The sequence below is a fragment of the Scleropages formosus genome, chromosome 2 (assembly GCF_900964775.1).
Source record: "Scleropages formosus chromosome 2, fSclFor1.1, whole genome shotgun sequence".
Classification (NCBI taxonomy): domain Eukaryota; kingdom Metazoa; phylum Chordata; class Actinopteri; order Osteoglossiformes; family Osteoglossidae; genus Scleropages; species Scleropages formosus.
The window spans coordinates 40265422-40332538 of NC_041807.1; the positions used below are offsets into that span (position 1 = coordinate 40265422).

The 67117-nt window shown below is 43.4% G+C and overlaps 2 protein-coding genes across 4 annotated transcripts; both read right to left on the bottom strand.

Moving 5' to 3' along the window:
* Positions 1–27752: 27752 nt before the first annotated feature.
* On the bottom strand, positions 27753–33807 carry LOC108931081 (transmembrane protein 26). Of its 2 annotated transcripts, none has more exons than XM_018746678.2 (4): positions 32504–33807; positions 31593–31849; positions 30218–30362; positions 27753–29134 (listed from the first exon to the last, which is right to left on the bottom strand). In XM_018746678.2, the coding sequence occupies exons 2-4, from the start codon at positions 31814–31816 to the stop codon at positions 28511–28513; spliced, it is 993 nt and encodes a 330-aa protein (XP_018602194.1). In that variant the 5' UTR covers positions 31817–31849; positions 32504–33807; the 3' UTR covers positions 27753–28510. The 2 variants fall into 2 exon arrangements, with proteins under 2 accessions (XP_018602194.1, XP_018602193.1); XM_018746677.2 differs by having other exon boundaries at positions 31593–31867.
* Positions 33808–33940: 133 nt separating this feature from the next.
* gabrd (gamma-aminobutyric acid type A receptor subunit delta) lies at positions 33941–56762 on the bottom strand. 2 transcript variants are annotated; one of them, XM_018746676.2, is made up of 9 exons: positions 56451–56762; positions 41499–41614; positions 39369–39436; positions 38678–38898; positions 37945–38027; positions 37636–37773; positions 37065–37220; positions 35645–35856; positions 33941–35148 (listed from the first exon to the last, which is right to left on the bottom strand). In XM_018746676.2, the coding sequence occupies exons 1-9, from the start codon at positions 56522–56524 to the stop codon at positions 34837–34839; spliced, it is 1380 nt and encodes a 459-aa protein (XP_018602192.1). In that variant the 5' UTR covers positions 56525–56762; the 3' UTR covers positions 33941–34836. The 2 variants fall into 2 exon arrangements, with proteins under 2 accessions (XP_018602192.1, XP_029102190.1); XM_029246357.1 differs by lacking the exon at positions 56451–56762 and having other exon boundaries at positions 33943–35148; positions 41499–41937.
* Positions 56763–67117: the final 10355 nt, after the last annotated feature.

Here is a 67117-nt window from a genome sequence, read left to right on the forward strand (position 1 = left end):
ATATATACTTTTTACACAGATTTTGAAAAACTTATTAAAAAATACAACAGGAGTGTTGTGTCTAAAGGCTTTTTGTTTTTGGCAAATTAACATATATTACTAGTCAAAAGTTTGTGTACACCTGCTTGAAACCAGGCTTGGGCCAAAAAACACAGAAACTGGATTTCTGAGGAAAAAGAGTTAGTCTTACGACCCAGCAAATCATGTGGAATATCTGAACCCAAACACTGAGCGGTTGTAAAACACAGAGAAAGTGAGTATATGAGTTTTACCTGTATGGTTCCCACAGTCCAGCGTGGAGGTGGTAGTGTCATGATGTGGGGATGCTTTGTGATCTGGACCTAGACTATGACAATTTCAACCAGCACTGCTATCATAGTACATTTCAGAGAGAGGGCATTCCATCAAGGTTACAGCTAGCTGAGGAGTCCTTTAACCTTCAACAAAATTCTGACCTTAAACACATCTTGAGTGTAAGAAATGTTTAAGAAATGTCAAGAGAAGAAGGAAAGAGGATAGCTGAAACTGTTGACCTAAATGTACAGCATTGTGAATTATGAAAAACAAGCTTCCTGCAAATATAAAATGATGTTGCACATCTAAGCTAGGGTAATGTAAGGGTGTTGTATATGTTTGAAGCTCTTTTGTGAGATGTAGAACCCTATGACCTAAACACATGTATTCGACACTAAATCTGTTACATAGTCTAGTTGTTTAGTGTTCTGCCATGTCACTTACTGTTTGAGTTATTAACAGTAAAATTGCTCAAAAACAGCTAGTTAAGGAAAAGTGCTTATGGTTATCAGTAATGCATACTAGAGAAAACAACTCCATGTTGGTACCAGCTTTTATATTTCATCCGTACTGCTCAACTTCACTTTAAAATTGTTGGTTCGTTGCATTAATGGTAGTAAATAGTGTTTTTTCTTATTATATATGCCAATTTTTTTACTGCAATGGATACATCATTAGTGCTGTAACCTGGGGTCACCGGGTGTTTTGGGTCTTCCAACATTAGGCGTCCTTGTTGACAGCTGGACCAGAGATGATAGGAAAACTGCCATCCGTGCAGTAAACTGTAAAACTGCATGTGACTTTGTTTAGCATGGACTGTAGAAGGTAGGAAGTGACCTAACAGTTCACCGTGTTGTTTTATAAATGCTGACACCATTATAGTCAGCTGCTTATTAAACAGGGCCTGCTTCCTCCTACTTTTTGTGGCACTAATGTCAGTTTCTCAGCATTATGTAGCAGGAGGTATCATCGTTCTTGTACATCTTCTGCATCTTCAAATTTGAGCAGTGGAGCTAAATCAGTGACCCTGGACATCTCAGATTTGCAGAAGAATAGAAGATTCTCATTATTGGAATGGATGTGGGTACTTTTAGGCTGACTAAGAGCATTCAGTCACATTTTTTATGTAAGATCATTTGAGAACATTGCTTTCTATATGAGTACCAAGCTCTGGGTGGAGAAAGAGAAGAAGATAGTTCACCGATCACAGCTGGGCCAAAGGGCTCTTCACAGCTCTTCCACATCAAGTTCAGCAGCAGACATTAATTTCTTATAGTCAACTCCTAATTTTTCTAACCCAGACAGACTACTCAACATTTTTTTTAGGAGGTAAACTGTAAACTGTATCTAAAAGATCATTTTTATTGAAGTCTTGTAGAAAAAACAATGACCATTATGCTTTCTAGTGGCATATTGCCCATGGTCCTCCTGCAGGTGAGTGTGTGGGCTTGTAACCTGAAGGTTTTAGATTCACATTCCTCCTTCACTTGATCAAGATTCTTCCATTGAGTAAAACAGAATAAAATGAAATAAAACTCCCTGCACAAATGATTCATGTTCTATATGTTTTATCAGTTTTATCAAGTTAAGCCACAAGTTATTAATGTGCACGTTTCAGTCGCATGAGAAACTTGTCTGAGGAATTAGGTTTCCATCTAAGCTTGGGTGGCCTAGAGCCTTTCCCTGTATGTATATATTTTAATAAACATAGAAGTGATTTTTTTTTTTTTGGTCAAATCATCTGCTTGTGTTATGCTCTCAGTAACAATATCAGCTCAGTAATGGTTAAAGGCGCAGTGCTTAAAACTATGAAATGAATAAATGAAGGATAATTTCTCATCGTAATTGGCTCAGAAACAAACAAAGGTGCGACTGAGTGTGACGCGAGATGACAGCACTCTGCACGTGAAGGAGACGCCAAGCCAAATATGTTTACAGCTGTACTGGGAGCCACTCAGTTTGTTTCCGAAATTGAAAAACACGAGTATGTCTAATGTTGCCTTGATGAATTATTCATTGTTTATGTATTTCTGACAGGGAAGCAAAACAGATCAGAAAGTTTTCCCAGAAAGTGTTCTGACTGAGATCCACGGGTAGGCAGAATTTCACAATGACCGCGCGTTCCGTAGCGTGAAAAATAATGAGGCCGTTCCACACCGATAAATGGAAACTCATCTCAGTCCCTTCTGCGCTTCTCAGGCTTGAGTCTGCAGGTGTGTGTCCTCTAATTAGACCTCGGCGTGCGAGGAGCCCGATTTGGGCGGGAAACCCGATCCCATGGCGGGAGTCTCGGTAAGCGGAGAGCCTTGGAAAACGGCGCATTTTAATTAGTGCTAGTCGTTTGAACCCCTTCCTATCTCGCTCCGGCCGAGCCGAGGCTCCACGGCAGCAGAAAACAGCATTAGGCCTCTTCATTATCCGGGATGAACGTGTCCTCTCCACTTTCGGCTGATTATGATTGATCCGGCGAGAACAGTCCGGCAAGCCGACAGGAAATCACAGGCTCCAGCCTGGCAATCAGCTCGGCAAGAGCAGGGGTCGCTGGGATGCTTGCACATCAGTTACGCCATTAGCTGCAAACTCCGTAACTTTTGCTATTGTTTCTGCTTTTTTCCCACTTTTTCAACTTTGAACATATTTCTGCTCACCTAAAAGAAATGAATAACTAATAATTAAGTAATAGTTGTTATAATCAAAGCAATTATTTACTTTTATTTTATTTATTTATATTATACACACACGCTATCTGAAACCGCTTGTACTGAGTGGGGTTGCGGCATCACAGGGTGCAAGGCTGGAGGGGGAGGGCACACACCCAGGACGGGACACCAGTCGATCGCAAGGCATCCCAAGCGGGACTCAAACCCCAGACCCACCAGAGAGTAGAACCTGGCCAAGCCCACTGCGTAACCGCGCCCCCCATTTCTATTATATTTAATTCATAATTATTAATGAAAGTAATAATTATTAGATGACTTCTGGAAGAATAAATCCATTTGACACCAACCAGCACCAAATGTAATCTGATATCATATGTACTGGTTAGGGGAGAAACACAATTTCCCCCTCTATTATGGGAAGTCTTATTATCTTTTCAGGGTTTTTAAGAAATCTTAAAAAATTTGATTAGAATTTTACTACAGTGGGAACTTTCCAGAATAAATTCAGGTTAAGAATTCTGAAGGTTTTATATATATATATGCTCATTATATTATAATATAATGTGTGCGGTTCTCAGCTTGCTAATACAACTGAGACCAGACGTCCATCCGTAACTCCATTTTTTCATAAATCCAAAGTCACTTTTACCACTATTTTATAGTGAATAAATCCATAATAATGCCAGTGTGCACTGATTTATTCACAGGTTTAGTTCAGCAGAAATAATCAGTTGAGAATTTGCTGTAAGTCTTTATTTTTTCAGATTTTATCCAGTGCAGGGGCTGCAATATCCTGCAGACATAGTATGTAAGGCAGGGTATAACCTCGGCAGTTCAGTTTATTGCATTTTATTAATATGGAACAACATTAACAATGTCTATTTTAAAATTACAGAAAAAAATGTTACCTCAGCACACTCGTGTTAAATGCCAAATGTTGATTGTCACAAACACAGGCAACATTTGTTAGTATCTGGTCACTTTCAACTTTTTTAATTATGGTCACGGTCTCACATACTCACACACACTGTCTGAAGCCGCTTGTCCTAACCGGGGTTGCAAGGAACCGGAGGCTAACGCAGCAACGCAGGGTGCAGGGCTGGAGGGGGAAGGGACACACCCAGGACGGGACGCCAGTCCGCTGCAAGGCACCCCAAGCAGGACTCGAACCCCAGACCCACCGGAGAGTAGGCCCTGGCCAAACCCACTGCGCCACTGTGCCCCCCTGTACACAGTCACCGAAAGCTTAATATACATCGCTCCACGATACCTTGTTTATTCAATTAAAAATTATGACACAAGGTCCCAGTGTCTATAATACAATAAAAATACAAATGCTAGAAAAATTTTAAACTGTACATGTGATAAATTATAATTAATATAGTCAGGTAAGTTAATTTTTCAGAATTTTTGTTGTAATGGAGGTGTATTGAATGTTTTGTGTAGGACTTCTGGTACATTTGAGGGCAGTTGAGCCCCTTTGCTTGTATTAAGTTCAAATAAGATTGCGTTGTGCTCCTAAGGTGTGTTGACCAAAAGACACAACCTTACACTCCAACGCCGTCCCCTCAGAAGAGTGGAAATAAGGGTCCTTTAATGGAAATGAGCACAATAATAAATATTGACGGACAGTTTTCCCTCATCATCTGAAAGACCGCGTCTCCCGAATCAATGTGACACGTAACTGCAGGACATGGCTGCTGTCCATACCATCGATCTGCACAGTATCATGCTTTGAGACTTGGTGTAGTCGTACATCGTCTCACACCCCTTATCGATCCCTGGGGTGCATAACCGCATTTTTTACAGCATGCACTCAAACGGTTGACCTGCAAGGACCTGCACATAAACACAGTTATGATTCACATTGCTGTGTGATGCCATTGCACTCGGGGGGGTTAAACATAACTGTTTAAAAGAGGCAATAGAAAGCAAAGGGATAGAACCGTTATCTTGAAGAACCACTGCTCAGATCCGTGTTCCTGCTCTAGCACCCTGGTACAATATACCCACCCTGAAGTACTGCGGTAATAATTACAAATGGTTAATAAGTAGTTTTGCGTTCACACTTCACATTGTACATCATCAGCCAAATGACGGTTAATAATGAACCATCATTAGAATCAGGTTCTGTGCTGATTAAAGATGTAGATGTTTATTCTTTAGGCTGCAGGGAATAGGATGTGCAATCGAACTCGGGTAAAAACGTTTACATATATGCAAAAATGACCCAGTGCGTGATGAAGCTGTACAAACGATGAAAAAGCAGCAGGGGGCGTAGTGGTTGGAGCATCATCCTGCAGTCAAAAGATGCAGGATCCAGTCCAGCTGCTGCTGGTGTCCCACTGATGAAAGTACTTGCCCTCGATTGATATAGTAAAAACTACCGAGATGTATAAATGTATAAATCTTTTTAAGCAGCCCTGTTTAACACAGTAAGCAGCCTTGGAGAAAAAGCGTCAGCTGAATGAACACATAACAAATTTGTAAAAGGATCCGGATGAAGAAGTATTGGCTGGGAAAGGAAATAACAATCACAATATTCAACAGAAGCAATGCTTCACGTTGTGTACGAGTGTAACGCCGCGCCCTGGAGAGCCAGGCATTTCAGTAATCATGTCCCATTTAGTGTGCATCAGTTTTCCCGCAGAGAGCGAAAAAAGCACCACGGTAACACTTATCACTTTGTTTCAACCATGATGGCAAGATTTTAAAAAAACTGAAGAGTACCACGACAGAGAGTACAAACAAACAGGCCGACAATCCTCTGGACTGAACTGTGGCGCCGCCGCCGCCGCCGCCGCCGCCGCTGCCTCCTAACATATATTCGCGGCCTGTCAGATTTACCGTCGATGGCGAAGCAGAGCGGGGCCTTAAATACGAGTTGATACTTTTCCCGGGGAGGCTTCCGTTGAACCGTACGTCTCTGTCAGCACTTCAATTATCAGCGGGCGCAGCCTGCTCTCCGCAAAAAACAATATTTAAAGCCTGCCAGAACATAAATCGTAACTTTTTTCTAGTTATGTGCTGCATTTGGAATCGAGGAGAGTGTGTGTAATTTCGGGCGCGTGGGCGTTATGAATCAGAAACGCGGGGACTTAAAACTTGCATCTTAAGCTTTTCAGAACTTTCTCTTTATTATTATTTTTTTTTTGGTGCTATTTTATAAAATGTCGCTCTTCCGCGGCAGCCGGGACTTCCATCACCTACCGGCTCCGGTTGTTCTGCGGCGGAGTTTTGCTCAGTCTTTACATAGCTAATTTGGCGGTAAGACAACGTGGCTTAATCTTAATCCTCTGTATCATAAAAGTGCAGTGAGACGCACATGCTGTGTGCTGCACTTCGCTTTACTGGCTTCTGCGAGCAAAACAAACCATCTTAAGTCTATCAGAGTGGTCACACGTCAAGAGGAATGCAGTCCACGTAGCTGTGGTGTTGAATAAAAGCGCTAATTTATGAATAATTATATATGCATAACGCACATGACATAAACACTCGAGTAGAAATATGCAAAGTCTGTGATAAATGTGAGTACATAGTTTCTGTGTATTGCATCGCATCACCATACTCTGTAATGGATTGTGAGTTTGTTTATAATAGTTAATTTTCTCTAAATCCATATTTTTGTAATTAGGTAAAGAATTGTCCATCCATCATTATCAAGAAGCTCTTGTCCAATGCAGGGTCTAGAACCTATCTCTGAAGCATGTGTCCCAAGGCAGGGTCCATTCTGGAGGGAACCCCAGTCCATCTCAGGACAGTCTCTTACACACAGATGCAGTAGGAGCAAAGTTTTCATTATATTTTGAGTTATGAACAGGTAATTCTAAAGATGGTACAGGCGTATCTCTCCTTTCTGATTCATTTTAGCTGCACGTTGCTGCATCTATTGATTGGTGACGATTTATGATTGCGGGTATTGAGCGTATTGATTGACCGAAGTTCTCCCATGTAGGTGATTTACATGTTACTTTGATTCTAATGAGAAAAGTGTTTGCTGTGCATTAAAGGTGATGTGCAGGCAAGATGTTGCTGACGTTGCTCTCCGGGGGGAGAGCACATGTCAAATATGATCAGAACATGCATTTCTGCCCAGCAGCAGCCGGAGGGGAGAATGGGCGAAGGGGCACTTTCTATGCCAGACCCCCAAAGGACTGAACCTGCATGCTGCCCGTTGCACTGTCGGAGGTGTGCATAATGGATGTGAACGCTGGTGCGATTAGTATACATGATGCAGCAGTGACACACGTGGGCGGACCAATGCCCGGCGACCCTGAACTCACATCCATGCGTCAAATCATTCCATGCTTCTCTCGGGCCTCTGCTGAAGTTCCAATCCCATTTTTACAGCCCTGTCTGCCGTATGCAGGTGGCTGTAAATATTTACAAGGGCTCCTCCTCCTTGACGGCTGCAGTGGCTGTAAATATTATTACAGCCACATAACATGTATGTGAATCCATTAATAAGATCAACCTCTGCATGTAATACATTACAACCGAGCAATGTCGATAAATTCAGCCCCAGAGCAAAATCTAATTTTTTATTATCATGCTGTTTAAACATTAATTTTAGGCTATTAAATGTGTTCTTTTTTCTGGGAAATAGCTGCACAGCTCTGTGGAGAACTTCTGTTGGCAAGCAGAGTTTGCTCGGTAAGCGACGCAACGGTCAAGCTCTGAACCCCAAAAAACGTCTAACTCGAATCGTTTCGTTTGAGAGGTAGGACCACCCATCTCAAAGACTGATTGACACACCCAGGGAGAGTCCGATGAGAAGAAACAAGTACTAGGTCAGTTAAACCAGTCTCAACAGTCTGTTGAAAGATAGACTTTGAAAAGCTGTTTCTTGACTTGTTGATGCTGGCTCTTAATGACATTATTGGTACTGAGAACAGTTATTGTTTATTTTTTTCTGTATTTTTGAGTTTGAAGGGGTGTTTCCATCATCACTGTGATTGAGCCCATCCATATGGTTGCTAATCATCCTCTTCTTCTTCCTGCAACTTTTCCAATCATTATCAACTCTTTGAGAGTCTTTCCATAGCTTGTCCATAGAATAACAAGCTCAGTGTCATCATTTGTGCTTCCTTTGAGAGATCTCGACCCATTTCAGCATCCATCTGTTTTCCTGACTGCTTCCTCCAGCACTACAGTTCAAAGGAGCTCATCTTTCTCCAGTTCTCTTTCTGCAAATTCCAGCTTTCACATCCGTATGCTGTTATAGAAATTACCATTGCTTTAAACATCCAAGTCAATTTCAGTTTTGGTTTATTCTTGTAGAGTGCTCTTCCCACAACGGTGACAAAGAGAACTGAACAAAATTCTAAAAAATGATATAATACAGACAGGCAGCAGTTACAGTTCAGTATTACGAGATGCTGGTTGGCAGCTGAGGAGAGGAAAACAAAAAACTCCCAATTGCAAAGAAAGGGAGAAAAGTAAACTTTGTGGTTTATTTTTAAATATCCTCATTCTTACTGAAGTTGTCAATGTCTTCTGTATCTTCACGATCAACAAGTTTGCCAGGTGTCACAAGTTTAGTTTTCTTCATGTATAATCGTTGCCTCATTTTTTGACCTTCAACTTTTCGCTTTTAAATAGGATTTTAAGGTCTTTTTCATAGTCTATTACTTTCACAAGCATGCATGCACCTTAACCAGCAGTACCTGACTCCGATTGGGCACCTGTCCACAATCGAAGCAGTCATCCATTAAAAACCATCCCCAACTCTTTCCCAGTTGGGGAATCTCTTAGAGACCACTGTCTCTCCTGCCACGACTCTTCTTCAACACCTTACCCGTCCTCTTCTGTGTACCTCGCTCCTTGTTCCCTTGCCCATCTCTCTGTCCCTGTTCACGTTTCCCACGGCATCAAACCTTGCTTCACGTCATCAACCAAAATTTCGGATTTTCCCCTCGGACCACATTTGTACCTCAGATTGAACCACGCTTGTCCCCGACTCAGAGTATTGCCTTGTCCCAAGTATCTTTATAATAAACAATCCCAAAATTGGGTCTACACCCTGGTCCTCTGGTCTGCTCCATGCTACAACTACAAGTGTAACATCCTCAGCTCATCAGGAATTCTTGCTCACTGTTCAACCAATTTTGAATCCACTGTCCACTGTGAAGATACAAGCATCCATTATCCCATATGCCAATAATTTGAACTGGCTTTTGAAATTTGGATATTTAAAACCATGTTAAAGAAATTAATATTTTTTACATGTATGTGAAATTGTAAAAACCTTATGCTTCAGTCAATTTCTGGATGAAAATCTATGATAATAACCATAGGGGAATCCTTGTTTACTGTCATTTTGGCCTGAAGTCCCCAGGAGGACAGCAGGAGATGTAGTTGAGCCCTTCCACCCCCATGTTGGTGGGCTTCCAAGCCTCCGGAAAAGAACTGGATATTTATTCAGCCATTAAGGTGTGAGATGTATCAATGGAAAAGGTGTTTGAACACACTAGTGTACTTCATGTGCTGGAATTCCATCAGTCGAGGTGCTTCACGACACAATTCTTTATCTAGCAGCGGTGTTAGGAGCTTCAGTTGGAACTGAATGGGACGAAGCAATGGAGAGCAATGAAGGACTGCTTTAAGGCATTTTAAATGGTGCCACGTTGTGGTATAAAATACCACTTAGTGATATCATAATTAGGGGTTTGATAATTGAGGTAATTCGTCAATCATTCATAAGGGGTAGAGGTCACATTCAGTTTAATGGTTTGTTTCACAGAGATTTAATTGATTTAGGAGAGTCACTTGTCAAGTATAACAGGTCGGAAAGCAGCGGTGAAAAGAGGCACAACAGTGTGTGTTTGTTGGGAATTCTGAGATGAGTAACAAACCATGAAGCCAAAACAAATCAGAAAAATGGGAGACAGACAAGGCTGTTATGTAGTCAGCTGATGATTCTTGGTGTTAGAATGGCTTAAGTATGGAATAGAATAAACATAGAATAAAATATAATTATCATTTGTTCATTCAGCTCATGCATATTCATACCATGTAACTTACAATTTAAGATTTGTACACTAGGCTCTTGCAATGATTTTCCCATATATGCAGTAGGTAATTTTTACTGTATCAGTCCGGGGTAAGTACCTTGGTTAAGGGTACTACAGCAGGAGCGGGGATGGTCCTCCGGTAACAACATGATGGCTCTAAGCACTACACTACCTGCTGAACCTAAACCACATAGAGTTGATGATACATGTAACTAGAAAATAATGAAAGTTGTCAAGAACAGATGAGATCAGGAAACAGCACTTGAAGTGTTGATGGGACGCGGAAGCAAGTGCAGTTAGACACCGTGGAGACCAGATCCACACTGCTAGAGTCCACTGTAGTCATATGCATTGGTGCACATTGTGTTTGTGTAAATGGGTACTTAACAATGTGTTCAAGGTATGATATTGCAGTGGTCAGTGAGAGCAATCTTTTCAGTTTGAACATGGACAAAAAAAGGTGGAATTGAAAAAAAATTTGTTTTGGATTGGACAGGTACCACAATTTTTACTGGATCAGTAAAGTGAAAGTAAAGTAAGCGGCCAAGAGAGATGGAACTTCCGCTATGCAGCAATAATTTCTAATTATCATTATGGAATGCAGCATAGATGGAATGAATGAAACAGCGCAGACAAGGTTGCGGTGGTTTATGTGACTTTAAATACTTTATTTGTGATTGACAGTTTTTTCCTAGGCTTTGGGAACGGTCTAATGTAGGGGTGTCCAACCTTTTTTTGGCCAAAGGCCACAAACATTGTTGTGAGTAGATTTGAGAGCCACACATGTAAAAATCATAGTAAGTGATACAGTGAATTTTAAATGTATGAATTGAAAAAATGTTTTTATTATATTTTATTTAAAAGTAATAGAAAGTTCTTCTAGTTTATTTCATCGGAATGCTATCTGTGTGGTCACATTCCTACCAGAAAAGAAGGCAAAGGGAAAAGGAAAGCACTGTGTTTGCACAGCGCACAGATGCGCTACACAAATTTTGTCTTAGAAGTTATTTCCCATTCATTTCCCACGTCAGTTATTACATCTTTGCTTTATACCGAATCTGTTAGAAGAGCCTTGCGCCATTCGTCTGATAGAGCATCCAAATTTGCACCTTGATCGTAATTTTTCACACCAAAGTCACACTCCACGCACCTTCATTTTTGGCCCTTCAGTCTGTGACGCTTGTAAAAATGAGATAAACAGCTTCTGATAAGGTGAGGAGTAGGATCCCGTGAGCATCACCAACCGCTCATGCCTGTTGGTTTGATGGGAAAGTCTTCTAGAGACAGAGTGCACACGGAAAGGTGTCTCCATAGCTCACTTACTGCAAGCGGCTGGAAATACCGTGCTGTCTCCAAACTTTACATTTATTATGATTATTATTTATTCATTATCTCACACCTTTCTCCAAGGTGACCTAGAATAAGATGTTTTTACACTAAGCTGCTTACAGCAATCCACCCATTTATATAGCCGGGTAATTTTTTTCTGAAAGAGTTGAGGGTAAGCACCTTGATCAAAGGTACAATATCAAGAGTGGGGATTCAGACCTGGACCCTTTGACTTTAAGGTGATGGTTCAAACCGTGATGTCACCTTCAGCCCCTACTGTGTTTCCCTAAAGTGACATACAATTCAGAGCACACAAAACTGCATTCAATGTTACAGGTCAAGTAGACTTTCAGCCAAGTTATTATGTTTCCCAAAGAGCAACCGTACATTACCGTAAAAGACATACGTACCAAAAGGTACAAATTTATTCAACATCTTCAATAAACAATCAACGAATCCATCTTAACACTGCTGTTGATGAGCAGTTATTTCTAATGTTTATTGATGATGTATGGATGGATGATCGATGGCTTTCATTTTCAAAATTCTCATCAAAATTATTTATTCAGCTCATTATTGACTGTTTGAACACTGCAGGTATATAACAAGTTACGCGATTCAAAGCATTTATTTTTTTAACTGTTTGCATTTGTTCGACATTGTTTTCCAGGTTTGACTCAGCAGAATAACTTTCCAGCTCTGTGAACTTGACTTCTGGCTTCCTTCTTACTTCAGTTCAATTATAGCTTCAGTATTTTACGTTTCTCACAGAGTAATAATTCTGTTTAAATGTTTAATGGAAAACATAAATGGTTATTTTACTGGCAACCGTTCAGCAGTACACATTTAACAGCCTTAAATTAATGTTTAAATAGGATAATAAAATTAAATAGTGAAAAAATATTTCAGAAAGACTTACAGATTTTATACAATATAGACATATTCATACTGGTCGGTTAATCTGCCGCTTAAATGCAACTTGAAGGTTATGGACAGGCATTCAATCGATGTTATGTCATTTTATGGTCTAGAAAATTTTTTTAGAAAAAGAAATTTACATACCTATTAATCTTAGAATTTTCTCATTTCTAGAGCTGGATTTCTCACCAAAGCAGTTTATGTGCAGTTTTTTTTTTTGTTGTTATTTTGTCCAACTTGTATGTAAGCAGTTAAATTGCACTGACAAGAAATTGTGTGGATATAACACTCGAACAGTATATAATTTTATGAAATAAATATTAAATGGATGTGTATAACACAATTATTGCCATATTTAGTTAAAGGGTACAGCAGCAGTGTCCCTCCAGAGATCTGATCCTATAACCTTCTGCTCACATTTTGCAGCACGTAACTCATCACTCCTTGCTTTTCTTTTTGAGGTGGACATGTGGCTTTTTCATAATTGCAAAAACGAAGAAATAGATTTAATTTCATGCTCTGAGGGGGAGTATTAAAATTCAATCTGTGTTATTACAAATAATTCACCGCCCTGGGAATATGCTGAGTCACAGATAAAACATGAAAGCTTTGAGGGGGAATTGAATTTTCCATCAATTATAATTTCTTCAACAGCCGGAATGCAATTCTTACAAACAATAGGGGAAAAATAACAACAAAAAAAAGTTTTTAAGAATGTATAACAGAAGACGTTAAATTTAGATTAAAGCAAGAAAAGAAAATCAGCACTGGTACCAAATTGACCTTTTCTAATTTTAGTCTCAAGGGAGTATGTTTCATGAGTGTAAGGCAGGCCGTCATTTCTGTACTCAAAGATCACAGATACTCATGGATGATGATTGATGATGATGAAGATGATGATGATCTGACCAATAACCTAGATGAAGAGTCTATGGACATCCTCATACGGCAGCCCCAACACAAAACAAGAATAGAGAAGAGCACGTCAACTGTGTGAGTAAAGAGAATGAAACATTCAGAAAATTTCAAACATTTTATCAGCCACAACATTAAAACCACTGACAGGTGAAGTGAATAACATTAATTATCTTGTTACAATGGCACCTGTCAAGGGGTGGGCTACATTAGGCAGCAAGCGAACATTCAGTTCTTGAATTTGATGTGTTGGAAGCAGGAAAAATGGGAAAGCGTAAGGATCTGAGTGATTTTGACAAGGGCCAAATTGTGATGGCTAGACGACTGGGTCGGAGCATCTCCTGGGGTGTTCCCGGTATGCACTGGTTAGTACCTACCAATAGTTGTCCAAGAAAGGACAACCGGTGAACCGGCGACAGGGTCGTGGGCACCCAAGGCTCTTTGAGGCACACGAGGACCGAAGGCTAGCCCGTCTGGTCCAATCCTACAGAAGAGCTACTGTAGCACAAATTTACAATTAATGCTGGCCATGATGGAACGGTGTCAGAACACGCAGTGCATTGCAGCTTGCTGCGTATGGGGCTGTGTAGCCGCAGTACAGCCAGAATGCCCATGCTGACCCCTTTCCACCTCTGAAAGCACCTACAATGGGCACGTGAGCATCATAACTGGACCATGGAGCAATGGAAGAAGGTGGCCTGGTCTGATGAATCATGTTCCTAAAACATATTTTTGTTTTGACTCCTGCTCACGGATGTTTAGTACATGTTTTCTTCAAGCTCTTTTGTTAAATATTTCTTAAAATTCACCCTTCCTATGTATTTGCTAGTAATAACCCATCAGTGTAATCCAGTCTGTGAGTTAATATCAGACCTCCCGAAGAAATTTAATTTCTTGGGTTTATCAAATGTCATTCCATGTAGTGTGTTCTTGCACAATGCATTTGAGATATGAAGTCACTTTCTGTTTTTCTTCTGGTACAGTCATGCACTGCTTCATGACATTTCGCTTAACGATTCACCACACATACAACGGTGGCCCCATAAGATTATAATGGAGCTGAAAAATTCTTATCGACCAGCGATATTGTAGCCATCGTAACATAGCACATTGTGCTTCTCATGTGCTCGTGGTGGTGCTGCTGTAAACAAAACTACTGCCAGTCGTATAAATGTACGGCACATACAATTATATACAGTACATCATAATTGATAATGATAAAAAACACCTCTGCTACTGGTTTATCTATTTACTACACTGTACTTTTTAATAGTTCTTTTACAACGTAGTCTTTCTACTTAGAAAAAAGTTTACTATAAAACAGTATGCTGTGTTGTGCCAGCAGCAGCATCATAAATCTTGTGTTTATCGAGGCTATACCATCTAGGTTTGTATAAGTACACTCTAAGATCAAGGCTATACCATTTAGGTTTGTATAAGTACACTCTATGATCGAGGCTATACCATCTTGGTTTGTAGGAGTACATGCTATGATGTTCGCACAATGACAAAATCACCTAACGACCCATTTCACAGAACGTATCCTCGTCGTTATGTGACGCATGTCTGTACCTCTACGGCATGGCTGACTCTCTAATATCAGTTCTTTTCTTACTCACATGTTTTCTCTCCGGTATTTCCATGACTCTGTATAGACATGACATATCTAGTGGGACTTGTGGGTCAATTTTTCTTCTCTCTTATTCTCTCTCCTTGTTCTACAGTGTTGTACATCTGTTTTAACGACTTCCTGGGGAGGTTTTTCTCCATGCCGGTTTCGCTCAGAGCTCTGTGACATTCATAGCATTCTCCCGTAGGCCTATTTGATATGTTAAAATTATAGAGGGGATGGCAGATTGTACACTTGTGTACAGCATGTGGCCACACAGCTTTCCCAACTGAAAGCACCTGAAACACCAGAGTTATTGCCCAAGACAGGAAGTGGGATGAAAATTTTTCAAAGCTAAAACTGTGTTGTGTTTAATGTCTTTTCCACTTTTTTAAGCCATTATATTTGTTGTTGAATTAAAGAGACCATGATGCAACACACATGACCCAGCTTCCACGTCATTCTGTCATTTCACTAATCATACAAGACAGCGTTAGATGGAGTTCATTTACAACCAGAAGAGTGGAAGAGGTGATCCACTAACTCACATCACATAACAGGAAGGAATTCTTTGATTGTGAATGAAGCAGAGGATTTGAAAAGGTTTTTGCCAAGAAAACAGTGAATGTTGCCTGGGCCAAAAAATACAGAAAAGCCCTGGAGAAAGGGCTTCCGTGACATTTCTCCACGGCTTTAAGAAACCAGGGGACAGTAGACCTTCAACCTTCGACTGAAAATGCCAAAATCGATGTAATGGAAGTAAAACTGACCACGTGACCGATGTAATTAGACATGGTCAAAGTGCACCACTAACACATTCAGTTTTTAATGACAGTGGCGTCCCAGTTATCTAGTCTCCAATTGTCTAGCCTACTGTGTTATGTAGCCGTGGGTGTTTTCGGGATTTTTTTTTATGCAGGACTTTTTGTAAAATTGCCTTTCGTTGAAAGCCTGTCCAGTCTAGACCTGCATGCAGCATGAAGCGGCGATGATGGCCCCTTTCTAAACGTCTAACCCCACACGAAGACTTGTCTCTGGAGTTTTCATTTTGCTCACCTTCGTTAGTTGTGCGCTGACAGCATAATAACTCTGGTTTAAGTTTGTTTTGCTTTGGATTTTATTTTAAAAACAGTGAAATAAAGATTGTTGCCTGGGACTGAAAAAAAATAAATTAAGTATTTTATAGCTAGGGGGTGCGGTGGCGCAGTGGGTTGGACCGCAGTTCTGCTCTCCGGTGGGTCTGCGGTTCGAGTCCCGCTTGGGGTGCCTTGCGGCGGACTGGCGTCCCGTCCTGGGTGTGTCCCTTCCCCCTCCAGCCTTACGCCCTGAGTTGCCGGGTTAGGCTCCGGTTCCCCGTGACCCCGTATGGGACAAGCGGTTCTGAAGATGTGTGTGTGTGTGTGTATTTTATAGCTTTTTATTTCATTGCTGGGTCTATCTAACAGTATATTTACAAATACAGCTCCTACTACGAACGGTTCCGTGTTATCCAGATTTTTTTGTTTTCTGGTCCTTTGCCGTTCCCGTTTAAATCGGATAATCAAGATTAAACCGTATACAGGCTCACCACTAATAAAAGCCTGAATCTGGAGTGGGCTTTGTGTTGCCAGCAGGCTTTGTGTTGCTAACGGACTTTGTGTTACTAGCAAACTTCATCAGAGGCTTTTGTGAGTGCAGGAGGTCCCCTGCTGACCCTGTTTGTGTTTGCCTGACAAAGTTAGGTGTTGTGGATTAGCTTCAGCAGGGACAGGGACTCGGACTGTGCGAGTGAACAGAGATCCTCAGCGGTGCAGTGTTTCATGTTATCATGAACATTAAAAGTATCTGCTAAATAAATAAATGAAAAGTAAATGTAAATATCAGATATGCATCAATGAACAGCAGGTGGTGTAATGTCAGAAATATCATGGTTGAAGAATGGATCTGCAGCCCGGACGTTGGGCTGATTGAGGTCGGTGCGCGTCTATATTTATGTATGCCCTTTGGGTTTTCACACGCCACTGTGCTTGTTAGCATTGAAGCAATGTGGGATATCATATACACTGGAGTCTCGAGACTTCAGACAAGTCTACGGATCTGTCTCCCTATCATTTTACTCAGGTTTTTATTGTTTCTGTGAAAGTTACTTTAACGTTAATGCCTTTAAATCACTTTGATTTTCTGAAGGTTTTGACAGTGACTTACTGATGTAAAGGTGAAGTTTGCTTTACATGGGAAAAAATTTCAACATTGCTGTGATTGTAAATTTTGTTATATGCAGTACAACATGTGTTTCATGGCGAAAAAATCATACTGTTTATTGTAGATGTGTAAGAAAGGAAAGCACAGCAACAGAGGTCCTTAATGTGGAAACTAGGCTCCTTACCTTCATAATGTATTGTGGGCCCTGACTGCGGTTCATAATTCATGTTACACCTTTAAGATGAAGTGTAACTTAGGACCTCTGTTGTCAAACTTAGTCAGCAAACTGCGCTTGACAAGCAACTGAAAGCAGCACTTCACAAACAGCCCAGATAAAAAGTTATGGTTCAAGTGCACAGATTTCGAAAAAGTCAGTAATGGAAGAAGAGAGGGAGGGAGCATAAATTGTTAATAAAAAGATTTGTTTCTAAGCTTAATTTCACATTGCTCTCCTCGTATCAGTACAGTAAGTATATAACACTTTTAATAGCTGTATCACTGAAAAGATGCCTGTTCCTCATGGCTGTTGAGGCTTATTGTTTTAATTTCTTTATTCTTCAGGACATTTTGCTTCTTAAGTGTTAAAATTACTTTTTGTGTTTGATCAATTAAGAATTAAAAAAACTTTCACCCAACTTGCCATTCAGTTTGTTGTTCAATATTTAAATGTTTTGCAAGTTGCATGTATAATGTGCATTGTGCTGTAAAGGTTTCCATAGCAAAGTTTACACTTCAAATATTCATCAAGCCATCCTTTCATCCATTTTTAAGTAGCTGTTCAGGAACCATTTATTTAATTATGTGATTCAAAGCCAAATCAGGTGAGCTTAGGCTATTGAACCATATATATACAGTATATTTTATATTTAAAAAAATATATATGTATAGTTTTTTTTTTTGAGTCAGAAGGAGTGGAGAGGCCATGTCTTCTCAGATCTTCTGCAGCAGTTCCCAGAGATGTAGGACACTTGTGAGTTGCTTTACTTTCACCCTTCTGTCCAGCTTGTCCCATACTGGTGTTGCCCAGGTTGCACTTGGGTGCTCACAGTTTACACTGATATAGCATGTTGAACAAAAGCACACAGTAAGTGCAGAAAAATAAATGTCCAATATGATCCCAGAAGAAAACAGGATAAGCTCTGGGAGTCATCCAGCCCAAACCTCTTGATCACAGCAGTATTTTATGGTGATAAGCAGTAGCCTGTCTGACATCTCCCTGCACAGGACAAGCGGTTCCTGGGGAAGGAGCTGCAGGAAAAGGGCAGAATCAGATGGAGATGTGCTGGTTCGCCTGAGGGTGATGGGCATTATGTATCATCCAGTGGTCTGCACTGAGATGCTGTAACTATTTTCTTGTTTAAAAAAATATTTTTATTTTTTAAAACAAACTTCTTTAGTGACAGTTTACAAGTTTCAGGTTGACGGCTTTCCCGTCCAAAGACGGTGGATGTAAATGTAGGTACAAAGTGACACCAGTTAACATTTCTCGATATCATTCTACAGCTAAGCAGTTCAAGGTATATTTTTTTATAATATTTTCTATTTAAATCCGGGATGTCGTTACCACGGCCAGATTTACCAAGCACAGGGCCTGATTTGGACTATTTTTGTGGAGTTTCCTGAATTTAAGATCATTTCAGGTTAGATATCTGGAATATACAGCATCCTATTACTGTCACATCCACGCCCCCACTGCAATCGACAGCACCTGATACCGATCAAGCACCTGATGGCAATCAGAGCACTCACCTTAAAAAGATCCTCGTCAGCCCCTTTGCACTTGCGGAATCTCACTGAGACAACCGTCTGGTCTGCACTTATGTCCCGTTCTTCTTCATCCGTAGCACCTAGTCTCCGTTCCCCAGCTTCTGACCATTCACCTCGTTCTCCGACTACGTCCACGGATCCTCGCTCCCACTCTGACCGCCGATCGACCGACTCTTCAACCCGTCCCCAACAACAAGAACTCGCCTGACCCCTTGGTTCCTGACGAACAATCCTGCACTTTGGTCCAGCCGTCCCCGCGTCATCGGTTCCATGTGATAATTACACTGTATGAAAAACAAAGCAATATCTTCAACATACTTATTTGGTTATATTTTGACACATTGAAAGAAATCTTTCTTGCTTTCCACTGTGCAAACTTTGAAAAGCTTTTTTGCTTCATCACCTTTCGTGGACAATATTGCAAGGCTGTTGAGTCCATCTTGGAGCAGCTTTGGCCGTCAATAAAATTTGATCAGTTTTAATTTGAAAATTCCCTCTGACTCCTCCCCCCACCCCACCTTCTCTGTGGGGCTTCCCTTATTTTTCAAAATCTGGAGGTGACAGCCCTGCTGCACTCCAGGCCCCATTGAGTCAAATAGGTTTGGTTGGCCAAAGATTGGTCCAACGGCATTATGAATTCATGTATTACAGTTCCTAGCTTGTTCAGTCGGCTCCACGGGTGCAAAGCCAAAGCCGCTTCATTAAATGAGCAAGTTTACAGCTGCTTCACTGAAATCCTGGGACCGCTTCCCCCGACAATAACAAGGTGTTGTTCTATAACCCGAGAGGGAAATTGAATCATAAAAATAGGCGAGAGAGTCCTATTTCCCTCTGTGAATCTCAATCAGAGAGCAGAGAAAGTGGAAAGGTTTACCGCAGTAAAACCCCTATCGATTCCTCAGGGGGTTTATGAGTCAGGGAGGTGGCGTTCATGGCGTATACATAAGATAACTCTAGGTTACTTGTTCCATCTTTTTTCAGAGGAAGTGACCACCCATGGTCTGCAGACCACGCCAGGTCAAAGAGAGTCGCGCCAAGCGCCAGGCAGGACACTGTGGCGGCAGTTTCCACGGGAACCAGTGTGGGGACACAGATAATACTCGCTCTGGAAGGACAGGGAGAAATGGGGAGGGGGAACAGATCTGCCTGCCTGCCTGCCTGCCTGCCCGCTCCTGTAATGACACTCAAGGCCTGAAGACGACACGGCGCCCCCTGTAGGCCGAGACGAGCTCCACCACAGGCAAAGGGGAGCAAAAAACTACAAGGGAATTGAATGAGTTGGGCTGGAATGAATCTGAGTGTCAGTTCAGAGACGGGACCCAGAAGACGTCTCAGCGTTGACGCACTTCAAGAGGGCAGCAAGGACCTTGACCAAGTGCAGCAAGAATATTGCAAAAGGTTTTTTTGCAGACTATCTTCTGTAAATAAAAAATTGGGCAATTTAGCACTAATTCATCCTTAGTGAAATGTGACATCATCTGGATAATGCTTGAAAAAGGAATCAGACCTCTTGCACATTTTCTGGTACATATACAATATCATGTGTGTTTTCAATAGGTTACTCTTTTCAGTACTATATATAGTAAGAACATGAACAATATAAATAAAATAATATCCAGGGTGTTTATGATAAACTGACAAGCATTATACAACAATCATACGTATACATTTAAATATTTACATAAAGCAATATATGTTTAATTTATTCATTTTTTATCAGTAGCTTCCTATTATAATTGAGGATTATAGTGCATATTTAGATATTCAGGAAATATATGTATAAATATATTTTACCATGCATTTGTCATTCTATATCTTTGGATGTGTATTTTTGGCTAGATTTGCTTCTTTTTGATGTCAAGTATGGCTTGTCTGTCACCAAATATCAAAGTCACCAAAGAATTGAAGACTATATTTGTGTCACTGGGCTTTCTGTCAACACGAAGTGCGTCACAGACACTCCCCCTCTATTAATCCGTGTGGACAGAGGTTCCGCATTACTGCTCCTTTCCTTTGTTTAGCTGGGTAGCAGGACATTTTATCCCATTTGTACAGCTTGATGCTTCCTGAAGCACATGGGATTGGCTGTCCAGACCCATGTAGGTTAGGGAGTCTCCTGAAGGGTTCAATAGTAATATCCTCTGCTTGCATTGACAAGGGGGGTCTACAGCACAACCCCCCACCACTTCTCTTCTTCAAGGGTTTGGGCCACCAGCACTCACACCACTATTTTTCCCCACAAAGATCATAGCAGCAGGAAGTGGGATTCAAACCTACAACCTTTGTGTTTGAAGGTAGCAGCTCTAACCACTGTGCTAGGAGGTGGTTAGGGCTTCCCTCTTGCATTTGAAGGTCCCACAACTGAAAAGCAATTTGGCTGTAAAAGCAGTTCGTGAAAACCAAAAAAAAAAAAAAAAAAGAAAACACAGTGCACTTGTCAGTGCACTTGGCACCAGGACACCCTAGGTCGGAGGTCAATGATCGACTTTGTAGTCGTTTCTTCTGACCTTCGGCCATATGTCTTGGACACTCGGGTGAAGAGAGGGGCTGAGCTGTCAACTGATCACCACCTGGTGGTGAGTTGGATTCGATGGCGGGGGAAAAAGCTGGACAGACCTGGCAGGCCCAAACGCATAGTGAGGGTCTGTTGGGAACGTTTGGCGGAGGCCCCTGTCAGAGAGGTCTTCAACTCCCACCTCCGACAGAGCTTCAACCAGGTCCCGAGGGAGGCTGGGGACATTGAGTCCGAATGGACTATGTTCCACACCTCCATTGTCAGGGCAGCGGTTTGGAGCTGCGGCCATAAAGTCTCCGGCGCCTGTCGCGGCGGCAATCCCCGAAAACGGTGGTGGACACCAGAAGTAAGGGATGCCGTCAAGCTGAAGAAGGAGTTCTATCGGGCCTGGCTGGCTCATGGGACTCCTGAAGCAGCTGACAGGTACCGATGGGCCAAACGGAGCGCAACTCTGGCAGTCGCCGCGGCAAGAACTCGGGCTTGGGAGGAGTTCGGTGAGGCCATGGAGGAAGACTTTCGGTCGGCCTCAAAGAGATTCTGGCAAACTGTCCGGCGACTCAGAGAGGGGAAGCGGTGTTCCACGAACACTGTTTACAGTGGAAGTGGTGCGCTGCTGACCTCAGCTGAGGATGTCCTCGGGCGGTGGAAGGAGTACTTTGAGGATCTCCTCAATCCCTCCGACACGCCTTCCGCAGAGGAAGCTGAGGCTGGGGACTTGGAGGGGGACTCGTCCATTACCCTGGCTGAAGTTGCTGAGGTAGTCAAAAAACTCCTCGGTGGCAAGGCTCCGGGGGTGGATGAGATCCGCCCCGAGTTTCTCGAGTCTCTGGATGTTGTGGGGCTGTCTTGGCTGACACGCCTCTGCAGCATCGCGTGGAGTTCGGGAATGGTGCCTCTGGACTGGCAGACCGGGGTGGTGGTCCCTCTTTATAAGAAGGGGGACCGGAGATTGCGTTCCAACTACAGGAGGATCACACTCCTTAGCCTCCCTGGGAAAGTCTATGCCAGGGTACTGGAGAGGAGAATCCGACCGATAGTCGAACCTCTGATTCAGGAGGAGCAATGCGGTTTTCGCCCTGGCCGTGGAACACTGGACCAGCTCTGTACCCTCACTAGGGTGTTGAAGGGTTTGTGGGAGTTTGCCCAACCAGTCCATATGTGTTTTGTGGACCTGAAGAAGGCATTTGACCGTGTCCCTCGTGGCATCCTGTGGGAGGTACTTTGGGATTATGGGGTTCGGGGCTCGCTGCTACGGGCTGTTCGTTCCCTGTATGACCGGAGCAGGAGCTTGGTTCGCATTGCCGGCAGTAAGTCAGACCTGTTCCCGGTGCATGTTGGACTCCGCCAGGGCTGCCCTTTGTCACCGATTCTGTTCATTATCTTTATGGACAGAATTTCTAGGCGCAGTCAGGGAACGGAGGGTGTCTGTTTTGGTGGCCGCGAGATCTCGTCTCTGCTTTTTGCGGACGATGTGGTCCTGTTGGCTTCATCAAGTCAAGACTTGCAGCGTGCACTGGGGAGGTTTGCAGCCGAGTGCGAAGCGGCGGGGATGAGAATCAGCACCTCCAAATCCGAGGCCATGGTTCTCAGTCGGAAAAAGGTGGATTGCCCCCTCCGGGTTAAGGGGGAGTTGCTCCCTCAAGTGGAGGAGTTTAAGTATCTCGGGGTCTTGTTCAGGAGTGAGGGAAAAATGGAGCGGCAGGTTGACAGACGGATCGGTGCGGCGTCCGCAGTAATGCGGTCATTGTACCGGTCTGTTGTGGTGAAGAGGGAGCTGAGTCGTAAGGCGAAGCTTTCAATTTACCGGTCGATCTACGTTCCTACCCTCACCTATGGTCATGAACTCTGGATCATGACCGAAAGAATGAGATCGCGGATACAAGCGGCAGAAATGAGTTTCCTCCGCAGAGTGGCTGGGCGCACCCTTAGGGATAGGGTGAGGAGCTCAGTCGCCCGGGAGGAGCTCGGAGTAGAGCCGCTGCTCCTCCGCATCGAGAGGAGCCAGTTGAGGTGGCTCAAGCATCTGTTCCGGATGCCTCCTGGACGCCTCCCTGGGGAGGTGTTCCAGGCTTGTCCCACTGGGAGGAGGCCTCGGGGCAGACCCAGGACACGTTGGAGAGACTATGTCTCCCGGCTGGCCTGGGAATGCCTTGGGGTTTCCCCAGAGGAACTGGAGGAGGTGTGCGGGGGGAGGGAAGTCTGGAGGACTCTGCTTGGACTGCTGCCCCCGCGACCCGGTCCCGGATAAAAGTGGAGGAAGATGGATGGATGGATGGAAAAACACCAGTATGTATGTGTCAGAGAGTATTTCACACAGTGGGGCTGGGATACAGCGTGGAAACAAAAATACACTGTTAATCACAATATAAAAAAATATCAAAATCGCACCTCAGGAGGAGACAAGGTCACAATCCCATCCCGAAGCAAAAGGTCAAATAAGGGAATAGGTTCCAATCCCAAGATAAAGTGCCAGACTCTTAAAACACAAATGTAGCCGTGCCATTGGTCGGTTTGAACGCAGCTGCCACACCCCTCATTCCTGTACATTCCGGCACCAATGGCATGTGGTCACAGCTCATTCCGAACCCATGTTCTTAAATGCGCTCCAGCTGTCCCTCATCAAGATGCCAATGAGAGCCTTGTCTGACAGCACGTGTTGGACAATTACCACATTACACCTCCCCAGTCACCGCAGCAATAGATCAATTGCTTCTAATTAAGAGCAGGCGATGACTGACAGCAATGATCCCTCTCTGTCACATGGGGGGTATTTGATACGGCAGTAAAACACCAACTGTGCAGCTGGATGAATTTGTGTCATTTAATTAAAGTAAGATCTTTGACTCTTACAAATGTAAATAATAACTATTATTATTATTATTATTATATAAATAAAACACACACTGTGTACAGCCGCTTGTCCCGAACGGGGTTGCGGGTGTAGGGGACACACCCAGGAGAGGACGCCAGTCCGCTGTAGGGCACCCCAAACAGGACTCGAACCCCAGACCCACCACAGGGCGGGCCTCAGCCAAGCCTGCTGCGCCACTGCACCACCCCCCAAATAAAACTTTCTTCTTCTTCTTATTATTATCACTGTTGTTATTATTATTGTGTTTCACTTGGCAAGCAGTACAAGGGAAGCTCAAATATGCACATAGTCATCAGTAATGATGACCGTTAGACGGCACAATTGACTGCAGTTATAGGGTCACAGCTGACTGCTAATTGCGTAATTAATCAGGTGACTATGGTAAAGCGTCTCTTGTGGGGACCCCGGGACGGTATTAATTGTAATCAATTGTACTGAGTCTATTGATTGCACTATTCAGTTCCTGTGGGTCATGTGAGTCATGGTAAAACATGGTTACCATACCATGATGAGGAGTCTGACCTCAGAAGTGTCACCATAACTAATATACAGTATATTTGTTTTATTATACACTAGATGTATATACTGTATATTAGTTATGATGACACTTAAAAGCTACTTACACTGATTTACCCATTTACTCAGCTGGGAAATTTTTACAGTAACCATTTATTACTGATCATTTACATTATATGTGATGTATAGTATACTAAAGATCAGTAATAATGTGGTATCAGTTAACTCCAAAAGTGTTCCTGAGATCCTTTCCACTCAAATGGAGAAATATAATAATAATAATAATAATAATAATAATAGAAGAAGAAGGCTGCATAGTAAATGCCAAAGTTCAGCCGAGTCGCTTTGCATTTCCCCCGGACAGTTACCGCGGTATTACTAATGCTTTACACTATACACTGCAAACAGAAAAGGTCACATCCCCCTCTTTGCTTTAGCGAGGGAAAAACTCCGAGTCACACAAGGATGTGGGAACGCATTTCGGCGGCTGGAACATATTATGGCACCGATATTGGACACGAAGGGGGTTTCTAGGGTGTCCGGCAGTAAAGGATGGAGGTCCTGCTTTTTAGAGCACCTGGTTCTCTTTACAGGAGGGAGAGCAACGCAGCATGTTATATTATTATATTGTTGTAATCAGATAGAATTAGAATATCAACAACAACAATAATAATAATAGTAATAATAATAATAATAACAATAATAATAATAATACAGTCTTAACGGATTGAGTTTGGCCGACATTTGACCAGGTGACCATGTGAGGATTGAACGCTGGACTGAGGCCCCTGAAAGAGGACAGATGAGAGGCAGGTGCACAGACACGTGAGGATACATGTGTGATTAGCATGCATTCACGTGTGTGTGTGTGTGTGTGTGTGTGTGTGTGTGTGTGTGTGAGCTGAGCAGAGCAGATACGTGAGCTGGAAGGCTGGGCCCCACACAGAATCCCAATGCTCCTCAGATTGTCTCCTTCTGTCCTGAAACCCTCTCCTGCATTCCAGGCCTTTATTCCTCTCTTTCTCTCCTACATGCGTCTCCTCCATTCCTCTCCTTCTGTCCTTCGCACCTCTTCTACATTTCTCCTGTCCTCTATTCCTCTCTTCCTCTCCTCACCTTGCCCCCTGCGTTCCCGTCTTCCTCTCCCATTCCTTTATTGCTTCATTCCTATCCTCCATTTTCCACCATTCCTCTCTCCTTCACCTCCTTTCCTCCTCTTCATTCCACTCTTTCCTGTTTCCTTCCTCTCCTCCCCTCTTTTCCTCCATTCCTCCATTGCTCCGCTCCCCTTCATTCTGCTCTCCACTCCTCCATTCCACTCCTCTCCTCCATTCCTGCCCCCCCCACCCCCGATCCTACTATGTGGGCCACACGATGCTTTGCAGCAGCTCTCAAGGACTCTCCCTCCCACGTGCGCTGAAATCCCATTAAAGCGTGGTGCTGCGGGTGCGAGGAAGTGGCCGCATTTTACCCGCAGGCGCCCAGTTCCCACCCTGACTGCCTTTATTCCACCGTGTTCCACTCCAGTGGTGCTCATCTTCACCCCCCCCTTCTCCCAATGTGAGCTGTCGCCTTACCATCTCCAGTGAAAGAGTGCCACACAACAAAAGTGTTTCCACGTGTTTATATGGACAGTAATAACTTGGATTTATGTCATATAGTGGGGTTCCAATAAGCAATAATATAGTGTGTATGTATGTGCGCGTGTGAGGACAGCTACTTCGCCTCGGTGGAACACACACCTGTCCTCCTGCCACAAAGCTGAACAGCAGGGGGCGCCACGCTCAGCAGGCAGAGGCCACATGCATGACACAGGTGTAAAAATGCACACAGGAGGAATCTGCATTTTGCATCGGGTTCGACACGGTGGGGATAAACGCCAGTGGGTTTTGGGTTCGGGGGCTTTTGGGTCTCTTTCATGTGCAGATTGTGTGTCCGTTGATGAATCTGCCTCTGCTGCCTGGATTCACTTGTATTATTATTATTTAGATTTACATTTATTTACAGTTTTTTATTTAGCAGACGTTTTTCTCCAGAGCGACTTCCAATGAACTCTGTGTAGTGTTATGAGCCCACACACCTTATTCACCGCAGTGACTTACACTGCTAGATACACTATTTACACTGTGTCACTCATCCATACATCAGTGGAACACACTCTCTCTGTTACTCACACACTATGGGGGAATCTGAACAACATGTCTTTGGAGTGTGGGAGGAAACCAGAGCACCCAGAGGAAACCCATGCAGACACGAGGAGAACATGCAAACTCTACACAGACTGAGCAGGGATCGAATCCACGTCTTCCCCCACCACCCAGGGGCTATGAGACAGCAGCGAGAAGTGCCTGGGTGGTTTTTTTAATCATTATTATTATTATTAAAATATTTATAATTAATTTATTGTTATTAATACTACATTAATTTCTTTATCTAACCCTTTTTCTGAGGTGACTTTAATGTTATCTCACTACATACTGTTACCATTTATACAGCATGGTAAGTTTTACTGTCTACTGTTAGTCTAAGTTCCTTCGTCCAGGGCACTGCCGCAGGAAGTGGGATCCAAACCCACGTCCCTCGATTGCGAGGGGACGGCTCCAACCACTGCACCACCTGCAGCTACGTGGATGAAAGACACCTGAGTGATGGTTTGCAGGAAGAGCAACGCCCCACCCTAAACCCCACAGAGATCAGCATGTTACTTCTCAGACCTGTCATCACTATGAGATGAGACAGCGGTACAGATGAACCAGCAGAGGGCGCCGTGTACAGAGGGCTCGGAATCCGCAGGGCCTGAGAAGGAGGGAGACTCCTCCGCCGCACACTCTCACCTTTTCGCTCCCGTGTCACACATGGAGAAGACCAGGCGGCGCCACACTCGCACTGACATGTTTTTAATGACTCTCCGTGGTTTTCACTTGGTTTTTCACCGCATCTCTTCACAGCACCCCGCTCTCAGGAGCCCTGCGGCCTACGAGTGTCTGTGGGAGTTTCCTCCAGAGTCACAGCCCTCGCAGCACAACCTTGAGGACACCTCGTTGTCAAACACAAGATTTTTAATACGCTGGTTGGTATATGTACATTGCAGGTTTGTGAATTAATAATAATAATAGTAGTAATAATAACAGTAATAATAGCAATAACGACAATAAACCCTTCACCTGAATCGCAGCATTCCAGACCGACTGTAATCCGCTAACTTGCGTTCTACTGGCGAGCAGCATCCGTGCTGCTTTTAAAGTTTTATTCTAAGTTTTATTCGCCCATCTCACCGCCGTGTCCAACGGCGTTTGACCAGGGATTTGGACATGGAGACACTGCCATCTTGTGGATGGAGGGAGGGAGGGAGGCTCTCGGACCGCCACTCGCGGACCCTGGCTTCCAAAGTACAACTCATCCATCAGGCTGTTGTGTGCAGTTAGCTTTTTTCGTTAAGGTTTTTAAAAACAAAATGCATTTCACACACATACATAGTACATACATAATACGCAGTGGAATGTATTATTTCTGTTATTTACTCGTTCCAAAACACTCGTTTTATGGAGCTGACATGTGATGAGAATCTGTTTTACATCATGATTTAGCACGAATAAATATTCTCAGCTATTACAGACATTACAGCATTGCGTTTCTGTGCTTTATTTCGCTGCAACTGGCAGGTTATGAAATATGTTCCCGAAGGGCCGTCTCCACCGTTTCAAATATGCTGATGAGAGACAACCGCACCTTTGTGTCGCTGCGTTCTCTCGGGGACAGAACGTCCAGGCGGACTGATTAAGCTGTCATTACGGGGTTTCTCGGCAGCTCGCTGACGGTTTGGACGAATTCCTGGGGTGCCGGTTATAAGATCTCGAACGTGGAACTCAGAATCAGCCCTTGAATGTTTGACAAGCTCTCCTGAAAACAGTGCCGGAGAGTCTACGACTGACAGCTGTGGCCTCTGCTCCCGCCCTCTGGACCTTCTTCCCCGTGTGGGGTCGCACACCGGTTCTGGCTTTCCTGTGGCAGCCTCGCCCTCTCGCACTGGACCACCAGGATCCGGTAAATCTCGAGCAGGACAACCAGGATGTTCTTGCAGGTAAAGAAGATCATGAGCTGGTTGAGCACCCTCTCCCGGGCCATCAGGTAGAGGCGGTAGACGAGGAAGGGTCCATCCTGCAGGCCCACCGTGAGCATTAAGCTCCACGCCTCACTGGAGCAGCAGGACTGATCTGTGCCCTTGGTCCTCCCATCCTCTAGGGGGCGCCGAGGCTTCGGCGAGCTGGTTTGGGTTAACACCAGGGGGAACTGCATGAGAGCCCAGGTGAAGAGTCCAAGCCCGGCCAACACTACGGCCCGGTTGGTCCTGACCTCCGGCTCACGGAAAGTATCAAAGACATCCAGGATGTCGGCACCCAAGCCCACGTAGGCCATGAGGAGTTGCGAGAGCTGGTCCCGTGACATGTCGCCCTTGGGCATGAGCCAGCGCCCCAGCACCAGCACGATGAGCATGGTCTGCTCCAGACCTGTAGCCCAATTCTCGGGGTCCAGCTGCGCCAAGTCCTGCGGACGGCGGGTCATATCGTTCAGCATCTCGGTCGTCTGTTAGCGTTCAGCCAGCTAGCAAACGCTTTTAGCCAAAGAAGTCCCATGTACTGCTTATTTACCACTTTTTTGTTACATGTCCTTCATCACCAGCGACATTGAATTATGTTACTTAGTAGCCCAGGATTAAAATTAAAATATTAAAACCAAAGCTGGCAGCTGGTAGTGGTGAGAGCCACTGCCTCTGGATTCAAATCAAGGCACACACACGCACACGCACACGCACACGCACACACACACACACACACACACACACACACACACACTGGCTGAAACCGCTTGTCCCAAGTGGGGTCACGGCGAACTCGAGCCTAACCTGGCAACCCAGGGCGTAGGGCTGGAGGGGGGAGGGGACACACCCAGGGCGGGACGCCAGTCCGTCACAGGGCACCCCAAGCAGGACTCGACCCCCAGACCCACCAGAGAGCAGAATCCAGCCAAAACCGCTCCACCACCACAACCCCCCCGCCCCCCCAATCAAGGTAGTTACCATGAATTGACATAATTACACTTATTTAGCACCTTTCCAAAGCAATTTAGAGTTTGAAGTTTCTTACAGTGATTTACCTCTTTATACAGCGGGGTAATTTTCAATGTATCAGTTAAGGGTAAGTACCTTGTTCATGGGTGCAATGGGAGGAGTTGGATAAAAGTGTCAGCTAAGTTATTACTGTATTTATCATACAGTAAAAATTACCCGGATCTATACATGGGTAAATCACTGCAAGTATTATAACAGTCCAAGTTGCTTTGGAGAAGCGCATCAGGTAAACGCAGGGTTATCAATTACACCTTTTAGTACAACTCAATGCATTTCTTCGATTTTAATTTACAGCATGCAGGTATTTCTAAAGGAATAGCACCTACAGCCTACTAGCTAAGTGAAACATCTTTACATACACACCCGGCGGCAAACCCCAGGGCAACCGATAGAACTAAACGCACCCACAGCGCTGCACCTCGTGTGGATCCCGGCTCTTCGGTTACCCTCCTTCTCCTTTTAAAAGAAACAGATGGGCAGTACATTTTGGGGCTACGTACAGCGGCTATGGGGATGTGGGCCAGCAGGTGGAGGTCATTTGCTGAGGGAACACCGCTGCGATGCTTCGTCTGTAGCAGGTTCAGCTCCAGGAACCAAATGGAGGGGATAACGGTGCTGAGATACAGGAACACCATGGGGGAGAACCTGCGAAAGAGACCATGGTAAGACCACCGGATGGCGGTTTCGGGAAAGTTTTGGGTTCGGGAGGCTGAACTGTTCTCATCGCGTTTGCAAATCCTTCACTTCACACACAGACACACACACACACACACACACACACACAGCAAGCCAAGGCTCTGCTTTGAGAGAAAAGGACTTCAAAGGCTTCCAAGCAAGGGCCACGGGGTAAACGCACTCCCAGCATGCTCTGGGTTCGGCTCGCACTGACATCACGCACCGACACCACCCTCTTGCAAGCGTGCGACGCAGAGGTCATTTTGTCAGCGTAATGCTAATTCGCCACTCACTTCGGTACACACGGCGAACGAGAAATAGAGTTCCCACCATAAAGCCGAGTTCCCGACAAGCATCCGCAGATAAAAACGGAGGGAAAACAGCTAATATTTAACCGACGGTTGCACGCTGTCGCTAAGGGTCCATAAGCAGCTTATCATGTCATGCAAACACGAAACGAGCTTCGCTTTGTAATGCTATATTTAAGTCTGAACTCATTTATTACAATGCAGAAATGTTTATAGCTGCAGAAAAAGTAATTTCCTCTGAAAAAATGTCATCCCATTTCAGTATACAAGCAAGAGCGCAAAGTGTGTCTGGCAAATGTGGGGAAACATTGTGCTGCGTTTTCAGTTTTACGGGTCTGTTCTCTTACTTTTCGGACACGGGTTTTGATTCTGTACCAGGAAACTTCTGGAAGAAATTCCGTTTATGGGGCAGTAAATCTCGACGCACTGTTTACCGCTTCCCCCGATAGGCCGTCTTATCGATTTAACTTGAGATAAGGAGTTATTTTGTTTTTCCTCCTTTTATTTTTATCTCATTTCTACAGCAGTTACATTTCAAGTTGGTTTATCAGCCTGGTTCCAGTTTATAGGGTTGTTTTGTGTATCAAGATGCCAGACAATAGAGACTTGTGTAGCATTGCATTCAGGGATGTGAAATCATGCACTACTGAATCTTTGGGGTCTGTGCATTTTTGCTGTATCCCGATCCCCAACTGATGAATCAAAGTCCTCATTTAAGAAGTGAACAACTAGAATTTGGCTCAGTGAGATGGCCCTAATGATGTGGTTTGGGGCCAGGAGACAGCGAAAGCCTGACGAGACTATGGCCCCCATTGGCCGCCCCCCGGTTAGGAAGTGAGAATGAAGGAAGAGGAGGAGGAGGAGGAGCGGCAAAGATGAGGTGGAGCTTCACCATCTCCATTCGGCATTGCGAGTGCACCGCAGCGTCACAGGCATCTCCACAGCCAGCAGGGCGATGCCAGCAAGCAAGAGCCAGTAGATGGGCTGGCCCACATCCACCACGACCCGCCACACGCTGACCACACCATGCGCGGCGAAGAGCGCGCGGCTCAGCACCGCCAACAGGATGTCCCGGAGCCGACCGCCAGGGAACGTGGGTCGAAACCAGGGCGCCATCCGCTCGGTGTTCTTTTCGAGGCTCCGAAAGCACTGTCAAAAACAGAGACGCTGCAAAGAAACAGTACTTGGTCTTTCAGAAAATTTCCCAGGGTGAAATATTAATCCCCAGTTTCAACATATGATTTGCGAACGTGATTAGTTTCACACAGACATTAAAATTGAAAAAATTATTATTCATATCGCTTTATCTGAGACATTCACAGTGTAAATGCCGTGCACGAGTTACACTGCTACACTGATTTACTTGTTGATGCAGCTGGGTATTTTTTACTGTATCAGTGTAGGGTAAGTACCTTGATTAAAGGGTTCTGCGACTGCAGAGTGGCAGCTTCACCTTCTGTTTGAGCAAAGAGTGCCCTGTAGAAAGGATTTTATTGAGTTGTCTCTTCTGCTTGCTCCTCACCTGTGCCCATTTACTTGCATTAAATTTCTTTAGCTTTTTAAATGATTAATTTCACAAAATGATCAGCTTGTGTATTTTTAAAGTAAATTCCAAGTTCAGAGGCTGGCAGTCTCTGTAGAGACAAAGTGTCATCTCGCCCAGCTTTTCTTTTCACCATTCTCCACTGAAGCTTGTAGCTCTCACTCCCAGACTACCTACAGCTTCTCTAATCACTGCAAATTATTCCACCTTCTCTCTTTACTCGCTAACATATAACTTTGCTTTCCAGGCCACTGACTTACAGGATTGAGCAGCGTCGTGATGTGGAATTCAGAGTTTGGCGAGATACTCCTCAAGATCTCCAGATGTAGCCAGGAAGGTCTTCAGAGCTGCTCACTGGGTGGACGCGACGGGTGCCGTGCACGTCAAGTTTGTCTCAATAGCACCCCATCCTCTGCCTTTAAAGAGAACCTTCACACACACACAGACACAGAAACACACACACAGGCCACTCCACAGAGAACATATGACCATAAGGGGCAGGGTCAAGATAAGGCAGGAGCATTGGCGATTAGGGAGGACCCGCGGCCCGTCTGTCACTGCGGAGGCACCGACACAGATAAAAACGGGTCTCCATCCTCATCCATCATGATGTCACCTTCCTGGCCCAAGAACAAAGTTATCGTGTGGCCCGGAGCCAGCCGGCGACGCACTTTCTGAAGGTCCAGGTCCCTCCTCCTTTCCCTTCCACTCCCAGTACCGGCCTAGGACTCTCCAACCCACGATAAGAGACCAGTCCAGCAAAGTCACAGAACCTTTCGGCACATGGAAAAAAGCAAAAAAAATGTGGTTTTTCATCTTGCGACAGCCCAGGGTGCCCCTGCAGCACCTCCTTGTATGGGACTCGCCTTTAAGCACTCTGATGCAGTGCGCTGCTGAAAGCCACAGAGCTCATTAATGACACAAGGTCCAATTTGCTAACGTTCACACAACCCGGGGCTCCTGCTTCCTGTATTATTCCAGCACAAGCGATGCGCAACCGTGAACATGTACTGCGGCAATAGGAAAAAAATCTACTTTTTAGGTCTTTAAAATCAACGGACATTGGAGTCCACTGAGCACTGAATATTGCATGCTGGATTTAACCGTGACCAGTACGTTTTGAGTTTTCTCTTTGGCCTTTTCACTGATATAATACCAACAGCGCATTAATTGCAAAGATGAAAAGCTCCTTCTCTTCACATACTATAATGTGAAATATTCATTTAACTCATAATGATCTAGTTATTATTATGAGAATATGACTCTAAACTATACAATTCCACAATCATTTCTATTATGGGGTTCCTCAGGGTTCCACTTTGGGTCTCCCCACGTTTCTCATATCAAGCTTGTTATGGATTGTTTAATTAAGCCATACAGTCCCACATTTTTATGTCTTTTGGAGTTCCTCAGGGTTCTTCGCTGGGACCCTCTAGCATATTCTCACATCCAGCTTGCTGTGGATCATTTGTTTAAAGGGACAGAATCAAATTGGTGCGGTTTAATACATTGAATCACATCGACAGACCACTCTGGCAACGCAGTGGGCCCTTCAAACCCGTTGTTCAAATTGTTCAGCTGTATTTCCTGCCTGGTAATTATGGGCAGCAAGCTGTGAAAAAAACTGTGAAGCAGCCAGCAGAAGATAAAGGCAACAGAGATAAACACAGGTACAGCAGAAACCGCTTTTAATAATCTAGACACAGCGCAACTGGCAGGAAGTGATAAGATGTCCCAATGTATAAAATCAAAGGCAGGAAAAAAAAATCAGTGGAAAGAGTTAAAAGAAAAACAATGGGGAGTTGTGGATGGTGAAGGGGTCAGGGTATGAGGGGGCCCAAGGTTTAGGGGAGCCATGCACACTAGTCTATGTTGTTTTATTCAACTGTCATTTTGTAAGTAAGGTTGACATTGAAATTATTTCGACAGCTACTGTTTCACATCTGAAATCTCAAGACTCAGCAAACCCAAGAATTGTGGGGCATCAATTCATTAGTCCCCCCTCGGGAATGGGTGGGGGAAGGGAAAATTGGGGGGTTGTAGAGGTCACCGGGAGGAGAAGCTGTCCAGCAGAGTGCTATGACAAAATGTGCCACTTCAGGGCCCATTCCACATTTTGCATTTTATATATTTTATAAAGACCTAAGAGCCACTGGAACTTTCTCACATTTATTGTGTTGTGATTATGTCTTACTGCCCGTGTTTACACACACACACACACATTTTCTGAACCGCTGTTTACAACGTTTTTTATTTTACAGAGTTTCTTTCAGCGGTGCCATAAAGTCACAGAGTTAGTAATGGCCAATTAAAATACCTACATTCTACTTTAAGGGTATCATTTGTAATTTTTAAAATTGCTACAAAGTGTCCTCATAATGCTATAATGCGGAATACTCGGTCTTCTCAGGGCACTCACGTTCATTTCCATTATGGGGTTCCTCAAGGTTCCACTCAGGGTCCATTTAGTATCTCTTCAAATGAAGCTTGTTGCAGATCATTAGGATAAACGGAAAGAACTGAACCGCTGCCATTTCGTTCAGTATTCTGATGTTCATACAAGTGCGGCTTCCTGGTTCCTCGCAATCCTCATTCACATGGTGTACGCCACCCAATAGATGACATTCACAGCCGCGAAGGCTGCTGGAAACACGGCCCTAGCGTAGATGTCAATGGTGTCGGCATCAATGGGCTTGAACATGGACTTTAGGCAGCCCTTCTTCTCTTCAGTTGCCTCCAGCTTCCTGCCCCGAGTCCTCCGGGGCTCCACCTCTGCTGAGTCTCCAGCAGCATCAGCGGATCTCTGGGCTCGATTCTGCCGGTTGGAGACCATAAGACCCTGGTTCATCCCAGTCACGGAGAGCGAGAAAAGCACCATGGCCTGTTTCCCATTCTTCACGACAGACTGCAAGAGGGGGCGGGGGTGCGAAAATGACTAAACATGTGGAAAACCATTTAATAATAACCAGATGTTAACGTTGGAGCTTATAGGTTTCAACAGCGAGCTGGGAACAAGGTTGCATCCTGTCAACAGTAACTGTTAATATCTTGATGTTCTCACTGCATTCATCCTTAATTTGTGGATGTGATAATATGCTCAACACCTTTGAAAGTTCTGGAAATCATAGTGGTTTTTTGCAAGAACCGTATGTGGATGGTGGGAGAAGGACACTCTCCATTCGTCAGGTTCATCACCCTCGAGCACAAACCATTCTGAGGTGAAACCAAAGAACGTACATGGTGACTTCCACAGAATCGCTCTGCGGAAACAACCTTTAGGTCCTTAACCACCACAACATCTGCTACATGAGGTCACCAAGCAAATATCATGTGCTGTGAAGGGATCCCTCTCGCCCCTGATGACCTCATTCCTCTACCTTGCACCCTCTTCACCCTCTCACCTCCGCACTCATCTTGCTGGCCTTGATCTTGGCCCGCTGCTTGCGGTTGTAGTCGGCGTTGTAGTGGGCAAAGGCATACTCAACCAGGGCCGCAAACACAAACACGTAGCAGATCCAGAAGTATACGTCCAGGGCCTTGATGGCCGAGGCCCGGGGGAGGGAGGAGCGGGCGCTCACCATCAGCGTGGTCATGGTGAGCACCGTGGTGATGCCTGAGGACACCAATATGGCTGCGTCACACAAGGACTTTTTCAACATGGTAAAGGGCTGAAATGCGATGTCATTCAGGTCCCTGAAATAAGCCACCTAGGTGATCCCATTCAGGTGACCCAAATATTTACATATTTTCCCATAAAAAATTTCACTTTTGTGAATTCATCTAATTTATACCTTTAAAATTTGATTTATGATCAATATTATTGGAGAGACAACATTTCCGTATTTTTCCTTTGTTTCCAATCCGACGTTCACCCTTCTCTGGTGCTGAGAATTGTGGGAAAAAATGCCATATTGGTTCATTTGTGACATTTACATTTATTCACATTTATTATAGCACTGCTGGCTCTGGTTTCCTCCCACAGTCCAAAGACACATTGTTCACGCTCACCCCTAGTGTTCCACTGAAGTATGGACGAGTGACCCAGTGTAAGTAGTGTATCTAGCAGTGTAAGTCACCACAGTAAATAAGGTGTGTGGGCTGATAACACTACATAGAGTTTACTGGAAGCTGAATTGAAGAAAAGTGCGTGATGAAAAAAATAACTGTAAATGTAAATAAATGTACTCATTTCGCAGACACTTTTCTCCAAAGTGACATACGTGTCGCAGAAAAATACAATGTGTGCACTACATCAGTATTCCCTCAAGGTGGTGGCTTGTGCTGTGCATTGTCATTATTTACTCTTAAAAATCAAAGTACTCTGAATGGTTCACTAGGCTTGTCACTCGCCTGCCTCTTTTCTTTAACTAATTAACTTGATTTATCATATATTACATATTATTATTTACATATTGTTCTACATCATTAGTTACAATTGATAATAAAACAAGTGTAATCTTTTATATCTGTAACATTTTTGTCTAGTATTCCTTACTCTCTTTTCACCACACATACATAAAGTATACGTATGTATTGATGACCAGTACTGGATTTTACTACAGTTTTTGTTCAGCTGGTGGGAAATGCAATAACTGTATTTTCTTGTAAGATTGCAATAATATTTCTTGCACTGTATTGGGGTTTCTGGATAATTTTTGGGCACACTTGTGTGCTGCTTGGAATGAATTACAATTTTCCCCTTGTGAAATAATGGTTCATTTACAGATTTTTGCCTAAGGAATGGATTTCCAGAAAAGACTGAGGTTCCTGAAACAAGGTACGGTATAGGTGTACTTTACTGTACCGCCACAGAATGCTGACCTAGCGACACCCTGGCGGGAACGGCTGACTGGCTGATCCAAAACGAGACCCAAGACATGGCCACGAGGAGGATGGACGGCATGTAGGACTGGATGATGTAGACGCCGCGGTTGCGCCTCAGCTGGAAGCGGAGACTGAGTCGCGGAAAGCGACCGGCTGTTATTTTTTTAAAGAGATATGTTGAAATTAAGACATTTCATTGCAACAGAAGCTCATTACATTTATCATTCTCTTTTCTCTAAAGCAGCTCAAAGTGTTGGGATACTTACTGCAATTTACCCTTTTAAACCCCTGGCCAATTGTTACAGTGTCAATACAGGGTAAGTACCTTAAAGAAGGGTACAAAAGCAGGAGGTGGGAATCGAATCTAGAGCCCTTGAGTGTAGAGGCAGTGGCTTTAACCACTACGCCACCTGCTGGCCAGTGAGCAAAGTCATAAAGATAATCTAGATATGCCATCATTATATCATACAGTATTTAACATTATACCTTGGAGCATCTTCAGCCTAATTATTCCCAAAGAGTGAGAAGTATGTCCGTCAGGTTCACACAGAACCTGTCAGAGACTCACCGGATTTGAAGTTCATCATCTCCGTGACGAATCTGTAGTCCGTGATGGTGAACTGGGAGAGCTCCAGTTTGTCCAGGCCGTGGATGTGCGCCTGACTCTCGGACCAGTGGTACACAATGTCTTCGGAAGAGTAGCCATCTGGAAGAGATCCGGTTCACCGGTCAGAGCTCTGCTCTGTCGCCACCCCCCCTTCATGCACACGGCTGCATCACACATGTAAACTTCCCGTGGTCCACTTCTCTGCGGCAGAAAGAGCAAATGCTGCAGATGTGGCCTGAGTGCTTTGCAAGCTCTCGCACGATGGCTTACAGCTCTCCAGGTCCAGCATGCACTCCTGCTCATCCATGGGGTATTTGGTCAGGTCCATGTCGCACGCCACCGTTGAGGTAATTCTGAACACAAGGGGGCAAAAACATGGTAATGCCATTTACCATGTCATCGCGACGCGTGCTGCGCTGATTCACGACACGCACGCTGTGACAACCCCGAGCCAGCAGGTGGCATCGTGGTTGTGACGGCAATTTGCAATCTGAACGGTCCAGGTCTGAATCCCACCTCATGCTGTGGCACCTTTGATCGAGGTCCTTAACCTCAATTGCTACAGTAAAAATTTCCGTTGTATAAATGGGTAAATTAAAGTAAAATTACTTGTCTAACACTGCAAGTTGCCTTAGACAAAGGCATCAGATAAATAATAACAATAATAACAATAATAATAATAATAATAATAATTGTCACTTTCAAGTCAGCGAGAGACAAGAGAGAAGACTGGAAGCTGGAGGATGAGTCTGACTGTACATTGTGAGCGTGTGGAAGTATAAAAAGAAATAAAAATATTACAATGAAACAAAATGTAATCTTACAAAGTATTTTTATTTATTACATCAATAGGTGACTTTTTTAGAGAGTCGAGCGCAAAGATAAATGAAGGGAAATAAAATCTGCCCACGGAGTCTCCTCCTGGAATCGTTTTGTTGGACTCCTGCAGGACCTCCACGCACACCCTAAATGGTGACCCCTGACCCCTGACCTCTGACCCCACCTGCTGCTGTAGAGGATCACTCCGTTTGGCTGGAGGCGGATGAGCTTGTTCTCCACGGTGACGTCGTGGAACCAGGCCGACTTGGCGTTGACGATAAAGGTGTCCGGCAGCCACAGTTTGTCCACGAAGCGGCTGTCCAGGCCAAGCGTCCGGTTGGTGTGGTTGAAGGACAGGCGGCTGTCCCTCCAGCTCTGGCGCAGGAACACAGTCATGGTGTACTCCTAGTCAACCCCAATGTGGAGGAGGGAGGGAGGGAGCCAGAAGTGTTCAAGTTAATGCCACTTCAATGAAGAAAAGGCCAGTCATGCTCTCCTATCCTCCCGAAACTCAGCCTTTCTTGTTCGTCCACTCTAGAGGACATTTATTTCGTACATCTATCTCCCAGTTGGCACATGTTACAACACTGAGTCATAATGCACCTTATAGAGGACATTCTATGCTTGGACATCTTCCTACAAATCACAGACATATGTTCAAAATCGTTCTTTCCACTCGGATTCACAAGGATAATCACATAGCAGCGAAAACCTAATGTAAAATAGCAGAATATAAAAGTGGTAATTTCCAGAAAGCTTCCCCTCGAAATGTTCCGTATATCATACGAATATTGGCTGCTTGTTTAAACAGGAGTTTGGCTCATTTCCCAGGAGTGGGGCCATTCGTGGTCTGGCCAGAGAAGGATCTACTGTACCATGTTGGCTTCAGAGATGTGGTCGATGCTGGCTACCTCAATAGCCATCGCTACGTTCACTGGAGGGCCTGGGAAGAAACACACGATGAACGATGGAAGGCAACGCCCCACCCCACCCCACCCCACGCCAACTGTGGGCTGATCGTGATGACGGCGACATACATGGGGAACTTCTGCGACATTATGAAATGAGAGGCGGTCAAATAAATCCCATCGTGTCTGGCTGATAAAACGTTGATGCTACTCCCGCATGATAAAATATTCATTGGCGCCTCAAACTGTCTTCTTATGTCAGCGTAAAAAGGTTTGAAAATGAAAAAGGATTCAAGGTTTATCCTGCCGTTAGACTGCGCTGGCATGGAAGATTTTGGAGTGAAACTCCGCTTGTCTACTAATCCTGTTACCCTGGTAACTTTTCACTGGATGTAGTGTGTGTTTAAGCACCTTCCCTGAATTTCCGTATTTAACACGAAATTTTAAGGTGAGAGGAATAAAGTGCTGCGGAATGTAAATACACTGGTTTACAAATGCAAGTGCGACCAGAAGACTGTAACTTTTGTTCATAACTCCAAAGCAATTTTTTTCCACAGTCACATACAATGAAAGAATTGAGCTTTTATTATAGATATATTTTTATAGGTATATTATGATTATATACTTCCCTTCATTTATTTTCAGGTTAGGCTCTCAGCTATCTCAGCTATAGCCATAATAAATGGAAAAAAAAAACTTTGTAAGATTACATTTTGTTTCATTTCAATATTTTTATCAACTTCAGCTCACAATGTTGCATCAACTGCGAACAAAACAGCTGCAGAAAAAAATGCCACATTCGGCATTCTCCGAATAATCGAAGTCATCCTCTCAAGCTTCCAGTCATCTCTCTTTTCTCTTGCTGGCTTCAAGCTGCGTTAAAATTAAAACAATTCGAAATGATTGAAAATATATATTCCTTATCTACATAAACCTCCCATAAACGTCCAACGTTTGTTTCCTTCTCGATCACTGGCACTCATTACTGCCATCTATTGGCCGGCTGCATAAATACAGGTTGCTTTAGCAAACAGAAATTTAAGAAAATCAATAAAGAAAGGAAATGTTCTTACAAAGACAAGCAGTTATGAATAGTGAGTAAAAAAAGAATCTGGACAATGTTTGCATCTTTGAAAATGTGTAACTCAGTCTTTTGTAACATGAGGAGCAGATGTATTTCATTAGCATCAAATTGTAACAAACTTTCAGTAGTTAATGATCTCATTAGTCTGGTCATATTTAATGTAAACCTCTGCACATTATTAGCCCTGAACATGTTTAATATACATTTGGATGACTCCCCCGAGACTCTAACCACCACCTAGTGGCTCACCACAGAGCTTCTTGCCTTAAGGGGAAAACACCGTGAAGCCGAAGGGCCGAGACTCTGTGCGGAACCGAAGTCTACAACACAATGACGGGATGGTCCTCCGTCGAAAGGTGGGGAACAGCCCAGTTCGCCATCCAGGGCTTTGTGACCATGTGTGGTCAGTGCGTGTTCGCTCTGAGTTAAGCTGTGAGGTTGAGAAATCCACAGCTGTAGCCATTGGACATGTCACATTTGACAGCCATTCTTAACAAGCTTTCCTCTGAGGACTCGAACCCCGAAACACTGATCAGTTTATTATGAAATTATGAATCAGCCCAATGCATTCCATAACAAATAATTATTTCTGATCTGCACACATACACCTCCTTTGATAAAAAAAGTCATACTGACATTATTCCAACATTGTGGACCAACTCAAACCTGGGTTGCGTGATGATTTCGATGCATATGATTGCATATGACCATATGATTATGACTTTCAAAATACTAGAGAACTACAGAATTCTATCTGCTATACGAACAACTTACATTTTTTTACATTTACATTTATTCATTTAGCAGACGCTTTTGTCCAAAGCGACGTACATCTCAGCAAAAGTACATGCCAGACTAACAGTGAAAATAGAGAAATCTGACTTGGCAATTTGAAGCCTGAATGAGGTTGTGAATGTTCTGGCGCTCGATGGAAAAGTTTATGTTAAGAATGACTGGAAATGTGCGCCGATGAAGAGGCATCCAGTGATGCTAGCCGTGGATCTCATACTCACCTCCTATCCCAGGACGGAAATTGCGCGCATAGCCCTCCATTAAACCATCCAGGTTAGGCAACCAGGAGATCTCAACGTCTGTACCTACATAGTCACCAATGTCATTCATGATCGCCCTGGGGAAACAAAAAGCACCGAGCTTGAAACCTCGAACCGCAGCGTATCGGGGGGGGAAGGGGGGGCACCCCAGATGGCAGCTGGAAGGACAGAAGAAAACAGTTACCGGCGAAAGACGTCTATCATTATCCATCATCCTTCATCATTCCGCACACGACACTCATTTCACCACTGAAAATGATAGTAAATTAGTTTTTAATAAAGGTTTGGTGCGAGAACTTTCTATCGTATGGGTCATTTTAAACTATAAAGTAAGGAAGAAGTTGTTTTAAAAGGTGCAAAAAAGAATAAATAAGCATTTAATGTTAGTTAAGGTTGGGGTTAAGTTACATCAGACCTTAGCTTAGTTTTCTTATTGTTAAAGGTAATATATTTTATATGTTTCATAAGTTTAATGTATTTTACACATGTTATGAATTGTCTTTTAAGTATCTTTCTGTGCCTCTGAAATCATCAAATTAATAGGCCTGAATTCATACAGTAAAAATACCATGCTGTGTAAATGACTGAAGATTTGTAAAGTTGTTTATTTGTCAATGTGGACAAAGAGTAATCAGAAGTGACAGATAAATAACATTAATAACTCTAACAATGTCTTTGTAACTGTCGTTAATAAATAATAACTGTTTCACTAATTATTTCAATCATTGAAAGAAGTGGAGAATAAATAGGAAAAAAATAGAAAAAAAATGGCCACAGGGGGGCAGTGTGCTCCCACACACACACACACACACACACACACACACACACACACACACACACACACACACACACACACACACACACACAGGTACACTTTGTCTGCAGTTCCTCATTATCCGCATAATCAGTGTCAAGCACAAAAATCAGCACATTTAAAGGGAAATAAAAAGTTCTTTTTAATTACAAACCTGAATTCAAATGAAAAAACAGATGGAAAGGTCACGTTCATCAAGAGTTTCATACAATTCGGTTCATACTGAGATTTTGGAATAATATATTCATTTTTTTGCTGCATAATTCCAAAAGATCCTAAAAGATTTTGACCATCACTTCAGATTTCATTAATTATTCTGTAAATGCAAGATATTTTGAGCTCATGTTTCACTCTGGTTTTACCGCGTATGGAGGGACCTGTCTGCAGTGTATTTTCCTTTCAAGTGGCCCCTTTGACCTTTAATGTTCTGGTCCGTTGCTGACCTCTGACCTTGACACACATCAATCGTGGCTGAGAGGAGTGGCCTCCATAGCCCCAAAAGTCAGAAATACTCAACTTTCCTAACCTAACGTGAAAGTAACTTAGAAAATAAGAAAAAGTAAATAAGAAAATGGGCATAGAGGCTGTATTCTTGATACTTTTAGTTAAATTAGCAGTGAGGACCAGTGCCTACTGTGTCATTTTTAATAACCTCATAATTTAATATAGAACACCAATGATAATTTCTTATAGAAACATTTACGTTTATTTAGCAGATGCTTTTCTCCAAAGCAATTTCCAATGAACTCTATGTAGCATTATCAGCCCACACACCTTATTCACCATGGTGACTTATACTGCAAGATACACTACTTACAATGGGTAACTCATCCATACATCAGTGGAATACACACACTCTCTGTCACTGGGTGAACCTGAACATCATGTCTTTGGATTGTGGGTGGAAACCAGAGTACCCAGAGGAAATCAACTCAGACACGGGGAGAACATGCAAACTCCACACAGACTAAGCAGGGATCAAACCCACGCCCTCTCGCACCACCCAGGCGCTGTGCCACCGTGCCACCCTATTTAAAAGTCAGCAAACATTTTAAAGCCCCCCTCCCCCCAAAATAGATCGGTTTGTGGCAGGAAAACCCTGAATGCGCTGTGGAAACACGACTCGTGCCGCAGTCAACCCAGTTACATTTCCATGGAAACGGTGGTTTGGGTTTTTTTTTTTAAAAAAGTGCACATAGAAGGATGCTGGGCTCCCTCCTGGACACAGTTTGTCCCCCCCACCCCCAGCCTTCACTGACAGATTAAAAAATCATAAGAACAGAGATCAAATGTGCGCAAAACACATTCTATATGCACTTTAAATATGTGTAGAGAAATAAAGTTTGCAAACTGATATGAACCAAATGTACTGCTGACATGAACTGTATACATCAGAGTGTGAGCATTGCCACTTTTTCCATTATATTGTATCAAAATGCACTTTGTTGATTGGACTGGAGTGACGCTCATCCGCAGAAACTTTAATCACTAATAAATATCTAGGTCTATATGACAGATATCGCCCTCAACACTGCACACAGCACTTGGGGGGGTAAAAGCAGTACAAGTCCCTTTTGCATTGCTATTTTACATCTTTTTCCATTACTGTCACCAATAAATCTGTGCAATTCTGCCTATTCTCTCCTTCCTATTTTAAGAGTGGAAATGGAAACACAATGACGGTGAATGACAGAGAGATTAATTTCTATAAATTGTGACAGAGCACAGCACGTAGAGTAGGGGCACCGAGAGGGAGGCTCAGTCCAGTCCCTTAATGACCACAATTTTTCATTCCACTTTGGGTCTTAAATTAGCTCCTTCAGCATTATAATAATTGACAGGTTTTAAATTGAAGAACGGCACGAGATGGACCGACACTGGCATTGGCACTTTACCCCTCGCGGGGGGTCTCGGTGGCTGTCACCTCCTGAAAGAGACACTTAACCCAAATGCTTTCATTAAAAACACAGCTGGAGACACGGAGGAAAGTTTCAGATAAGCCACCACAGCAGCTCCGCATACACTTTATTATTATTAGTATTTTTTTTAAAAAAGAAATTTTTTTTTATTTTTTGTCTTGTTCTCGACTGGTCTTCTATTAACAGATATGAATCATTTCTGACCTTATATGCAGCACTGCTCCGAAATAGGCATTAGGGGGCATAGCGGTTAAAGATGACGAATTAGAGGTTGCAGGTTCAAATCCCAACTCTTGCTGTAGTGCCTTTGAGCAAAGCACCTACCCCAGCTGTGTAAATTGGTAAATCACTGTAAGTCACCTTGGATAAAGGTGTCACCTAACTTTAAAAAAAAGCCCTTGTTACTATGGTTATTATAATAGCCACAGTTAGTATAACTACAATAAAGCACCTGTTATGTGTGTGCCCCCCCAACTTGCTGAAATAAAAAGTGTTGTAAAATGCGACTAAGAACCGTTGTTTGATGAGTCGTGGAGGAATCTGTGAACGCGCCACCCTGGCTCTCAAACCTCCAGTGTTTAAATGATTCAAAGCTGATTTCCCTCCCGCCGCCTTGTTTCCGTTCATTAAAACGCGCTCCCGAGGGCGCACTCCGCTAACGGCCTGTTTACGAGCGCTGCGCCGGGATAAGAGGCTGCGGAAGCTGAGCGAGCGGATCCCTGAGTCGCGCCGGACGTGCGGTACCGCGTTGCGCACTCTGCCGTTTCGGGCCTAATGAGGGTTCATTTGTACCTGGATGTGCAGGAGTCTGGCTGGGGGCCCGGCAGCGTGTTCGCGCTCAGATGGAAAAATCGTGATCCATAATTAAATTATAAGACAAACACATGAGGGATGTGCTGGGAGCAGACGGCACCATCCAGTCAGGGACACCCAGTGCTTCTTCGTTCCATCACATCGCTAATGAACGACTGGGGCCTCCAGCGCACTAAAATACCATAGTAATACTAACACAGTACTTGGCAAAGGTGTTGGCTAAAATAATCATATTAATAACCTGCATTTTTGCTTCAAATCAGATTAATGGACATTTCAGTCCCCAGTTCCTAATAAAAAAGGTTATTTGCTCCCTACCATTGTCTACTAACTACATTTAACTACATTTCAATGTATTTCATCCCTACACTTTTTGACCTTCACTATTATTTATAGTTATGATTTATCTCCAAGGCAACGTGCAGTGTGAGGTTAGTTCACAAGCTACTTTCAATAATTTACTAATTTACACAGTAGGGTCATTTTTAGTGGAGCAATTCAGCCCACAAAACATTGATCAAGGGTACTACACTTGGATTTGAACCCAGGGCCTTCAGAGTGTAAGGTGAGTGTAAGGCTCCAACCACTACCCTACTACTCTACCCTGCAGTCAAAATGGTACGGTAAACAAAAAAATAGCACAGATAAGCAATATTGCTGCCATGCACACACATTCAGCGGACGGCTGTTCATGGTAAAAACGGCCGCGAGCATCAGTGTCCGACCCGACCTGGTGGAACCCACACAGAGTGGCTCCCACGCAGCAGCTGCTTCCTCCGATCTGTGGCTGAGGGTGGGAGACAGGCACCAAGCGATGTTCCTACAGGAACAGTCTTCATATGAGAAGAAGCGAGATGGAAAGGTCAGTGCATGGCAGTGTGCCCTCAGCTGATACAGTAAAAACTCCCCTGTTGTAGAGCCTTCGGACTTTGAGAAATGCAGTGACTTGAAATGTCGACTTGTACATGTATCACATGCTCAGTTACTCTCACATTATCATAAATGCGGAACTCAAACCCGGGTGACAAAACGCTGACTGAAGAATCTCTGCCTGAACTTGTAGAAAAATCCATTTATTATGACTAATTGTTTTCATACAGATTACAGCAAGAAAGCAATGTTTGCAAACAAACAGCACAGTAGCACTCAGAAATGGTATACTTTTTGTTTTCCTTGAGGAATCACTAGCTCAGAAAAAGTACATAGATGAAACCATTCTACATATACGTTTGACCCAACCCCAAAAGCAACACTGAGCCTTACAACTCCCCACCATGGTGGCCAGCCCTTTCTTAAACTTCCCAGAATCCCTTGAGAAGCCTCTCCATCAATTGGAACAGAAAAGCCAATCAGCAAGAGCCACACTGACAAACATCCAGGACTATGTTCAGTCACAAATACCAACTATTTACAACTATTTATAGGGATCCCCTGAGCACCGTTATTGTATCTTCCATGAAGTATGATGTAGAATACTTTTATAAATTTTCTTACTTTCTGTAAAAAAAAACCCTGCTCTATAAATGGGTAAATTATTTTCAGCAACTTAACTTTATAAGTGACATTGGGGTAAAGTTTCACACAAATTAATCAATGTAAATGTCATAAGAAGTATTTAAAATCAGTGAAAGGTATTAAAACAAACTCAGCTAAAACAAATTTTGCTAATTCGCACAACATATTCCTGTCCTTCTATGACAGCAATTACCAAACAACCAGTTCCTCTTGTGTGCCTACAGCATATCGCAGGTCCACAGTCCCTTATTCTGAAACTCTAAAAGCTCAGAAAACCAAGTGTTTTTTCATAAATTTGGTTCCAAATGAAAAGGGGTGCGGTGGCGTAGTGGGTTGGACCACAGTCCTGCTCTCCCGTGGGTCTGGGGTTTGAGTCCCGCTTGGGGTGCCTTGTGACGGACTGGCGTCCTGTCCTGGGTGTGTCCCCTCACCCTCTGGCCTTACGCCCTGTGTTACCGGGTAGGCTCCGGTTCCCCGTGACCCCTTATGGGACAAGCGGTTCTGAAAATGTGTGTGTGTGTGTAAAAACAAAATCTGATTGCAACACTAATGTTCCCTCTTCTCCGAGATCCTCAAGAACCAGTAGAAATTTAGTTTAGTTTAAACTTGTTTGATTTTTGAACTTCTATTATTTTCCTTAAAATATGCAGTACTGGAGTATCTACATTCAGTATTAATCCCACTATTTCAACTTACCAGTTTATTACTATATACTAAATAATCTATAATATTATTTATAGTCTTTATTTACCCCACTTAGTGTAAATATATACCCCTTTCACAGAAGAAATATTAATATGTTATATAATATATAGTATTTGCACTGTATGACCATTCTTGAAAAAGTAATTTAAAAAAAAAAAAAAGTGTCATAAATTAAAAAATTCTGGATTCCAAAAGATATCTGGCTCCAAGGGTTTGGAATGAGGGACTGGGGACCTGTATTGCTGTTCAGCAGAGGTTTGTATCCATACACATTGAGGACTGTTTTACAGCTTTGACCCCTAGAGGTTTCTTTTTCCTCCCCTTCTGCACACTGGGAGTTTTTTGTTTTCTTCTCCTCGGTTACCAGTTAGCCCATCCTAATAGTTAACTATATAACTCCTACCTTTTCTCTAGCACATCCCTCCCTGGAAATTTGTTCAGCGCTCTGCGTAACCCTGGTGAGAAGAGCGTCCTATAAAAATGAATTGAATTGAAAAGTTTCCCAGGTGTACAGCTGGATATTTCACTGAGGAAATGTAGGTTAATTGAGTGGCTCCAGAGGAGGCTGCAACAGCAGAGCCTCTCCTAGGAGGTGAACTAGTTAATTCCTGTAAGGGAACCAAGAATCAGCATGTGGACAACACCCCCACCACCTGGGATCATATTTGTCAAGCAGCTTGACTTAAACAGCCCAGCTTGATCATCAGCGTAACCCTTGACACCTAGTATATAGACGGTCTAGGTCGACTAAGAAATGCCTTTTTTCGGTCAGCGTTTCTCTGGGTGATCCATGACTCCGTACTGTGGTGATGAAATTCTCCTGTTAAAACATAATGCTCAAGGGTCCAACAAACCATTACAACTCGGGGCAATTTTTCCACGAGTGACCTTCGTGTCTTCGATTAAAAGTGCATCTAGTATTGACAGAGAAAACATTTTTTCCTCTTCCAAAATTGTTATGGTCGCAGGTTTAAGTCTCACCTCTGGCTGTAGTACCCCTGAGCAAGTTACTTATGCTAAATTGCTACATTAAAATGACCCATCTGTATAAATGGGTAAATAGTTGTAAGTAGCTTAACACTGTACCGTCTTTATTTGAATATGACTCGCCCTCACGTGTATCTCGTACCCCAAATTTTACTTTAGGAAAAAAGGAATTAAAAAAGTTTCGCATATACCTCGCACATGAAAAAAGTTCAAAACTGTAGAGAAATAGATTATCAATTTTGTTACGGCAATTTGAGATATTTTGGAATTCGGTTAAAGAGAATCAGCATTTCAACAATCGTCAGCTTGTCTTTGTCGTTGAATCTTTTGTTAATAGAACTCCGATCATATGCATAGCGGCCGAACATTGTTGTCCGTTTCACGCTCCACTTTCAGATCACATCTCATAGCGTAATTACAGAAGTATTGTCGCTGAAGATTAAAATGTTTCACGTTATCAAGGTGAGCGGCCGATCACATAAATACCGTTAATAATTAAGATTAAAATACATTATTTTGTAAATAATGTGAGCAATTATAAATTATAATGACTACTAAAGATTTAATTTATTTTTTCCTGAAAAACTTTTAGTTTATAAAAATTCCCGTACATAGCTCGCACCCCGATTTTTTAACTCGAATTTTGGGGAAAAGTGTGCAAGTTATATTTGAGTAAAAACGGTAAGTCATTTCAGAGGGAAGTGTTGCTAAATTAATGTATGTAATTCAGTTTCTTCTTCTTTCATCCAATAGGTTTTTTTTTATTGCACTGGGGATGTCTCATGTTCATGTGCTGAATTTTAAACGACCATTGATACAAAAGGTTCGTGGGAAATGTACACAGAGCTGTCACACATCCTGTACAACTGCTACAGTGCTATTATGAAAATAAAAATCCTTTTTTCATTTAACAGGCATATTTCTCTGTAGATTTATTCATTTATCTGACATTTTTCTCCACAGAAACTTATAATGTTAAGCCACTTGCAATTATTTACCCATATAGACAGCTGGGCAGTTCTACTGAAGTCACTTAGGGTAAGTGCTTTGCTCACTCAGAACTGCTGAATCTCTGTCCACATTTAAAAAGGGCCTTAAAACCCACCTCTTCCAGACTCACTTCGCCCATCATCTCTTAAGTTCGTGTAAGGTGTAAATGTTCATGCACCATAACTTTAAGATCATGCCCGGATCAATCCTTTACGCAGCTACTCCTGTAATGTAACATAAATGTTTATATGTATCTCAAAAAAAAAACTAGGAAGGTGATCAGGAATTGTCAGTATTCTGGTAAAGTTTTATGCAGCTACTCATGTGATGAACATATGGTGGAAAGAAACAAACTAACTGCACTTAAGAATCACACGTCTGCATCTAAGTGTCTCTTTCTGCTAATGTAATGAACACATTGTATTTCCTATGAGATTTACATCACTTTGGAGAAAAGTGTCTGTTAAATGAATAAATGTAAGAGTACTACAGGTGGAGGGGGGGCTTCAACTTACAACATCATGGGCCAAAGGCAATACCTTTAACCACTACACTAGCAGCTGTGCCGATAGGGAAAGGTACTGTTTTTACCATTTACCATTATGTGGTCATTTTTCTCTCGCAAGTATCTTCCATGTTACCTACTTTTGTCCACTTTGTAAAGTACAAGCATCTACTACCTCGATCCCGGGACACTGACAGTCTCAACCAATCACAGCTCTCAACTGAAGTAAATAATAACTGAAACAGTAGATTCAAGACTGATATTAATTTTAAGGCTTGGGGAGAGAACATCTGGTACCCTGAAATAGTGTTAAAATGCTTCCAGTGATTTACCTGTTTACACAGCAGGGTAATTTTTACTGTATCAGTTTAGGGTAAGGAACTTGATCAAAAATGCTACCACAGGAAGTGGGATTTGAACATTCTTTGTAACACTAAACACTGCCTCTTACGGCATACTGGATACTGCAGGATGTGTAGTAAACGCTGCACTTGACAGGCACTGATTGAGAATGAATGAATGAAATACAAGCTATAAATAATGTTTTTGCTACAAATATGATGAAATATGTCAGTTACCATCATGCAATAATACACATTTTATTGTGGTAGTTCAATTTGTTTTAGGTGATTTTTTTTTTTTGGTCAAAAACCAACATTTTTTCTATGAAATAAAGATGATTTGCCCTCTTAGAATGGGAATTCACCTAAAAGAGTGATTCCACAGAACAAATTAATCCTGGTAAGTGAGGACTGGGTAGCTGATGAAATGATGCCCAGCAATAACAGAGTGAAACGCTATAACCCTCACTGGTGACCATTTCACAGCCCCGGCCACAGATTGGAGAAAGCGGCTGGGATCTAGTCCGTGTGGTCTCCACTGGGTCAGGTCGGACACTGATGCTCATAGCCCTTTTAATCCACGAGCCCCATAGGGCTTATGCTCAGTCCTGAGCTCCATTATGTCTCCGACTGCAGACCACATTTACAGAGGAAAAAAGGCCACTAGATTTAATATATTCCATCTCCCATCAGCCCATCCATGGCAGAAGGCCGCAAGTACTTCTCTATACGTTAATTAAAGTGGGAGCTTGATCTTCTAGGGGCTTCGTGATCAGTCAGGCTCAGCCTTCTACACAAGTTGGGTGAAGGGAGCAATAGCCCGGACAAAAAAGTGATTTGCATTTTTTCCCTCATATCTTGAAAATGTGGAAATACTTGAGTCAGCGATTTTCACTCAGTGACCACAGTGTTTAGCACGGTGGCACAGCGGGGACCACTGGTACCTCAGAGCTCCTGGCTGTGGGTTAGGACATGAGTTTGAATCCAGCTTAGTCTTTGTGGAGTTTTCATGTTCATCTGGCTCTCCTCTAGGTGCTCTGGTTTCCTCCCAGAGTCCCAAGGATGTGTTTCGTATAAACTGCTTAGCATGAGAACAAGTGTGTGTGATTTCCCTTCAAAGGTCTGATGCCATGCCCAGAGTGCATCTTGCCCACACCCTGTGCTACTGGGACGGGTGCTGGATCACCACCACCCTGCACTGGAAAAGTATTTATTGATAATGGATGGATGACCAGAATCTCAACCATCACTTTAAAGATAGAAATGTCAATTATTTAGTCACCCTGAAAAACAAACCATTTCTTTATGTTGTAACCGATCGGGATCGAACGAAACTGCTGTTCCAGCCTTAACATTACACTGTAAAGTGCCGTACAGATGTTGTGTTTAACCATCACCAGCTGCCTCTACGACATTACAGCACTACTCCGAAAACGCCATCAGAAATGGTTGCGATCTAAACCCCCGCAATGTTTTCACCCTCCAGCTGTCAGTTTGGAGCCCACAGTTAAAAACCAACTACATTCCTGGAGTAGCTTGAGGTGGACGTTGCCCCTGGCAACAGGTGCAGGAACGGCACGCACATCACGAACACGAACCTCTACCATAATTGGTGAAGCCTGCTGCGGACGAGCACTTAAGGGGATCGCCGTCTATAGCACTTAAGTGTGAAATGTGCCGTATCTCCTCGGATGACCGTGACGAAACATAGGAACTACAGGCCGTTTTTGGAAGTGTCAGCCTGTCAGAGTGCGGCGCTCCGTATGGATTTATTGTAGGAAATATAGCAGTATGTGTGTACTGCTCTGGGGCCTGTTTTAAATGTACAGACATGTGTTGCTTAACGACAGGGATACGCTCTGAGAAACGTGTTGTTAGGCGATTTCGTTGTTGTGTGAACATCATAGAGTGTACTTATACATACCTAGATGGTATAGCCTCGCTCATAGAGTGTACTTATACATACCTAGATGGTATAGCCTCGATCATAGAGTGTACTTATACATACCTAGATGGTATAGCCTCGATCATAGAGTGTACTTATATGCACCTAGATGGTATAGCCTCGATCATAGAGTGTACTTATACATACCTAGATGGTATAGCCTCGATCATAGAGTGTACTTATACGCACCTAGATGGTATAGCCTTGATGCGGTCAAGAGATGCAGTAAAGACGAGATTTATGATGCTGCTTGCCAGCGTAACACAGCATACTGTTTTACAGTAAATTGCCATTTAGAAAGAGAAAGAGTCCACTGTAAAATAAGGATAAAAGTACAGTGTAGTAAATACATAAACCAGTAACATAGGTGTTTATTATTATCAAGTGTTATGTCCTGTACATAATTGTATGTGCCATACTTTTATACGAGTGGCAGCACAGTAGGTTTGTTTGCAACAGCCAGCAACACAACACCTTGTGCTATGACATCGCTAGTCGATGAGAATTTTTCAGCTCCATTACAATCTTATGGGACCACCGTCAGATATGTGGTCAGTCACTAAGCGAAACGTCGTTAAGTACGTATGTTTATTCCTTTGGCAGACACTTTTCTCCAAAGTGATGTCCAACTCGGAAAACGAGACAAAAAGTGCCTCACATCGACACATTTGGATGCAGAAATTTTAGAGGACAGTATATTTGCCACAATCACACTGTAAATCAGAGTACATCACATGGGTAACTACATGTAGACTGTGTTCATTATTAAACAGGTTATTATTAGTACACGTACAGTAGTAATAAGTACGTTATTAGTACACATTTATCAAGCACATGGCAGATCGCTGAATTTATACAAACTTTAATGTCTTTTGCATATTGGCATTGTTTGCCATGTTTATTCCAGCAATTTTATTTTATCGCTACTTAATTTTTGTTGCTTTTTCATCCGTCCCTCATTTTACTGAATTCGAAAATGTACTCTAAAGCAACTCTGGAAATATGGTTGTAAAAGTAACCTGCTTTAAATCGACATTTTTTATGCAGCTAACACTTTACTCCAAGATGTCTTACAGCATACAGCTATTTACAGTGATTTGCTCTTTTACACAGCAAGGTCATTTTCACTGCATTGATTCGCGGTAGGAGGGTGTGGTGGTGCAGTGGGTTGGACCGGGTCCTGCTCTCCAGGGGGTCTGGGGTTTGAGTCCCGCTTGGGGTGCCTTGTGACAGACTGGCGTCCTGTCCAGGGTGTGTCCCCTCCCCCTACGCCCTGTGTTGCCGGGTGACTCTGGTTCCCCGCGACCCTGTATGGGACAAGCGGTTCAGAGAATGTGTGTGTGTGTGTGTGTGTGTGTGTGTGTGATTTGCAGTAAGGACCTCCTCAAGGGTACTAGGGAAGGTGGTAGAATTCGAATCAGGGGCCTTCAAGTGTTAAATAGCAGCGCTAACCACTGCACCACCTTCCCGTACTGAGGGGCTTACAGGTTAGGGGTTGAGGTTAGGGATTACGGCTTGTTCTCTTCTCTCCTCATTCAATTGTCGTTTATGTTTCATCTGATACAAAAATTTAATTTGATAATTGAATCCTTTTTGCATCTAGACTCGTGTATGTCGATGCATTAGATGTGTTCGCTCGCGCAAAACACAGCATAAACACTGTACAAATAAAGACGCAGCTCGTTCAACCCCCCACGCACCCAGCCGCCCACCCGAACCACGCACCCAACTGGATTTAAAAGCAAAAACGATGAACTGCGTCTTCATCCACAGCATGTTTGTCTCACAAAGCTGGATTACCGCTCCGAATACCCACGGGGTTTCCACAGCTCGCCGTGGGCGCAAAGCACTGCTGGACTACATTCAAATAATCCCGTGGTTACGAAGCTGACGTCCTTCAAAGCGCCGTTTCTCTAAGATCCCGGCAGAGTACACGGGTGCGAGAGTGGGAGGGCTGAGGGCGGAGGTCGCCTTCATCGGGGCGACCGCTTCTCGCACAGCTTTGCACCGGTGATGTCTTTGATGATGGGCCGCAGCTGCTCCACCGTCGTTTTGTTGGCCGCATGTGGACCGAATGCCTTTCGCGCGTGCATTTCTTTTCCGGACCAGTGAATCGTAGTTCCTGGATTCCTTGAAAATTTCTATAGAAAATGTATTATTTATAAGCAGCTGTTTCTGAACTTTAACACTTGTTTCAGCGAGGAAAACCAATTCCAAGGGGTTTTGTTACTTCTCACATAACGTGGTGAAACGCTAAATAAATATTGCTTGCGTGATTTTAATAAAAAGTAAGAAAAAACCATATTCAGACCTTTAACGTCTTAGTTTTTCTTTTTATCCTTTTTTACACATCCTTCAATTCTCATCAAATTTCCTGTGCACACCAAGCAGTCAAAAACCTCGTCATATCTGCTACAAAGCAGAAGAAAAATTGACCCTAACCCTAATCCTTAGGGCTCCATACAATTTATTTCTTATGCTCCTACAAAACTTTTATTTTGCAAATTTTACTGCCTGTATTTTTAAACGACCCAACGATTTTCACTAAGGATAGGCTCCGGAGCACCACGACCCTATGTTAGGACAAGGAATAACCGATAATGAGAAATGAACCAGTAATTGTTTCATTTCAGTGGCTCTTCAAATCGCTGCTCGGTCACCTTGTACCATTCCATGACGAATGTGTATCAGAGGAGTCATGTTTGTGTGCAGCAACTATTTCTAAGTTACATTTTATCAAAAGCAGTCATGCTTTGCCCTCTTTGAAGTATTTGACACTGCAACCTGCAACATCTGACAACCAAGGGTAATACCTTAACCACTGCACCGCCTGCTGGCCTAGATTACTGCTCAGGACGTTAATTCAGCGTTGTCTGGTCAACTGTGACTTTGTCCAGGGAGGATAGCAGATGCCATTGAACGAAAACACCCTGACTGTACCAAATCACTGTAATTTATTTGTTCTAGAAGACACAAATAAATAAATAAATAATAAAATGTAGTTTGCTCCGTATCTAGGCCTAGTTTGTATGTATCTGTTATTTCCACCGACTGTAACTTGTTTTTATATCCATCACGTCTCTGCGGGCAGTGTGTGATTTTTTTGGGGACTTCCAGTAGCCTAACTGTCATCTTTTATAAAAGCTGCCATTTATGATAAGTAGGAAATGCACATAAAAGCAGCACCTCGGCAATTTGCTCCCATTGTCCATCGCTGCTGTTTTCCACGGAACTCATTTACATTCAGCCCTCTGGCTCATGAGTTGGTATTAAGGCTGGAAATAGAGGGGTTTTATTACATATAAAGTGGCATAAACTTATAAAATATCTTTGGGTCATTATTATCTGATCTCCTTCAAATATGTTTTTTCCAGTGTTGCACTCCTACTTTTTCAGCACTTACATAACTGGAGTTCAAATGTTTCTGTGTAGGCTACGTTAATATTTATCTGAACGGTACAAACTGCTCACGCAGTGCCTTTGCCTTGGTAATCGATGCAGATTTCCGAAATTGCATATGACCTCGTGTTGCATAACTTTTGCATATTAAAATTTGCTCCCCGAGGCAATTATGTTTGATCACTAGGTTTCAGTGTTACTTCTAGAGGAACATAGGAGTCCTACAAAGTGTCATTCACAGGGCTGTGAAACCCTCTCATGACCCCCATCCTCAAACACGACTCAGATAAAAAGTGCATTTTGATAAATATTTAAGTAAAGTTAAGGCTGCATGTGGGAAATATGGAGACGAGAAACCAAAAAAAGAAGGAGATGGAAGTGCGCAGATTAAGCTCCCTCTGAATGTTTGAGTTTCCTTTGTAGATGGTTGATCACCTTCTTGATGAGGAAGCTTGAAGCTGGGAAGGAATCCAGGTTACAGTTGGCGCAGTTAGAGAAGCAGATGTTACTGCCTTACTGTAAATCCAAAGCTCTTCATTTTCAATCAGAGCTCAGAAGATCTGAGAGGAAATAAAGAGCGCGTGATGCACTGAAATGAAAGAGGACTTGGAACGCGAGAACGTCGCAGCAAGACGTGACCTAAAAAATGGAGCCCATCTCGGAGCAGGAGCAGAGTTCAGCAGCAGAGATTGACGAATTAATTTTTACTTCCTTTGGAGAAGAAAGTACAGAACTGATATGGCTTATGCTGTGTTTTACATTGTTCAGGGAAATTTACTATAGTATAGTATAGTATAGTCAAGTCCTGCCTGAGGTCTCTGTCCAACCTGAGTGAGGAACCCAGGAGAGGTGATGGTGACCACAGATCACCACCCCACCTGAATGAGGAACCCAAGAAAGATGATGATGGTGACCACACAGATCATCACTCCACCTGAGCCCAGGAGAGGCGATGGTGACCACACAGATCACCACCCTACCTGCACACTTTGTTGCCCTCCACGGCCAGGAGCAGCAGCGCGGTTCGAACCCAGCTCACCATCATCACCTCCATCTCAGCAGCTCTGCTGTAAGTTCTCCAGGACTCGAGGAGTTGGCGCTGCGTGGCGCCGCGGCGCGTGGGGGCGAGGAACGCACGGTAGCCCGGTCGGCAGGGTCCCGTCCCGTCCCGTCCCGAACCGTCCCGCACGAGACAAGCTCAAGGACCCATAGCGCGTCCTACTGTGCTGTGCTGTACTGTGCCGCGCGCTGAGCGTGTGCGCGCCGGTCCGACTCTGCGCGTTGTGCGCGCCTTAGGTTAGAGCGCAGCGCGAGGCAGGCGAGTGACGCGCGAGATCGAAACAGCGCCCCCCCCCCCCATCGTGTGTGTGTGTGCGTGTGTGTGTGTGTGTGTGTGAGAGAGAGTGTGTTTGTACGAGAGGAAAGTGAAAACCCAGAAGCGACTTTTAAAAATCCACCCGGAGCGCCGCTCGTTTTTCTCGATTTACTCGGAAAATTCAGCGCTTGTCGAGCAGTGGCTGCAAACATGTCCAAAAATGTGTGATCTGATCAAGATTATTCATAAACAAAGAAATATAATACATCAGCCAGTACATACATTTATTATTATTATTATTATTATTCTATTATTATTGCTACTAATAATACTGATAATGCGAAGACTAAGTAAGATGACAATTTCAATTATGCCTTGAAAATATAACTTTAATTTTAAAAATCTGGTGGATCTGGGAACAAAAAACTCACAAGCTGTGGTAGAAAAACGTGTCAGATGTTAGGGGACCGAACCTTAATGGCGACAGTATTTAATAGAGTTATTCATATATATTGGGGGCATTTGGGGTTTTTAAACACTGGGGTCGGGTTCCTTTCATGCCACTTTTCTGGGTGAAGGTCAATGTAACAAGTTCTGTTCTGATTTTTTTTCCCCATGGGACCTGAGTGAGCGCAGAACCTGGTGCCCTGTCCTGTCCACAGTCCTGTCCTGCCCTGTCCTGCCCTGTCCTGCCCTGTTTTGTCCTGTCCCCTCAGCACATGTCCAGCTTCAGCCAGGAATATTCCCTATTTTTTTAAGGAAAATTAGACAAATTTGCCTAGACAACAGGGGACGTGGTGGCGCAGCAGGTTTGACTGGGTCCTCTTGTCTAGGGGTTTGTGGTTTGAGTCCTGCTTGGGGTGCGTTGTGATGGACTGGCTTCCCGTCCTGGGTGTGTCCCTTCGCCGTCCAGTCTTAAATCCTATGTTGCCAGGTTAGGCTCCAGCTTGCCGTGACCCCACTTGGGACAAGTGGCTTCAGTGTGTGTGTCTAGACAATGAAGTGGTTGCACCACTGGTCTGGACCAGAGGCCATGAAAGGCTAATTACCAAAAATACACCTAATTTATAAGGGATAGTAGATGGAGCAAACCTAAGTTTACCTGGGTTTACTGTAATCTACCTGCCCCCACTTCTAAAAACAATTCTGCCTGCTGGATTCTTTACTGGGTGTAAATGACTCATGTAGTATCGAGCGACCATCACAAACCGATTTTATGACCATTGTATGTGGAAGTCTTGGCTGTTAGTGTTCACATCTTGAGACCCACCAGGGGCCTGGGTATAGTTCTAGCATGTCTAGTAAAATATCGCAGCCCCGTTCCCAAGCATGTGGTATCTTTTTAAAGGATAGAATATCCTGTAGAGGGTGCATTATAACCCGGTATTGTAGCACGTACAGTTTGGGCGACACACGTTGCGGCCGCTTGTGGGGCAAAGGTAGCCACAGGCCAGCTGCTTTTCTAGACCTCCTTAATGACTCTCAAGTGAGGGAAGCTGGCCTTCATCATCCATGGAGGGCAGGGTCTCGTCCTCGGAAGCTGTCGATCTTCCAGCTCCTACCTCCTGCCCTGGACTGAACCGCCCACCGGCTCAAAAGATAAAAAAACATATGTCCTCTACAGCAGACAGAAATTAACAGCTGGGTTTCAGGTCAAATGAACATGTCGCAGGAAACAAGACTGAATTAATTTTCCTTCCCTGTAAATCAGTGAGGTCACCTCACACAATGTTCTAGTCATTCTGCTGTAAAATACACAGACTTTATAAGCATGCAGTTACGTTAAACCGCAATCCAGAAGATCCTTTACTTTTTCACTCCGCGGCCTCTGAATTAAAATCTCAGTAACAGACAAGTTTGACGAGTCTTTTTTTATGATCAGATCATTTGTGACCAAATATAACCTATTTCATACCTTTTCTTTCTATTGCTGCACAATAGTAGTGATTCCTTGGTTTGTCACAGCCATTTGAAGTGCTTTGTCACATCCATTTTGACTGCGCTTGCCTGCGGGCAACATCACCTCATGCATTACATCATTTTCACAAAAATTGTTTGCTTGACCAAGTTCCTGAAGCAGAGTAACCTATGTCCAAAGCAATGTTGGAATCACCTAAATAAATCGTATTATTCTGGCACTTACAAAAACATGAGGAAAAAAACAATTTTCCAGTATCAGAAAGATATTATATATATATATATATTTCATCCGCTTGTAAGGTTCAGTAGAGCTGCAAGACTTACATTTATCTGGCTGATACTTTTCTCCAAAGCAACTTACAATTACTTACCCATCTACAGAGCTGAGTAATATTACTAGAGCAATTCAGAAAAGTACCTTTCTCAGGGGTATTACAGCTAGGCATAAGACTTGGACCTGCAGCTTTTGGATCCAACGGCAAAAGCCCTAACCACTACGCTACAAGTTGTCCCGATTCGTAAAGGCTTGTAAAGAAGAAGCATAATGTGTTTAGCATAGTGGGCTTATTAGAAGTACAAGTCCAATAAAGGGCTCTCCTTTTGTACCTCTAGGACAGTTTACACTACTCTACCCTAGTGTTGTTTAAGTTTAAATGTTTATGCATATCACCAGGTCAATGAAAAATAAACTTAGATATGTGAACAGCTTTCTGATAAAATAAAGGGGCAGCGGTTATGCATAGTGCATCATCTTGATCTCACATAACCTGGTTTCAATCTGCTGTAATACCTTTGAGAAAGATACTTTAATAATGTAATTTTACAAGAATAAATTAAGACTATTACTTCCACTACTACTACTATTACTGCTCATTTACTAATAGTAATTATTATGGTGGAAATTAGCTTTAACAGTGGATAGATTGGTGGACTTTAGGCTTTGGAGGAATATATTGCATAAGTCATAGGTTATTGTGATGTTTTAAACTGCCCCCTTGAACACTGCAGGCAGCCTAATTGTTAAGAAATTACCCTTTTTTGCCTCCTTCAAATCCCTGCCTGTGCATCTCCTTGGATACTGATAACTACAATTGTGGGCCAGCAGTTGGTCCAGCTGTCAGAAAAGTGGACATCCAATAAAATGGTTGCATCTCCAGGTTGCAGCAGAGATAGTACAGCTGAATTCCTGAGCAAATAATTGTCAAAATACTCAAAAAAGCTTTCAGAAAAAAAGTTGTGACTGTAACAGCACGTTGGAAGATGATCTGACCACGACTTGAACCTACAGCCATCACGAGTCCCATTAACTTTCCAAGAGGATGAAGATGTGCTAAGAGCTAGCATTAACTCTAATTCTAACCCTAACCCTAATGAACAAGATATAAATTATAAAACTGACCTTTCTGTATTAGTTCAGTGAGCAATAGCTAGCTCTAAGAGCTTATTATGAATATGTGTTTCATTACTATTTGTGATGTAATGGCAACGTTATTGCTGCTGTCACAAGGATTTCTGTGGCCAGTAACTTTAATTTTCAAAATAAGTTTTGATTAATATTTCTCTTCATTTAGATTTCACTTTTTTTCCAAAGTCTTGCAGAGTCTGAGGTTTGTATTCTATATTTACACTGATTTACCCATTTGTCCAGATGGGTAACATTTACTCTACTAGTTCAGAGTGAGTACCTTGACCAAGGCTACTACAGCTGGAGCAGGGGTTCAAATCTAACATCTGACTGCAAGATAATGGCTCTAAACACTGCTACCTATTGACAAATACATTGCTTAATGTACTGCAGGCAGTCCCTGGATTACGAACAAGTGCCGTTCTTAAATCTGTCTTTAAGTCAGATTTGTATGTAAGTTGGAACAGTTGGGTACAGCGGGTATCTAATGTCAGTTAGTCAAATGTTTGTCTTAGTGTACAGTTTATCGTGTACATTTCTATGCATAAAAATCATTAAAGAAACACTTCCAGATACACTAAAACATCTTTAACATAATAATACAGTAATAATCATGATAACAACAACAGCATTAATAATAATAATAATAGTTATTATTATTATAAATGTAACTACAGTATTTATAGAGAGAGAGACATAGAAATAGATAATAATAATAAATGTTACTACAATACATACAGAGAGAGAGGGAGACATTGGGACAGAGCCTTTTACATGCTCCATTACCGACTGTAGCCTAACACTTTTCCAGTGTTCGCTGGCGTTTCACCTTTTTCCAGTCGCTTTATTATTTCCACTTCAGTTTCAATCATGATCGTTTTCCTTTTCTTTGATGCACCACTATCACTTGCATCAGATTTACACTTTGGTGCCATGGCAAAACATGGCAATGTTTTGATGTGTGTCGCAAAGTAGCTTGATTTGTTATTACGAATCATTGTATGCCCGTCCTGGGTGTGTCCCCCCCCTCCGGCCTCACGCCCTGTGTTGCCGGGTAGGCTCCGGTTCCCCGTGACCCCGTATGGGACGAGCGGTTCTGAAAATGTGTGTGTGTGTGTGTGAATCATTGTATGTAACTCAAATTTTTAATATAGTAGCCTTTACAGAGAGTGGTTCGTAACTACGGGTTGTATGTAAGTCAGACGTTCATAACCCGGGGACTGCCTATAGTCAGGACAATTCCACATATACACAAGCACACTCTTTCTCGTTGCTTTGTTTTTCAAGGACGCAATGGCCAATTTCTAAAAACACGCAAGAGCATTTGGTAAAAAATACTGCAACGAGGAAAACTAAAGAACAGAATATTCTAGGGAACAGGTATGGAGAAATTGTTTTACTCCGTATGTTGGAACATTGTTCTGCGCAAATGCAATCTGCTGAATTTCAGCACTGATACTTCATTCAATGTTTTACTCTGTTAGGACCTAAATAATATATAAATATCATTAATAAATATAATTGATAAAGATCATCACTATATAAATATAAATTTATTATAAGAAAATAATAAATAAATATCACTAAAGCAGAACAATGTGTGTGTCAGACAATAAACGAAACGTTAATTTTGTAATTTTTTCAGTTGCCATCTAGAGGCTCTGCATGAATTAGTGCCAACTTCATTTTTGTTTAACCATATTCTTATCACAGCAAGGGTTGTGGGGCACTTCATATTCACTCCTAATTCGCATCACCACTTTCGTACAACTCTTGTCCCCAGCGCACTGCTGTTTGCAGAGCACACACCCGCGTATTTTTTGGCCCAGTGCTTTAGCTGGATGTACAAAATATGCTTTGTGTCGGCCGCCGGCGCCCCCAGGCCTTCGCTAATCAGCTCCGAACTTCGGAGGCTTCTAGCTTCGCCTGTCATGTGTTTTCGGCAAGGATGCGTTAACGTCGAGCGGCACGCAGCAGAGCCGGGGAAAGGAAAGGGTGTCGGCCGCCGGGGAGGGGTGTACATGAGGACAGCCAGTTGACAAATTAAGCTCTGTGAAAAACTGAAATATGTGGCATTAATGATGAGAAAAAAAAAATCATTGGAGACAAATTGAAACTGAGTATTAGAGAATATTATAGAAACATAGAAATGCATGGAATTCATGCAAATGAGGAATCTGTTATAGAAAAAGATTCATGAGGATGTTATTTGTTCTGTACAGTGGCATATAGTTTGCGCCTCCCTGCAAAAACACACCCGCACAGACACACACACACAAGTTTTGCAGTGCAAAAAAAGTACATCGTCCAATGGTATTTATTAAGAAGTTATCGATTTGGAAACACAAAGGATATTTGCTGAAGAGCCGTAAGAGTTCGCTGAGATGATTGCACTTAAAAATCTAATTGGTTTGTTGATTTAGGCCGGTGGGGAATTTGGAGTTCAGCCTTTTGTAGGGGCAGCTTTTCATAAGCCTGTGTTAAAAGCCCGTGTCTGTGCTCCCTGGAATAAACCCTACGAGTTATAAGCTCACCACGCAGATGATGATACCAATAACGTGCCGTAGCAGAAGATCCTTCCTTCAGCGAGGGCTCGTGAGCAGCGCTGCGTTGTCAGAGGAGCCTTTCTGACCGCGGTGTGTTTGGGAAATGGTTTCGCACAGGGGTTTGACACGCTTTCTCCGTGTGGAGTTCTGCATGTGCTCCTTGTGTCTGTGTAGGTTTCTCCTAAGGCTAAGGTTATTGGTGAATCTAAGCAGCATCTTGTGTGTGTGTGTGTGTGTGTGTGTGTGTGTGTGTGTGTGTGTGTGTGTGTGTGTGTGTGTGTGTGTGTGTGTGTGTGTGTCTAGTATCTCACTGCAGCACTAATTGCCCAGGCGGTTGCTGCAGATGGAGGATGTAGTACATTTAGTACTTTTGTTCGCTCGGGTTGTACGCTCCACCTGGGGGGGACTGGAGATTCTTCTCCTGAAGAACTTGCAGTTCTGTGGCATCTGGCAGGTAGGTGTATGTAAAAGCGGCGGTGAGTTATGATGAAACTCGAGAGTCCCGCATCCTATTAAACCACGGTATGCCCACCTCCTCCTTCCGCATGAGATCCGGTCAGAGGTCTCGCCGCCTGCTCCTCGGAAAGGTCCGTTGTTAAGGTATGAGAAGGTCTGACGGTGAGGACGGTACACACGATTGCTTCTTCCAAAGCGAGAACAAGAGAAATAAACAGTTACTGGCAGCTTCCCAGAGATGTGTCCACCATTCATATTTGTTTAGTTTTTCTCCTAGGTAACTTACAGTGAGGGGGTGCGGTGGCGCAGTGGGTTGAACCGCAGTCCTGCTCTCCGGTGGGTCTGGGGTTCGAGTCCCGCTTGGGGTGCCTTGCGACGGACTGGCGTCCCGTCCTGGGTGTGTTCCCTCCCCCTCCGGCCTTACGCCCTGTGTTGCCGGGTAGGCTCCGGTTCCCCGCGACCCTGTATGGGACAAGCGGTTCTGAAAATGTGTGTGTGTGTGTGTGTAACTTACAGTGTTTGCGAGGTACACTGAGCTACTTACAACTATTTACCCATTTAAAACACACACACACGCACAATGTCTACAATTGCTTGTCCCAAGTGGGGTCGCGGCGAACCGGAGCACAACACAAGGCGCAAGGCCGGAGGAGGAGGGGACACACCTCGGATGGGACGCCAGTCCGTCCCATTTAAAACAGCTGGGTAATTTTTTCTAGAAATCTCAGGGTAAGTACATTGATCAAGGTATTACATTCATTTATCAGACACTTTTCTCCAAAGCAACTTCCGATGAACTCTGTGTAGTGTTACCAGCCCACACACCTTATTCACCAAGGTGACTTACACTGCTAGATACACTACTTACACTGGGTCACTCATCCATACAATAGTGAAACACACTCTCTCTCTGTCCCTCACACACTATGGGGGGGACCTGAACAGCATGTCTTTGGGGTGTTGGAGGAAACCAGAGCACCCAGAGTTAAACCATACAGACACAGGGAGAAGAAGCAAACTCCTCACAGACTGAACAGGGATCAAACCCACATCATCTCACACCACCCAGGCACTGTGAGACAGCAGTGCTACTCTCTAAGCCACCCAGCCAGTAGCACAAGAGAGGGGTTCGAACCTGGAACCGTTGGGCAAAAAGACATTACACTACTAGTGGTCCTGTACCTTCCGATGTGCATATTTATTACCCCATATTTAATACACAAATAAAAATTTCCCAGCTGTACAAGCAGGAGTAGGGGGTGTGGTGGCGTAGCGAGTTGGACCTCGTCCTGCTCTCCGGTGGGTCTGGGGTTCGAGTTCCACTTGGGGTGCTTTGTGACGGACTGGCGTCCCGTCCTGGGTGTGTCCCCTCCCCCTCCAGCCTTACGCCCTGTGTTGCCGGGTTAGGCTCCGGCTCCCCGCAACCCCGTATTGGACAAGAGGTTCAGACGATGTGTATGTGTACAAGCAGGTAAATCAGTGTAAGCAGCTGATTAGAGTATAAACCTAGTATAGGGAGAAATGCTTCAGATAAATGACTTCGTGACAATGAAATCACACAAAATGCATCAGTGTTTAGCCCAGCTCTCTGGTGGGTCTGGGATTCGAGTCCTGCTTGGGGTGCCTTGTGATGGATTGGGATCCCATCCTGGGTGTGTCCCCTCCCCCTCCAGCCTTGTGCCCTGTGTTGCCAGGTTAGTCTCCTGCTTACTGCAACCCTGCTTGGGACAAGTGGTTTCAGACTGTGTGTGTGTGTGTGAGTGACAGGAATCAAACAATTTGCTCAGACAGCTTCGTCAAATCAGACCTTCATATACAGGTGGCCAAGTTGATGGCTTTCTTAACACCCTACGGGTCACATGACACCATGCAGCCCAGCTGTAAGTAAATGCAAGCTGGCATTTTGCTGCCATAACTTGTCTCTTTGGTGGGGCCTGGCAGGTCTGAGAAAGGGGCCCATTAAGTGTCTGCTGGGGGCATGATCCCATACCCTCCTTCTCTCTACAGTCCTTTTTGCATGGAGAAAATACTCCACCACCTCCCGATTTTATCACTTTTTCACCACCAGGTTCGAAGATTCACTCAAAATTTTTCTGGTCTCATCAGATCTTTATCAGTCCAGAAAACATGCCAGTCATCTGTGTTTTTTTTTCTTAATTTCCCACAATAGAGGAACCAACCTCCTATTATGCATCTCAGAACGCAAAGCGAGACTCGCGGAAAGAGCAGCGGATCCCTCGTCCTCAGACAACTTCGTGTGCCCGCCATCCGGGAGGCTGGAGGAGGCGCCCTGTTGTCAGCAGTCGTCACACGGAAAATCTCCTCGGTTAAATTTAGATAATGCGCACATGAGAAACAAAATGGAAAGTGAAGGGATGGCCACGGACCAGAAAGTCACGGTTCGGTGCCTTCAGAGCTCAAATTCAAATAATGACGGGGGGAGCAGTAATGCCTCCAGAAAAAAAAAAGTCAAAATATTTACTCGGGTTTTCAAATAGCTGTTAAATGCATGTGTTTAGATCATTTTAAAATTTCATTTCAAATGATAGTCTCTGATACATTGGCTTAGTGGGGAAGTATGGTAAAAGGATATACATATTTTGCTGTGCTTGGTAAAATTTTTATATACTCAGTATGTTTGCAATATTTTTGCACATCATCACTATGCATATCAAAAGACAATGTTTTTTTTTTTTTTTTATAATAATGATTGATTCATCAATATTTTCTGTTTAAAAATGTGGTTGACTTCATATTGTTCCACTGCGGAAATGTATCCCTTATGTCATTAGTGTATTTGTAGCATTATGTTTCTGTATTTTTTTTCTATTTTTTCCCTGGATTTTGTGGCATTTTACCATGTCGTTGCTTTCGATTTCAGTCCTTAGTCCCACTGTATATTCTGCTGTAATATTACTGTGACAAGCGCATTAAAGAGCAATGAAAAGTGATAATACTTTCTGCTGGTGTGTGTGTGGATGTGTGTGTTGGAGAGAGACAGAAAGAGAGACTGCTCTGCACTGCACTGGCCCCCGTCCAGGGTCTACCCTGCCGCAGAGCCTACGCTAACAGGATAGGCTCTGGACCACCACAACCCTGCATTTCATAAGCAGTTGTTGATAATGAACGAATGACTAAATAAATGAATGAATGAATGGATGTTTTCTAAAATACAGTCACAATAACGCAGCATTTTACATCAGTTTTCTGGTACGGTGCTGCAGTTAAATGTTGCATATTGTTGGTACTTATTGTACAAAGCCTACTTTGATCGATGCATCTACTGATCCGTGAAAAAAGGCAAAATACCACTTAAACAAATAAAATCTGGAGCAGATCGCTCTGTTTGACAAGGCTTCAAAAATAAACCTTAAGGCAATAATGATGCTTGATGGACTCGACCTTGGCTACCAGGCATGAAGTTATTTTCTGAGATAAAAATGGAGATAAACTCCCCCCTGAAGCTAAACAATACATTGCAAAAGCTTTAAATCTGGGTCTCCCACCACAGCACTTGGTCATTAACAGTAGAGGCCATGGCAGAGAATTTTTCTAATTATTTCAAGTGCATAAATATTTCAGCAGGCAGTTCGATAACAAAGTATTGCAGCAGACAGCGTTTTCCCCAGCAAACATCTAAAGGTATGAGGATTTTCTTAGACATTATTTTTCAAATTTTGAACTGTGCCAGTTTTTTGCCAAAATTACATTGCTCGTACAACAATTCTTTCACATGCACTTCACCAAACAGGCCGCATGTTTGTGGATGGCTGATATTTGCCTTCCTTGTACTGAGAAAATCAGCGCAAAGCTAAAATCTAGTGGGGATCTGCACATCTCCAGCTATCAGTGGATGGCGCTGTTCCTTCCAAAGCCGACTGGAGCCTTCTAGGTTGGGGAGCCCTAGTGGCCAGCCCTTACACTTGTCTTTTACTAAAAAAAAATTACCACAAAATGCTTTGTGCAGCAGGCAGAAGAGTGCTTACAATGATATCATAATATTGT

Excerpts from the sequence above, each read along its gene's own strand:
- gabrd (XM_029246357.1), bottom strand. The coding sequence starts at position 41,751 with ATGATGGATAATGATAGACGTCTTTCGCCGGTAACTGTTTTCTTCTGT. Across the intron at positions 37,774-37,944 it reads CATGCTGGACCTGGAGAGCT|ATGGCTACTCTTCCGAAGAC; the intron begins GTAAGCCATCGT and ends GATCTCTTCCAG. Across the intron at positions 35,149-35,644 it reads CCAGCAAGATGAGTGCGGAG|TCTGTCGTGAAGAATGGGAA; the intron begins GTGAGAGGGTGA and ends CCCCTCTTGCAG.
- LOC108931081 (XM_018746678.2), bottom strand. The coding sequence starts at position 31,816 with ATGGCGCCCTGGTTTCGACCCACGTTCCCTGGCGGTCGGCTCCGGGAC. Across the intron at positions 30,363-31,592 it reads CGCAATGCCGAATGGAGATG|GTTCTCCCCCATGGTGTTCC; the intron begins GTGAAGCTCCAC and ends TCTCTTTCGCAG. Across the intron at positions 29,135-30,217 it reads CCCACATCCCCATAGCCGCT|GACTTGGCGCAGCTGGACCC; the intron begins GTACGTAGCCCC and ends CGCCGTCCGCAG.